Here is a 67,770-nt window from a genome sequence, read left to right on the forward strand (position 1 = left end):
TAAGGGTCCAATACATAAGGGTCCAGTAAAAAAGATACATAAGGAAGACAAATGAACTTGTTTCTTTTGTGATAAGGCTAGACTTGTGAAGAAAGACTGTAGCAAATATCGCGATTGGCATGCAAAGAAAGGTACAATTCTTACTTTGGTCTGTTCTGAGAATAATTTAGCTTCAGTACCTAGTAACACTTGGTGGATAGATTCTGGTGCTACTACTCATTTAAGTGTTTCTATGCAGGGTTGCCTGAACTACCGAAAGCCAAATGATGGTAAAAGATACATCTATGTGGGTGATGGTAAATCGATGGAAGTTGATGTAATAGGCACTTTTAGGTTGTTATTAAGAGCTGGTTATTATTTGGATTTGAAAGACACTTTCGTTGTAACTTCTTTTAGGCAAAATTTAATTTCTATTTTTTCGTTGGACAAATTTGGATATTGTTGTTCATTTGGAAACAATCAGTTTAGTCATTTGTTAAATTCAAATGTTATTGGTACTGGTTCGTTATCTACATATGATAACCTATATTTGCTTGATATTATTGCATCATATAATGAACCTTGCATGTGGAATCACGTGGTACTAAACACAAATTAAATAAAGAAAATTCAGCAAAATTATGGCACAAGCGCTTAGGTCACATATCAAAAGCTAGAGTTGAACGACTTGTGTCAGATGGTATTTTGGATTTTCTTGACTTTACGGATTTTGATATATGTATTGATTGTATCAAGGGAAAACAGACCAAAACAAGGAGATTATGTGCTAACAGAACTTCGGATGTCTTAGAATTGATACACACAGATATTTGTGGACCATTCTCTACAGCTTCCTGGAATGGTCAACAATATTTTATATCATTCATAGACGGTTACTCACGTTATAGGTACCTATATCTTATTCATGAAAAAATCTAAGTCACTGGACATGTTCAAAATTTTTAAAACTGAAGTTGAGAATCAACTCAACAAAATGATAGAGAGCGTTAGGTCTGACCGTGGTGGTGAGTACTACGGTAGATATGACGGTTCAGGTGAATAATGTCTGGGACCATTTGCCAAATACCTAGAGGAATGTGGAATCGTCCCACAATACACCATGCCAGGATCCCCTAACATGAATGATGTAGCTGAAAAATGAAACAGGACTCTTAAGAACAGGGTAAGGAGTATGATTAGTCACTCCACCTTACCAAAATCACTCTGGGGAGAGGCATTAAAGACTGCTGCTTATATTCTAAATAAAGTACCAACTAAGGCTGCTGCTAAAACACCTTATGAGTTTTGGACAGGCAGAAAGCCTAGTCTAAAGCATTTTCACATTTGGGAATGTCCAGCTGAGGTTAGGCCTTATAGGCCACGTGAAAAGAAATTGGACTCCAAAACAGTAAGCAGTTACTTTATTGGCTATTCTGAGCGATCTAGGGGCTACAAATTTTATGATCCCACACCTAAGTCAATTTTTGAAACGGGAGCTGCAAGATTTTTTGAGGATATTGAGTTTGGGGGGGAAAATAAGGTTAGAGGCATTGTCTTTGAGGAAGAAGTTGAGGAATGATCGGTTTCGATTCTTGCTACTGCTTTTGACAATGTACAGGTTTCTATACCTGTCATTGGTCAAGAAGCATATCCAGAACCTCAAAAGGACAATGTTGAAGAACTTCCCAACCAAAATGAGGTAATTATTCCAGAAGTACAAACTCAACAACCTCAAGAACCAATGTCATTAAGGAGATCCACGAGAGAAAGGAAAAATGCTATTCTAGATGATTTTATAGTATTTCTCCAAGAACATGAGGAAAATAATGGAATGATGAAAGATGATCAAATCAATTTTTATCAGGCCATGCAGGGTTCTAACTCTCGAAGGTGGATTGATGTCATGAATGAGGAGTATAAGTCTATGCAAGACAATAAGGTTTGGGATCTTGTCCCGTTACCAGAAGGTGCGAAGCCCATCGGTTGCAAATAAATTTTTAAAACCAAAAGGGATTCGAAAGGTAATGTGGAAAGATATAAGGCTCGTTTTGTGGCTAAAGGCTTTACCCAAAATGAAGGCATCGACCTCAAAGAGACTTTCTTTCCAATTTCAACGAAAGACTCTTTCAGGATAATTGTGGCACTTGTTGCACATTTTGACCTTAAGTTACATCAGATGGATGTTAAGACGGTGTTTCTCAATGGTGACATTGATGAGACGATATATATGGTGCAACCAGAAAACTTTGTGTCAGGAGACCCGAAGAATATGGCTTGCAAATTAAAGAAATCCATTTATGGGCTCAAGCAAGCTTCCCGTTAATGGTACTACAAATTTCATCAATTAATTATCTCATTTGGTTTTGAGATGAATACTGTTGATGATTGTGTGTATCACAAGATCAGTGGGAGTAAGCATATTTTCCTAATTTTGTATGTTGATGACATACTGCTTACCATTAATGATATATGCATGTTGCACGAAACCAAGAGATTTTTATCAAGGAATTTTAAGATAAAAGATCTTGGTGACGCCTCTTTTGTATTAGGGATTCAGATACACCGTGATCGCTCTCAAGGTATTTTTGGATTGTCATAAAGAGCTATATCGATAAAGTACTTAATAGGTTTGGCATGCAAAACTGCAAACCAGGTGACACCTCTGTCACTAAGGAAGACAAATTTAGTCTCAAATAATGCCCGCATAATGACTTTGAAGTTAAGGAAATGCAGAAGATTTCCTATGCATTAGCTATTGGGAGTCTAATGTATGCTCAAGTTTGTACACGTCCAGACATAGCATTCATTGTTGGAATGCTATGCAGATATTTAAGCAACCCTGGAATAGATCATTGGAAAGCAGCCAAAAGGGTTATGAGGTATTTAAAGAGAACAAAGGATTACATGCTCACATATAACAGATCGAATCAGTTGGAGATCATAGGGTACTCCGATTTTGATTTTGCTGGATGCCCAAACAGCAGGAGATCCACATCAGGTAAATCTATATGCTAGTTGGAAGAGCTATTTCCTGAAAGAGTGCCAAGCAGACACTCATAGCTTCTTCTACCATGGCAGCAGAGTTTGTAGTATGCTATGAGGCATCCAACCAAGGAATATGACTGCGAAACTTTGTCATTAGGTTGCGCATTCTAAATGGCATAGAAAGACCACTAAGTTATATTGTGACAATAACTCAGCAGTTCTGTATTCCAACAACAACAGGAGCACATCTAAGTCAAAACACATTGACATTAAATTCCTGGTTATAAAGGAAAAAGTATAGAGTCGACAAATTTCCATAGAGCACATTAGGACGAACTCCATGATTGCGGATCCGCTTACTAAGGGATTGCCACCCAAGGTCTTTTATGAGCACACTGCTCGTATGGGTGTCAGATTCATTAAGGATATTGTGTTTTAGTGGGAGTTTGTATTCTTATTACTATACGCTTAATTGGACACATTTGTATATTTGGATATTTTTATGTACGGAAATATAGTATTCAGTTCATTTCACTCTGTTATTATATTCATCACAGATCTCACTTGAGAAATAAGGTTGGACCAGTTGGAAATAGACATGTTTGGATCACATAATATGTAATTTTCATGCTATGCTCCCATGATTGATCTATGTCATTTGGTTGTATGGGTATACGTGACCATTGATGGATTTAGTCACGTTAAATGTGACGAAAACCGCTTTGATCCTACATCAATATGACTAATGGACAAGATTGTTTGGAAATACCCTTAATAATGATAGCAAATTTTGAGCTCATAAGGTTGTGCATATTTAAAAGATTACATGTATGGTCCAGTGGGAGATTGTTTGAAAATTTCAACATATATGGGGCCACACATATATAGAAATTAAAATGTGTGTTGCTATCTTTAAGTCTTTAATCCATTAAAGTGATCCATCGAGTTTAATTTTGGACTTATTGGTATTAAGTATTATGGGATTAAAGTGTAGAAACCGGTTGGTTGTTTTAAATTGATGAGAGGGCAATTTAAAACAAATAAAAGATGATAACTACCTACAGTTATTTATCATAGGGTCATGGTCCCCAACTGCACGTGAAATTTTTTCAGATTCTCTGCATTCTCATCAACAGAGAATTTTTTTAAGAATTTCAAAGGAAATCACGTAACAGTTGGAAGATCATAACCCGAACAAAATCAATTACAATTTATGGATCAAGGTACGCTTCCGCTTTCATTATGTTCTTTTTGATTTCAACTTATGTGAAAGGATTGTATTTTGGATTATTAGTTCCTTTCAAAACTAAATTAAAATCTTACAGCTACTACTCAGGTTCAATATGGAGTTTATAGCATGCCTTATGAGGTTGCAGGGTGTTATCTTCCGAAGTATTTTGAGTCTTTAGATGCTTAGATAAAGCCTATTTCTTAGTGCCTGACTAAGCTTATCGGATTACTAGGTATTATCAATAACTCTCATTAAAAGCCATAAGGTTGTGCATTGAAATTTAGTAATATAATCTAATGATACTCAGTAGACAGTGGAGTTATTGTGATTTGAGACTTCTTTCCATGTGGACGTGTTGATACGGGTTTCTTAGCTATGCTATTAAAAACTTTTAATACAATGGCTAATTTACTAGCTATCGTGATTATAAATGAAAACCATAAGGGCTATTTCTTTGATGGTGTAGATTTTTTTTTTACTATATTTATAAAACACTTTTCAATGACTACTTAACCATCATTGTAAGTTCTTAATTTAGCTGTCATTGATTACTAAAGAAAGTGTGGTTTCAAATGCCCGTTTTAAAGGTGAGTAACACCCAACTACTGTTACTATGTATTACCTCCGAAATTGCAATTGATGGTGTAACAATAAACTCAATTTTTTATTTTATTTTATTTTATTTCCATTCCTTTTTCTTATTACTTGGTTTGCAAATGACATTCTTTTCAATAATTAAAGAGAGAAAAAGTAAGAACAGATTCTTGCTAATTCAATGTAATAAAAATTTCTTTTTGCTTTCAAATGGGATCAAATTAGTTCAAAGATATTGCGCTGTCTTGTTCTTCCTTCCATTTTTAGAGACACAATAACACGGTGCTGCATACTGTACAGAGAAATTTTTGGATGCAGTAACCATTAAAAGAATCACAAGAAACATCTATATCTCTTACTAGCAGCAGGGTTATGTTGAATATACTAAAAGCGTTTTCAATTGTTCCAGTCCTTTACTTTTCTCCAATGCCTGAAAAACATTAGTATTACTTGTACTGCCAATAGAAATTTTGTTAAATGGGAATGGTTTAAAAGGGTGCTACTAGTAGTAGTTGATGAATTCATAGCTTCCAAATATTATAATACTTGAAAATGGAGATGAAATTTTTTGAAGAAGGTGAAACGAATGGCAACTCTGCACCCAAGTAACGTTAAAGAAGGTTTTTTTTTTGCGGGTAGTGTGGTTGGGTAATTGAATTCTGTTCGGTACCTGTAAGTTTTAAGGAATTGATTTTTTACCGTAGGAAAACAAGTCGCTAGTGGATGAAACCAATTGTATAAGTTTTATTCAATTACAATAGCAGACTATTGAAATTAATAACCACAAGGCAAACGATTTCAATTTATCAAAAAAATTCCGTTTCAGAATTTTCCAACGGCTGAAAAAAATGTTTAGAAACACAAAATTAGAAATATAAGTTAACGGCAGGCTAAAATTGTAAACGATGAATCTGAAAGCTGCACACTATGGAATTACAAATTGCATGAATTAAATAGTAATACGAAAATAATTTGTAGAAAGAAAATACAAACTGCGGTAGGTTTAAACCGAGGCCTGTGCGTACACAGTTTTCTTAAAATAGTTTCGCCCCTTCACCATAGGTGCTGGAAGTTCAGTTCGAGCGGCTGTCTCTTAGGATACAACGGTAATAAGCAGAATCCGAGCACCGCGGTTCTACTCCGGCGAACTAATCTAGTATCCAAACAATATCACCACAAGAACAAGACCTTACTGGACAAGGAATGTAGAAAAGAAGAACTGTGCATATAGGAATGTATGTGAGATCTTCGAGTGTGTTAGATTGCTGGAGAATGAGCCTTTTTACAGGCATACTGCCCATTAATATTGTGATCATTTAGAGTCCATTGAAGTTACTTCCCATTAACACTGTGACCATTGGGAGTCCATTGAAGTTTTTTCAGTTTAGAAACTCAAAAGTCATTGGAGAAAGCAAAAAAAAAATTGGCAAAATGTGAGCTCGCCGATGGGGTCATTTTTGCCTTGTTCAATTCGACATTCTGTGCGCACCGCACCCAAGTTCAAGGTCCAAAGGCCATTCCGATTCGTGATTTGCACCCCCCTGCGCGCGCACGTGGAGAGAGCCTCTATGTTACACATGATTACACATCTCCAAAGTATAGCCATATATAAAGTGGTTTAAGTTTCCTTGGTTTTTCTATGTGGGATAAATGCTTTTTTTCCCACAAAACCAACTTCCAATGACCAACTTTGAGCTTCAATTTCTCATTCACCCGAACTTCATTTTTGGCAAATAAATACATGAAATCGATGTTCTCGCGGAGAACACATATCAACTTTGATATTCCACATTGGACCAACGAGTCCCATCGAAAATTGTGCCAAAAGTGAGCCACTCACTCAATTTTTTCCAACAATCCCCCACATGAATGAAAATTGGGAGAGACACGAAACGTGAGACACAAGACTAGGTGATAAAGTTCAGCGGTTGAATCCTGCATAGGATAGGCAGGTCTTACCCTTTGAACTTTCCCTTGTGAAAGCATATTTACTTTACTGGCTGACCAGTAAACGCGATGTCCTTGAACTGTTCTGACGTTTGTGTAAACGATGATATACCTCACACAGGATTCTTCCTAGCACAATCTAGTTCTTATTGTTATGTTCGTTTTGGCCATGAACATATGCCTGGTTCTGTGAGAATTCTTAAGAATTGAGCCCCACCCAATTCTCTTAGAAGCGGCCCCACTTCTCTCTCACATATATGATTTCTTATTACAGGTAACCCGCATTACTTGGCTCGATTTACGACGCATAAGAATTATTAAAAGCCTATTGCTTAACCATCAACCTTACGGGCATCACTGTTATATTATAGGAATGGACAGGAGGTAATACCCCCACAGTGATTTTATTAAGTCTTTACAGTTAGGTTTTCCCATTGAACCTAGATCTTGGGATCTCCAGTCAACTAGGTTGGGTTTTCCTTTGTAATGACTTATTCTTTCAAGGGCTTAAGTCTCATTCCTTTCGATGATTTCATAACTAACTCTCTATTTAACCATTTGGTTAGCGGATCCGCAATGTTATCTTTTGACCTTATGTAGTCAATAGTGATAACTCCAGTTGAGAGTAGTTATTTTATGGTATTGTGTTTACGACGTATATGTCTAGACTTACCATTATATATATTATTCTGTGCCCTTCTTATTGCCGATTGATTGTCACAATATATATAAATTGCTGGCACAGGTTTTGACCATCTTGGAATATCCTCTAAGAAGCTGCGCAACCATTCAGCCTCTTCACCACATTTATCTAGAGCTATAAACTCAAATTCCATCGTAGATCTGGCTATAACCATTTGCTTAGAGGATTTTCACGATACGGCAGCACCACCCTATGTGAACACATATCCACTAGTGGATTTTGAGTCTTTTATATTAGATACCTAATTAGCATCACTGTATCCTTCAATGACTGCTGGATATCTAGTATAATGTAGTCCATAGTCACGAGTATATATTAAGTACCTTAGTATTCTTACAATTCCTTTCCAGTGATCAGCTCCTGGATTACTCGTGTATCTACTCAGTTTACTGACTGTGTAGGCTATATCTGGTCTAATACAACTCATTAAGTACATTAGACTTTCGATAACTCTCGAGTATTCTACTTGAGAGATACTTTCTCCTTTGTTTTTAGATAGACGTTGACTCGTATCTATTGGTGTTCTAGCCAATCTAGTATCATCCTTATGGAATTTTCCTAAAATTTTGTCCACATAATATGACTGATTTAGAACAAGCCCATTTGATGTTCTTGAGATTTTCACTCCAAGTATAACATCAGCTAAACCCATATCTTTCATGTCAAATCTCGAGTTTAAGATATTTTAGTCGATTCAATCATCTTACTGTCACTACCAACAATAAGCATGTCGTCAACGTAAAGACATAAGATGACATATCCATTTTTAGTGTCTTTGACGTAAACACATTTGTGACATTCATTGATTTTAAATCCACTCTCAATCATGACATTGTCAAATTTTTCATGCCATTGTTTTGGTACTTGTTTCAAGTCATATAGCGATTTCACCAGTTTACAGACTTTCTTTTCTTGTCCTGGTGACGAAAACCCCTCATGTTGTTCCATGTAAGTTTCTTCTTCTAAATCTCCATTTAGAAAGGCAGTTTTAACGTCCATTTGATGTACTTCAAGATTTCGCAAATCGACAATCGCAAGTATCATCCTAATAGATGTTATTCTCGTCACTGGAGAATCCGTATCAAAGTAATCAAGGCCTTCCCTTTGTTTGTAGCCTTTAATTACTAATCTGGCCTTATACTTCTCGATAGTTCCATCTGCTTTCATTTTCCTTTTGAAAATTCATTTGTAGCCTAGTGGCTTGCTTCCTGGAAAAAGATCCACTAGCTCCTATGTATGATTTTGCAGTATGGAATCTATTTCACTTTCAATGACTTCTTTCCATTGAGGTCCTTCCGAAGAATTCACTGCTTCTTGATAACTTTGAGGTTCGCTTTCTAGCATATAGGTCTAAAATTAGGACCATAAGATTTTTCTGTCATTTTTCGTTTGCTGCGTCTAACCTCAGTCTCTTCTTCTAATTCTTCGTTCTGACTATTTTCAGTCATTGTTTTATATGTTCGTTTAGAGGAGCTTACTTCCTCTTTGGATCTGTATGGAAATATTTCTTCAAAGAATGTATCATTCTTTGATTTCATTATCGTGTTTTTGTGTATGTCTGAAATTTTTAAATCATACACAAGAGAGCGATATGCACTGCTATTATGTGCATAGCCAATGAAGACACAGTCTATAAATTTCGGGCCTATCCTTACCTTCTTTAGTGCTGGAACAACCACTTTAGCAAGACACCCCCACACTTGCAAGTGTTTATAGGTAGACATTCTTCCTTTCCATAACTCATAAGGGGTCTTTTTCGATTTCTTTCGAGGCACCTTATTTAAAAGGTAATTTGCTGATAACACAGCTTCCCCCACATGTTCTGAGATAACCCAGAACTGACGAGCATTGCATTCATCATCTCTTTTAAGGTAAGATTTTTTCGTTCAGCAACACCATTTTGTTGCGGTGAATAAGGGGCGGTAGTTTCATGTATGATTTCGTGTTGTGCACAGAATTCAGCAAATGGTGCTTCATAGTCACCACCTCAATCACTTTGCAGCACCTTAATTTTCTTATTAAGTTGATTCTCAACTTAATTCTTATAGAGAATAAATTTCTCTATAGCTTCATCCTTACTTTTAAGCAGATATACATAGCAGTATTTTGTGCTATCGTCGACAAAAGTAATAAAATACTTGTTGCCACCTCTTGTTTGTACAAGTTTTAGATCACACACATCACTGTGAACTAAATCTAGTGGTTCTGTGTTCCGCTCAATTGATTTAAACGATGACCTTGTCAATTTTGTTTCAACACAAGTTTCACACTTATGTTTGGAATTGTTATTGAATTAGGTATGCAGTTAAAGTTAACTAGTCTTCGTAAAGTATCATAGTTAACGTGTCCTAGTCTACCATGCCACAAATTGAAAGATTCAAGCAAATAAGCAGAAGAACTTGTTTTATTCATTTTTGGTTTCACAACCATTACACTGAGTTTAAACATACCGTCGGAAACATAACATTTTTCGACAAACACTCCACTTTTTGACAGAATGACTTTGTCTGACTCAAAGACTCAAAAACAATGCGAAAACCATGCTTATTCAAAAGCGACCCGAACACTAAATTCTTGTAAATTTTCGGCACATAAAGCACGTTGTTGAGAGTCAGCTCCTTTCCCGAGGTCATCTTCATAACCACTTTTCCTTAACCCTTGATTTCAAAAGTTGCTGAATTTCCTATGAACAACTTCTCCCCGTTCTCAACAGCTTCGAACGTATCAAACATCTCTTCATCAGAGTACACATGTCTTGTAGCATCGGTGTCAATCCACCACTCTTTAGGATTTGAACCCACCATGTTTACTTTAGAAATGATTGCTGCGAGATTCAGCTCCGACACATCTTGTGCCATGTAGTCAACCACGTTCGCTTCTTTCTTCTTCTTCGGTAATCTGCACTNCCCTCGCTCTCATTAAGCTTTGGAGCGGTTTCAGTCAAGAATCTCGCAAGATTCAATGTGGTCAAGTAAAAAAGCATTTTCTGTTGCCACCTTTTGAAATTTAAGCCATTGAATTTCTTCGATTTTTCTCCATGATTAACCGGAACAGTTACAGTTTGGCCAGTTTGGCTCACAACATGACTTGACATTCTAACCACAATCTGAGCCACAACGGAGCTTGACCCTTGAGCCACATTAGAACCTACAGCCTGATTTCCAGCGGGAACATTTTGGGTCACATCCATGTTGTTCGATTCGGTTGCCATTTCTGAAAACAGACCAAATATTAGTTCCAAGAAACCAAAATTCAGCTAAACCAAAAACCAACTCTTGTTTTCCGAATTCAGGAACTGTCTTAAACTTGTAGGAAAATAAGTCGCTAGTGGATGAAATTAATTGTATAAGTTTTATTCAATTACAATAGCCGACTATTGAAATTAATAACCACAAGGCAAACGATTTCAATTTATCAAAAAAATTTCGTTTCAGAATTTTCCAACGGCTAAAAAAATGTTTAGCAACACAAAATTAGAAATATAAGTTAACTGCAGGCTAAAACTGTAAACGATGAATCTGAAAGCTGCACACTATGGAACTACAAACTGCATGAATTAAATAGTAATGCGAAAATAATCTGTAAAAAGAAAACACAAACTGCAGCAGGTTTCAAATCCAGGCCTGTGCGTGCACAGTTTTCTTAAAACAGTTTCGCCCCCTCACCGTAGGTGCTGGAGGTTCAGTTCGAGCGACTGTCTCCTAGGATACAACGGTAATAAGCAGAATTCGAGCACCGTGGTTCTACTCCAGCGAACTGATCTAATATCCGAACAATATCACCACAAGAACAAGACCTTACTGGACAATGAATGTAGAAAAGAAGAACTGTGCATGCAGAAATGTAGGTGAGATTTTCGAGTGTGTTAGATTGCTGGAGAATGAGCCTTTTTATAGGCATACTGCTCATTAATATTGTGACCATTTGGAGCCCATTGGAGTTACTTCCCATTAACACTGTGACCATTGGGAGTCCATTGAAGTTTTTTCAGTTTAAAAACTCAAAAGTCATTGGAGAAAGCCAAAAAAATTGGCAAAACGTGGGCTCGCCGATGGGGCCATTTTTGCTTTGTTCAGTCCGACATTCTGTGCGCACCGCACCCAAGTTCAAGGTCCGAAAGTCATTTCAGTTCGTGATTTGCACCCCCCTGCACGCGCACGTGGAGAGAGCCTCTATGTTACACATGATTACACATTTCTAAAGTATAGCCATATATAAAGTGGTTTAAGTTTCCTTGGTTTTTCTATGTGGGATAAATGCATTTTTTCCCACAAAACCAACTTTCAATGACCAACTTTAAGCTTCAATTTTTCATTCACCCGAGCTTCATTTTTGGCAAATAAATACATGAAATCGATGTTCTCGCGGAGGAGAACACATATCAACTTTGATATTCCACATTGGACCAACGGGTCCCAATCGAAAATTGTGCCAAAAGTGAGCCGCTCACTCAATTTTTTCCAACATTTACTCATGCAATTTTTCTTTGCAATTACATGCTTGGGATCTTGTTTATAAGCTTCAAAGCGTGTGAGTAGCTCCTGGTCTCTATGCATAAAAATTACGAGTAGGGCCTGTTTATTAATACTCAAAAAATGTCTTGACTGTTCAAAAAGTGTTTTTAAGCTTCGTAAATGCCCTGATCAGGGTTTCCGCTCTCTTCCACAATTTTCGTTCTTACTTCAAGCAACTTTAACCAACTTTCACAAACGATCAGGTGTTTCCTCCATCTAGCTGTTTCTACGTGACGTTTCTCCCTTGACATTTTAACTTCTCCAGTTTCTTTTTATTCTCTCCCATTTAATTTTATTTACCGGGTTGCTGTCGAGTTAGCAAAAGTCATGTGTTCTTTCATATTATGGGTTCTCCAAATATTCATGATCTGGACATGAATGAATCAAAGTACTTGTCCCATTTGGTTCTTACTACCCAAGGCTTCTATGCATTTTGTAATTGAAATCTTGCAGGACTAGGTAGTTATATTAATTTGGAAGGAATCTGACACATCTCAGAGCATGTCAAGTGCAGGGTGGGCACGCTGGCTTCAGCGCTTGTAGGTGCTTCCTGATTAACATGGAAGTTTGGCAATTTTGAAATCACTTATTAATTCAACTTGAGAGTTAAGAGACATGCTGTTGATATTTTACACTTGGTTTGGAGAAACTAACGGAATTATATTTAGGCTAGACGCTTTTCACCTTTCCATGTCCAACAGTCGTATAAAAACTGTCATGTTATTATTATTATTATTAATTTTTTTATTTTTTTATCATTATTGCTCTGAACTCAAGGCTTGCATGTTTTAAACCGTTCTTTCCTTGGCAATGAGCAAGAAAAGCACTTCAGACTCTCTCAATAATGTGCTTTTTCTTTTCCCTCCGTAAATGGACAGTTACTGAGTTGAAGAGAAGAGTTGCAGAGGGAAACTGGGGTTTTTATGAAAAGATTAGTATGTTGGCTTGAGATATTTCAGATCTTGGTCCAGAGGAATTCATGATCATTTTTGGGGTTAATTGAGGTCACAAGTACTGCAATCTTGTTAAATCAGACTGAATAGAAAGCTAGGTCAACTGATGTGCGATTGAGGCATTGGAGTTTGAATGTTAGGTACTGAAGCGTTGGTGTTCTAAAGCTTTTGCTAGATAGAGCAAAAGGTTAAAGACACTCATAATTTTAGTTTGAATAATCCTCAAGTATACATCGAGTTTGACAGTTTGCAACGTGGCAAACTGTCATTTGACAATTAAAAAGAAAAAGTTTTCCTCCAACAATTTTTTTAAAACAAAGCCAATGTCAAGCATGATATACACTTTCATGTATACAACTATCATTTCCCTTTTAGTCGTCTACATTTTGTCTCCTATGTTACTTAATCCTTTATAAAGTGATCATCGGACTAATTACAGCTCTTTAATTTGTCTTTCATTTGCAACGATTTTAGAATTGTGCTAGTTGTACGATCTTGGATGACATTGTGTTATGTGTGAAAAGTTGTGCCATTGATTTTGAATTAGTGTTGTTAAATTTATGGTCCAAAGTGTTGCTATGTCAAAAAAATGTCATTCATGATGTCAAACTTAGTCTCTGTTTATCATCCATTTTTTTTCCATTCTTTTCCATTATTTTTTCTACAGTACTCATTTTCAATCACACATTTTTCATTAAAATAAATAACTATACATTTCAACATCAATTACTATTCCATAATACATTCTTTCCAAATAATGAATGACAAACACACCCTTAATATTTAGTAGCAAAACTAATGATTGTAAGATTATAAAATGTCGTTATTTTGCTGTTTTTCTTGGAAAAAGCGTAGCACTTTAAAAATTTCACACAACTTATCAACAGTAGTCGAACTTTAGAGGACTGAAGAGCCCTCATTTTTGAAAAGTCTCCAATAAAGGGTGTGACTAGGAGTCCATTAATCAACTATGGGCCAATAAAGGTATAATTCAGATTACTGGTTCAGTTATCATGTCATCGTTATCCAAGTGAAATTCGACACATTCATTTTGTTGACTAGAACGACCATTGCGCTTTGTTAGTTTATGTATTAATCAATTGATAAGACATCTTAGATTTAACCTACTTGTCTAATATTACTTAGGGCCTGCTAGGAGTTTTTAAGAATCGGTTATGGAGTTTTTTTATAATGTCTGTAATGAGAGGTCGGGTCCTGAGTAGAATTTTTTTAAACGGTTCAATCTATACTTGGAAGTTTATTATCCTTCGATTCTTTGAAATTGTTTTAAATAATAAAATTATATAAATGCCCCTCGATAAAATTTATAACTTATAATTCTTTTTGTATGAAATTTTCTATACATAAGTGATATTTTATTTATTAGTAATTTTTGTTGACTAGAACGACCATTGAGCTTTGTCGTTATTCATTAGTTTATGTATTAATCAATTGATAAGACATCTTAGATTTAACCTACATGTCCACTATTACTTAGGGCCTGCTTAGGAGTTTTTGAGTATCGGTTATGGAGTTTTTTATAGGATCTGTAATGAGGGGTCCGGTTTTGAGTAGAATTTTTTTAAACGGTTCAATCTATTGTTGGAAGTTTATAATCCTTCGATTCTTTGAAACTTTTTAAAAGAATAAAATTATGTAAATGCCCCTCAATAAAATTTATAATTTATAATTTTTTTGTATGAAATTTTCTATACATAAGTGATATTTTATTTATTAGTAATTTTTACATATAAGTTATTTTTTTAACTTTAAAATAAAATATTTTACTTATAATTAAAATTTTGTGTTATAAATAAATTTTACAGTTATAAGTTAATTTTATACTTATAAACAATGTAAATTAATTTTTTTTATTTTATAATTGAGTTTTGTCTTCGTAGTATTATTTTGTACTTTATAATCAATTTTTATACTTATTTTATCAATTCACAAGTAAATTTTTTATTTATAAAGTAATTTTTTAGTCTTTTTATTTTTATTTTCAAATTAGTTTTGAACAAAATAGGTATGTTATAGAAGGTAAAATTCGAAGAATGAGCAAAAGATATAGATTTAGTGGATTGAAAAATACATCCCAAATTATATTATACTGGTTCTAGACATTTTTCAAAAAATTAATAAACATTGATTTTTTCAACCTTTCATCAACAGTGTCACTTTAAAAGGTGAAAATCGATGGAAAAAGAATTTCCAAACACACTCTTAAACATATTTAATTATCTAGAGATTGAGCTTAGTACCGATTGAGATACATAACATTACTTTGATTTTTATGTATTTTCCAAACAACATTGTTACAAACGCGATTATTCCTCCCTCGATGGTACCTTGAAACAAGCCATGTACATCAATATAAGCATGTTTTCAACTAGTAAATCTTTACCCAAGACCCACATAATGCTTTATTTTACGATCATTTTGTGACAAATAATATCCACCATTGAAAATGTTCTAAATTTTAAAAAAAATTAAAATCAAATGGTGGGGGTCAACCTCAGTGGAGGAGGCTATTTTATTTAATAATAAATAAAATCTGCTTATGTTTGTGCTCCACAACAACCCCAATATACAATTATTGTATTCCCAAGTTGAATGATTTTTGTTTTTTTAACTAATTTTGATGACATTGTGGAAACACAAATGATACAATCCATTGAAAAGAGGAGATGTATATGATCAATTGAGGCTTTTCAACAAAAAGCTATCTAATCCATTACATATATTATTTGGCTCTTGATTATGAAGGGCATATTATTGTAAATGAATCTGTCTTATCTTCTCAAGCATGCATTGAACAATAGATAGGTCAAATTTATCAACTTTTTCATTGCATCTTATATCCACTTTAGGACTCGGGAAAAAAATCGGAGGAATTCATTCGAGGTATTTGTTTTGTTGACAATAATATTTGATTGAATTTGCGAGATTTTTTCTAATAATTTAAGATTTTAGACGAGTTATATTAGATCAAGAAGAAAGGTCCGAGTTCAATTTTCTTTTGTTGCTCATTTATGAAATTTGTGTATGCGTTAGACCTTTTGATATTAAAAGAAAAAAAAAACAAACAAACAAACAAACACAATCCAACTTGTATATGAGAGGGTATATTGTGAACATAAGACTTAAACGAATACATCTAACCTTTTGATACCTAAAAAAAAAAAAAAATATAGGATCTGTAATGAGAGGTCCGGTTTTGAGTAGAATTTTTTTAAACGGTTCAATCTATTGTTGGAAGTTTATAATCCTTCGATTCTTTGAAACTTTTTAAAAGAATAAAATTATGTAAATGCCCCTCAATAAAATTTATAATTTATAATTTTTTTGTATGAAATTTTCTATACATAAGTGATATTTTATTTATTAGTAATTTTTACATATAAGTTATTTTTTTAACTTTAAAATAAAATATTTTACTTATAATTAAAATTTTGTGTTATAAATAAATTTTACAGTTATAAGTTAATTTTATACTTATAAACAATGTAAATTAATTTTTTTTATTTTATAATTGAGTTTTGTCTTCGTAGTATTATTTTGTACTTTATAATCAATTTTTATACTTATTTTATCAATTCACAAGTAAATTTTTTATTTATAAAGTAATTTTTTAGTCTTTTTATTTTTATTTTCAAATTAGTTTTGAACAAAATAGGTATGTTATAGAAGGTAAAACTCGAAGAATGAGCAAAAGATATAGATTTAGTGGATTGAAAAATACATCCCAAATTATATTATACTGGTTCTAGACATTTTTCAAAAAATTAATAAACATTGATTTTTTCAACCTTTCATCAACAGTGTCACTTTAAAAGGTGAAAATCGATGGAAAAAGAATTTCCAAACACACTCTTAAACATATTTAATTATCTAGAGATTGAGCTTAGTACTGATTGAGATACATAACATTACTTTGATTTTTATGTATTTTCCAAACAACATTGTTACAAACGCGATTATTCCTCCCTCGATGGTACCTTGAAACAAGCCATGTACATCAATATAAGCATGTTTTCAACTAGTAAATCTTTACCCAAGACCCACATAATGCTTTATTTTACGATCATTTTGTGACAAATAAGATCCACCATTGAAAATGTTCTAAATTAAAAAAAAAAAAATCAAAATCAAAATCAAATGGTGGGGGTCAACCTCAATGGAGGAGGCTATTTTATTTAATAATAAATAAAATCTGCTTATGTTTGTGCTCCACAACAACCCCAATATACAATTATTGTATTCCCAAGTTGAATGATTTTTCTGTTTTTTTAACTAATTTTGATGACATTGTGGAAACACAAATGATACAATCCATTGAAAAGAGGAGATGTATATGATCAATAGAGGCTTTTCAACAAAAAGCTATCTAATCCATTACATATATTATTTGGCTCTTGATTATGAAGGCCATATTATTGTAAATGAATCTGTCTTATCTTCTCAAGCATGCATTGAACAATAGATAGGTCAAATTTATCAACTTTTTCATTGCATCTTATATCCACTTTAGGACTCGGGAAAAAAAACAGAGGAATTCATTCGAGGTATTTGTTTTGTTGACGATAATATTTGATTGAATTTGCGAGATTTTTTCTAATAATTTAAGATTTTAGACGAGTTATATTAGATCAAGAAGAAAGCTCCGAGTTCAATTTTCTTTTGTTGCTCATTTATGAAATTTGTGTATGCGTTAGACCTTTTGATATTAAAAAAAAAAAAAAAAAAAAAAAAAAAAAAAAAAAAAAAAAAAAAAAAAAAAAAAAAAAAAAAAAAAAAAAAAAAAAAAAAAAAAAAAAAAAAAAAAAAAAAAAAAAATTAGACTTAAACGAATACATCTAACCTTTTGATACCTAAAAAAAAAAAAAAATATTCGTAATCCAATTGAGGGTATATTGTGAACATAAGATTTAAATAAATACATATAAATTATCTTTGATAGCTTAAACGATTAGATAAGATGATTAAGACATCTCAAATGATTAAAATAGTGTTTGCTGAATAAAAAACGTTTCTTAGTACTGATTGAGATGCAAGCTTTCCGTAATAAAAATTTATGCTAGAGCAAGTTATGAATACCGTCTCATGCATTGTGGTGATTTAGGATATTCTTGTTAGTATATAAATTTTGAGTTAAAAATATTTTTTAACAAAAAAAATTGACTTTTAAACTCTCTTATTTAAATATTTAAACTATTAATTTAAAAGAGAATATTTTATTCATCTCTATGTTTTTAAATCTGAAAAGGCTATGCTGAAGGCTAAGTTTCATTGTTGCATTCATGTATGAAGATAAAAAATTTAGAAATTTCGAATTTGAAATAGTGAAGACATTGAACTTATGTTTTCACAGGATTATGACACATATTGAGCAGGGGAAATGAAGAACAATCATCATTATTCGTAGGATGAAAATTGGTGCATACGTGCAATTGTTTACTATCTCAAAGTAAATTGAGATTTGTTATTCTCGTCCGACAGTTTTCTTGGTGGTTGTGTCCTACTAAACTTTGACAAATTGGCACATTAGGTCTTGTTCGTAATTTGAAAGGTGTAAATATAATAAACACCATAGTTTAAATAATTAAGTTATTTGCACGTTACATTTGACGTCTTTGTTGATAGATGGATGATGTGGCAAGATTGTGATGGTTGAATTAAATATGTAAGATGTGAAAGCTGATGTGAGATTGTGTCAAGTGTAAATTCGATAAGACAAGTTGTAAATTATGATGTGCATGTAGCAAGATTGTGTTTGATACAGTATTATTCTCCACCATACATTCACACAATAAAATATTTTATACATAAATCAATAAAGTTTCTTTTTTTTTAAATCATATATTTTTCAAAAAATACTATTCAAAACTCTTTAACTTTTCAAATAATGGGCAACAAATAGGGCCTAATGTGACGAGATGTAAATAATATTTTAATTTTCTAGAAAGTCCTACCAAACTTTAAAATGTTTTTCACGAACATCCTGGCGAGCTAATAATGTCACAAGAAGTTGGTTATTTCTTGTCAACGTCAAATCCGCTTTAATTGGTGATTAGTGATGTTGTCAATTGTGATATAATGAAGTACGTATTTCAAAAAATGAAAAATAAAAATGAAGAGTTGAAATTGTATTCTTCTTTATTATTGATTTTAAGCAAAGCAAAGGGAAAATAATTCCGACGCCCCCCCCCCCCCCCCCCCCCCCCCTCAATGAAATTCATCAAAAATTTTAAGTTGATCGTTAGAGTTTTTTGGATCCATTTTAAACATTAAAGTTTATTAAGGTTTTAGAATTGGTCTACATGATTAGAAAAATTAACTTATAATTCAATATTAGAATAAAACTCCCTGCACATACCCTTTTGCACAGGGTCTGTATAGGGGCTCTGGGGTCCACCCCATTTGAGAGCTCTTATACAAACTCTGTGCAAAGGGGTCTGTGCAAATAGCTCAACTGTTCAATATTAAGCCCCCGTTTGATTTCCATCATTTATCCATTAAAATGAAAAATATAACCATTATATATTACATCAAACTATCAAATTTGACTTTCTATTTCTTGTGTGAGCTCGTAACGATTATATTTTTCATTCTTATTTTTAAATTAATGTGTGTCAAAGGGAGAAATCCGTTAAGTTCTAGTTGTCTAAACATTGCAAGATTCCCCCACTACGTCGTTGGATTTAAAAAAAAAATTCACTATTATTATCGTGGGTTTAGAATTGGTTGAAAAACGAATTAAGGAATATTTTTTTCCCTCAACAATCGTGATCTTATAGTCACTGATAATGTTTGACCAAGTAAATAAACGTACGTCTCCTCTGATTTGGCACTGAATAGATGTCACATCGAATAATGAGTAATTTTCTTTCTAATCGAGTGAATGGTGAAACAATTGCGAACTTCAATAATTAAATGGTTCATTGAAAAAAGCTTCATTTACTGAAATTTTACAGAAACTTCAGCGCCGATTGGTGAAGTTATTCATGAAAAATTCCATTGGTAATGTTTTCAAAGTATAATAAACAGAAACTGGAAAATAAGATAGTAAAAATTATTTTTTCCGTAATTTATTTCAAAAAATAATAGAAACATTATTCAAACAAACTTGCATACCAACCAAAAATTTCATCACCCACAGAGTATATTACAATTTACAATAACATCCACAAGTTGCCATTATTCAAAAAGAAGTTTCCATTAATTATTAGATGATCGAATACTGTATCCAACCAAAATTTGTGTCTCAAGTGATTAAGCCCCAATTTTCTGTCGTTCAAAACCGGTACCGTCCATAGAAAAATCCGTCATTGATTATCGTATCTAAACAAAATTTGTGTCTTCAAATGATTTTCTGTCGTTCAAAACCAAAAACCGTCCGTAGAAAAATCCGTCGCAGAATCAAAAAAAGGCAGCCAGCTTGTCATATCAGACCAATTTATCAAAATCAATGTCAGCTTTTCCATGCTTATGTTGAAAATGTTCGTGTACTTCGCCTGTTATCTCCGTGAAGATTTTAGGGTAGGCCAATCCTAGCCCTAGTTTGGCTGAATATTGACAAAAAAATGTTAAATAATTTGAATGCTGCAGGAACTTTACTAGGCAGAAGTTACTTGAGGGTGATGGGTTCGGCACGTTTATTATGTTGGGCTAGATAGTGTGAAATATGTTACAATATTTTCGAGTAATATGTTTGGTAAGGTTGATTATTTAAAAAGAGAAATTATTATACTAAAATTTTTTGTTTTGCAATAATGTCTTTTTAATCGGCATAGAGCTTCTTATTATTTTCTCCTGTTTTGTTTGGACATCAAATTCATTTAGAATTGTGCTACAGGTGCAATTTATTTCAAAACTTTGTTGACAGTCATCTCATATGGGGAAATGGGGTCCGCGATTAAAATAATTGCGTGCCCCACATTTGTGAGAGGACTGTCATGCTAAGTGTACAACATCTTAGCATTTTCCATACATCTAAAATAGGATTCTCCAATTTGAAAGGTCAGAATCTCAACAGAAACTAAAACAAACGGCCAAAACTCAATTATTTCTTTTAAATAATTAGGGTGACACTAAAGTCCAAATCACCACGAACAGGCCTTCGTATTAAAATTTTAATTTTTTTCGAAGACTTACATGGTGTTGACGCTAACACTATTATAAAAATATCGTATTCTGGAGTAAAATCGGCCAACTATCTCTCGTGATCATACAAATTAAGTCTTATTTTTTAATAGAGTCAAGATAAATTTCTTTCGTCGCCCTATTTTGTTAATGTCTAGGTAATGCCAGTTGATGGAGATCGGTGGTCTGCGTATATATATATATCAATGAAGGTACATGAATGCAGCTCTATAAAATACGTAGATACAGGGACATGATTTTGACTTATGTGGTCATATATATATATATATATATATATATATTGCAAATCATGGAAGTAATGATGAGGTCAAGACATGAATAGATTCTATGAATTTGGTACTATTTTTTTATCAGAAAAGAGTTGGTACAAAATATTTTAACTTTAGTGCATGTCTGGGTTTGAGCCTGCTAGTGTCTGTACATGTTACACGGTCATGTTTGGTATAATTAAAATTAGATTTTTAACATATTTTGATAAAAGTTGATGAATTATATAGTTAAAAAGTTGCGAATCTCATTAAATACATGATTAAAATTAATTATTAATTTTAACTTTGGTAAAAATCAAAATTTTAATTTCTACCAAACAGGACGTAATACAGTGTTTGTAAATCCAGATAACCAACATGGTGAAGCAAGAAAAAGTAATCCATTTAGGGTGAAATTAGATTCATTTGTGCTAAATTAGTACTGATGAATCTCACGAAATATATGAATAATAAGTGAATTTGATATTTGATATTTATATATTAGATATGCGCCAAAAAAGGGCGAGGAAACTTAAGAAACAAAATCTACTTTAAAATTTTACGTGAAATTCTAAATAGAAAAGAAGTTGGAATAAAATTAATTGTTTTCACAAACTCGTTTATTAGTTAAACTAAACAGCGATTGAATATTTCTGTCTATAGCTTTATATCGTGATACGAAGCCTGATAAAGTAAATTAAGTGGTTTGGTCTTCAATTGTCATACACGTGCAAACCCCAATACTAAGCAGCAAATATAATTAACCATTATGGTCTAAGTATTTAGTCCTGGTTTGGTGAAGATTAAAATCAATTTTTAATAAATTTTAATAGAAATTGATGAAATGTGTGGTTAAAAAGTTATAATTTTTTTTTTTAATCAAGATTATCCAAAGCATAAGCTAAGTAATTATAGAAAAATAATCCCAAGTAGTTGTAATTACTTATTTCCCAAGACAATGTATTTTTTGGATTGACTTATCTAGAAAAAAAAGGAATGACTAGGGCTGTCAATGAATTGGATTTTGATCTGAATCCGATGAAATTAATGGGAGATGGATTTAGGGTCTCAATCTGATAACCCTGTCGAGATCCAAATCCGATAATCCATTAACTAAATGAATCAAATATGGATATAGATCAATTCGATTCGATAAAAACCAGATCCGATTTATTGTAGTGATATATTATATTTTTTATATTATCGTATAATTTATGACACGGTTTTTTCTACTTTGAAAATTATATTATATTTTACACGTAATTTTTAAACAATAAATAATATTATATAATAGTATAATATTTTTAATTGAAAATTCTGAAGAGATTTAATTTTTTTATTAATTAAAATAAGATAAATTAATAATTAATTTATTAATTAGATTTACAATAGTAATTTATTTTATAACATAAAAAACACTAACAATTAATATGTGCAAAATAATTTACTTTGATTAAATTGATATTTTTTGTAATTAAAATCTTATTGATGTTATGATTTTTAATGAAAATAATAAAGTAAATTAGTAAACGCTTAAAATTGACAAATGATTATGATTAATATCCCACATTGAAAATTCACTAAATTATTGGAAGATGAGAATCTTTTGAAAAGTTAGTATCTCACATTGGAATATCACTAAAATATTTCAAGAGGAATCTCATTTAAAAAGGAGTTAAATGAGAGCAAATCATGTTATGTTAATTTATAGGGAATATTGATTAATTATTTGACATAAATGTCACCAAATTCGTTAGCTTGAGTAATGCTGTTTGTAGTTGCCATATACATGTGACGATTAGTGATTTAATGTATTAATATAGTAATTTTTCATTACCTCTTGCATCAAACTATTAACCGTCATATATATGTCAAGTAGGACGATTTCGATAGTGAACGACTTTAAATAGTCACATTCTATTTGGAATTGAATTAATCAAAATGTACAATTGTGGTTGACAATGATGAATGACAACATTGATGTTGTCAAAACCTAGATCATTAATTTTAAAAATAGTTTTTGAAATGAATAAATGTGATGTTATCAAGTATGATTGTCAAAAAAAGAAAGAAGATAGTACAAGTAGCATGATTGTTTGAAAATACACTCAAATTTTATCCCAATTCAATATTAAATTCACTACAGTCGGAAAAAGACTGTTATGAATTTAATAAAGATTTTAAATATATGCCATTTGATCCCCCAAGTCAGATTAACACGGGAAATCGTTAACTTATTTTCTTTCCCTGTACAAAAATAAAATAAATTAGCAACTCTTACTTCGGAAAAAATTCGAGTCTATATCCCAACATAATATGATTGTTGGTTCCACATTGATGATCAAAAAAATTATGATTAACTCTTCTTTTTGAAAAAAATTGAGTCAACATTCCAACATAATATGATGGTTGGTTCAACATTGACGATCAAAATGATCACAAATCCGACATGTGTTCAAGTTAAGATCATTAGGATCGCTACAACACGTAAAACGTTCATGATGTGTTTTTCTAATTGTTAATTGATCGAGCGTTAATTCAAAATTAAATAATTGAAAGTGAATGTGAATAATGTTACAGCCTAAAGTGTTATGTGTTTCAGTTGTCGGAAAAGGTTCAAACTCCGATTACCGTATCAAAAATAACACTTTCTGAAGACGCAAATTAGCTTAAAATTTAAAGGCAAATTCTTTTGCAATCTAAAACAGAATCCTCTGGCATTTACGCCACGTCAGACCTAACCAATCGAATTTCCATTTCCCAAAAATCAGATTGCTGATCCCGAAAAGGATATCGAGAATGCCATGTGTGTGACCTATTGCTGAGAATTCTTTCAGCAAAACCAAGACGATTATTCTGAGAATCTCATCAAATTCTTCGCTACACATCATTCAATGGAACACTATTACAATTTACAACCTTAGGTTAATTAGTTCTTTTCGAGTTGACATTGTCGTTTCAAATTTACAATTTTTATATTTCCATAAATAACTTCTTCAATAAATGGGAACACGTAATTTATCGAACTGTCATTAAACCCCTGTTTGTTTCACATTTTTTCTTCATTAAAATAAAAAATATGATCGTTATTCATCACATCAAACCACCAAATTTAAATTTTCGTCTCTTGTGTAGGGCCCATAACGACAATATTTTTCATTCTTATTTTTACATTAATGTATACCAAACGGGGACTAAATACGTTGGTGTTTTTCCATATTCTAAGAACAGGTAATATGCTCAAGAATTAAGGGTGTGTTTGATTACATTTATTTTCCATGGAAAATATCAGTTTTCCACCCAAATTCCTATTTGAAGTGTTTGATTGCTATTTTTTTTCCATGGAAAGCATTTTCCAACTTTTGAAAATATGCCTAATTTTCCTTGTTTTTAAAGAAAACATTTTCCTTGGATAGAGATGGTTTTTATTTTCCACAAAAGATGGAAAATATTTTCTTTTCTAGGTAATATTTTCCATATCAATCAAACACACTCTATAAAAGTTTATTAAGAGGACAATCAAGAAAACTGCAACTTTAAAGACAACAGATTCTGAATGAGCCTTCGCATTGTTGCATCCCTCCTCCACGAAATGGGCTCTTTTGCTTGTACGAATCTCTTTCACTACGGCCTTTTCCAAATTCTTCACCATCCTTTTGGAATCCTTGACATCATATCGACGGTTCCCAGCCCCTCCCCTACCCATTCAGCTCTATCAAATGCATATATTTGTGTAATTCTTTATATTGACTTCGAAAGATCAGTAGATTTTCCTCAAGTTAAAGTTCTTTCAATTATTTCGATTTTAGACTGTTTTTTCCATGAAGTAATGGTAATAGTTGTACACGTGCCAGCAACTCATAATCTTTGGAGTATTCCTTCATCAAAATATTCATCCCCAGTCAACTCACGCACTCCCATTAAAACTCTCTCTCTCTCTCTCTCTCTCTCTCTCTCGCTCTCAGAGTCAGCGTGAGAGAGAGAAATTGAAATCAATAACCAGAGCAAATGCATGAACCAAACCCCCTTCGCAACCCTATTTATACCCCATCCCCAACTCCATGTTCCTCATTCTCTTCAAAGTGACACCTCTCAAAGAAAGAATTCGAAATCAATTTCAAAAATGCCTTCGCTATCTTTCACTCAGGTGTCCAAATGCACAATTTTCCCTGATCAAATTTCCACCATGGATGACCTCAAACTCTCAGTTTCAGACCTCCCTATGCTCTCATGCCATTACATTCAGAAAGGCTGTTTATTTACACGCCCATCATTTCCCTTCACTGAACTTGTTTCGGTCCTCAAGCGCAGCCTCTCGCAGACGCTAACTCACTTCCCGCCGCTAGCCGGCAGACTTACCACCGACGAAAAGGGATACGTTTACATTACCTGCAACGATGCTGGAGTTGAATTTATTCAATCCTGCGCGTCACATATTTATATTAGGGACATTCTCAGGCCCAATGATGTCCCAGAAGTAGTAAAAACATTCTTTGCTTTTGATCAGACGGTTAGCTATGAAGGACATTTTATTCCCATTCTTGCCGTTCAGGTGACTGAATTGGCTGACGGAGTCTTCATTGGCTGCACCATAAATCATGCCGTTACTGATGGGACGTCGTTTTGGAATTTCTTTAACAGTTTTGCTGAAGTTAGTAGGGGCATGAAGAGAATTTTCAGGGCGCCGGACTTTCGTCGGGAATCAATTCTGATTTCTCAGGCGGTGCTGAAAATCCCCGCCGGCGGACCAAATGTTACTTTCTCCCTCGATGCTCCGTTGAGAGAAAGAATTTTCAGTTTCAGCAGAGAATCAATTCTGAAGCTGAAAGCCAAAACCAATAATCAGAGATGGGAACTTAACGGCGAGATCGACGAATTAATGGGCAAGCAGAGCAAGGACACATTTAAATTCCCGGACGAAAAGTTAACGCCTTTAACTTGGCTAAAAAATATTGTCTCGAAGGAGACAAGAAATGCAAATCCAACGGCTGAGATTTCATCGTTTCAATCATTGTGTGCTTTATTATGGCAAGGAATTACACGAGCAAGAAAATTACCACCTTCTAAAACTACGACGTTTCGCATGGCAGTGAATTGTCGCCACCGGCTTGAGCCGAAGCTGGAGCCGCTGTACTTTGGAAACGCTATACAGAGCATTCCGACTCTTGCATCAGCCGGCGACGTGTTGTCAAAGAATTTGCGGTGGTGCGCGCAGCAATTAAATAAGAACGTGTTGGCACACGATAAGGATACAGTGAGGAAGTATGTAGAGGATTGGGAGCAGGACCCACGATGTTTTCCTTTGGGTAATTTCGATGGAGCAATGATCACAATGGGAAGTTCTCCTAGATTTCCAATGTACGATAATGATTTCGGGTGGGGTAGACCCATAGCTATTCGAAGTGGAAAAGCTAATAAATTTGACGGAAAAATTTCAGCGTTCCCTGGTCACGAAGGTGGTGGGAACATAGATTTAGAAGTGATCTTGACATCGGAGACTATGGCAGGTCTAGAGTCGGACCCGGAGTTCATGCAATATGTCACCGGTTATTAAAGGGTAAATGAAAATGAATCCTATGCGACTATTTTGTAATTGTGTGGTAGGATGTTGTTGGGAGATGTTAAGGGGAAGGGATGTCTTATCAAATTTATTATATAAATTTTGGCTTTCTTAATGAGAACCCTCCATGTAAAAATTTGTTATTCTAAAAGGAGTTTGCCTTCTGGAATACACAGGGTCTATGTAGTAGAATATTCTAGTGGAAATTACAAATTCTAATAGATTAAAAATTCCTATTTCATAAATAAGATGTTATGTTTAATATTTCACAAATTAGAAATTTTTTTAATTAATTAAGTAAAATAATTTCAAACCCTAATTATATCAATCTCAATTCCCCCCCTCTCTCTCTATTCACCGGAAGCTCGACTCTCTCACTCTCTTTCTCAAAATTCCATTGGTGGTGCTCAACTTTCTGGCATCTTACCTCCACCGTCGGTTCGCAAATCTTCAACGACTTAACTCCACCGCAAAGAGCGACATCCCTTCACCCAAACCCAGAGGCACATCGAGTTCCTCTACATTTTCCTCTCATCGACCTTCCAGTCGCCAGGTTTAATTTCACCATTCCTTTGATTTTGTGGTGGCGGGAGTTTTTGGAGTGCTATGGTGGCGATCTGGTGTTTGTGTGGTGGCGCTACAGATCTAGTGGAGGTGTGTGGTGTGTGCTGGAATGGAGGCTGCTGAGTGTCACCACAGCGTTGTCGATCGATGCTGCTGCAGCATTGAGACGTCGGTGTGGTGCGTGGGTGTGTTGGTGTGTGTACGACGACGGTGATGGTATGTGACGATCTATGGAGGTGTGTGGCGACCTGTGAAGATCTCTCTCACCTCTCTCGTCGTCGACCAATTTGCAGATCTGTGGAGGAGTGTGGTGTTGGTGTGGCGGTGACGGTAGCGATTTGTGGAGGTGTGTGGTATTGTGGATTTGTTGGCCATCTGTGGAGGAGTGTGGTGTTGGTGTGTGGTAGCGACGGTGGTGGCGATGATTTGGGATGGTTGCAGTGGTTGTGGACTGTGACTATAACTCCCAACTGTGGTGTTGGTGTGTGGTGGTGATATAAATTGTGGTTATGACCGTGACTCTCAATTGGATACGTGACCTGCAAATTGTGATTGTGACTTAGGATTGAATATGTGACTTGAAATTGTGACTGTGAATCGTAAGTATTGGTAGTGGTCATAAATTATCTGGTTGATTATAACCATTAAATTGGTTAATCTGTAACCAATAAAAAAGATAAATTGTGGCCGAAAAATAATGTGTTACCTAAAAAATTATTAATCTGTAACCAATAATTTGATAATTTGTAACTGTATAATAAGTTGTGACTTGTAATATTTGTGATTTGACTTATAAATTTTTCAATTTGTGACCGATGAACAAACCGTGACCTATAAAAATTTTCAGTTGTGATCGTAAAATAATTTGTAACATAAAATTTCTAATTTGTGACCAAAAAAAAATAATAAGTGACGATTAAATCGTTAATTTGGAACCAAATTATATAAATTTGTGGCTTAAATATATTTAATTATTAAATTAATTAATTACTTAAATTATAAATAATTTTTAATAAAAATATAATTAATCTCTTACTTATGAAATTTTCCCAATATTCTATCCTAATATTGGGCCTAATAATTGGTTCCCGTATGCTAAGGCCCAATCTCATTATTTTGGGTGTTCAATCCCCATAGGGAACTTTAGGTGTACCCCCTATTTTGTTTTTCAAAATTTCAAAAAAATATAACCTTTTTTCAAGATAATAGCCCAAGATAGTAAAATGGTTTATTTAATAATATATATTTCCAATAAGGTTACTAAAATAATATGTATATACTCGGTTGATATAGTCTACTTTCCACCTATGTTTGCCAAATGTATTGTGTATCAAAAACGATTTTGCTTGATGTACAGAATGCTTTTTCACAAAAACATGTCAGAACACACATACACGCAAAAGGGGGTCATGGTATTTTTTGGCAATTTTTTTCACGGTGGGCCCCATATCATGAGAGTATTTTGGCAATCTTCTGTGAAACTTTTTTCTGTACAAATGGATTAATTCTATATCAAAAAATCGTCCAAAAACTCTCTGATTATCCTGATTTTATAAAAATCGCTAATTCATTTCCGCTTTATCCAGTTTAAAGTCATGAAATTGTCCCAAAAACCATCTTTTTCTAAATTTATTTATCTAATTATTTCTTAAAAAATCACTAGGTCGTTCACTATTTGAACCACTATAAAAATTTTATGTTTTCCCTACAAAAATTTTTTGTAGGGAAAGGCTTTTATTTGTGGGGAAAAGCTTTTGCAGACAAAACAATTTTGTAGGGACATTCGTGGGGCAAACATCGAGAGAATAGGTATAATACGGCAAATTTTTGAAATTTGTGGGCTAAAGTTTTTCCCTACAAACTCTTTGGAGACAAATACTATACATCGCGTTAGTTTTTTTCGAAAAAATCATTTGTCTGCTAACGTTAATTTTGTCCACAAAAACATTTCAATTTTTCCCTACAAATTATATTGTCGGCTAAAACATGTTTTTACCTACAAACGAATTTTTTATTTGAAAATAATATTTGTGGGCTAAACTCTGTTTTTCTTTACAAACAAATTTTCAAGGGAAAAACATATTTGTAGACTTTTATGAAAAAATTCGTAGGGAAAAATTAAATTATTTTCATTTATTTTTTTTATATATATTGAAGTAATTTTTTAAACTTATTCAAAATAATATAAAAATGTAAAAAGGCAATAAATAAATTAAAACATATTGTCAATCAACGTTACATTGAATCCAAAACATTTTACCAAAATACAAATGACAACCGTTCACTAAGTATGGTTACATCTAAACTTAAAATAGTATAGAAAATATGCTCTGCATCTATTATTATGTACCAAAAAAATAACTATTCTTCTTCATCAATTAGATATGTAGCCGGTCCTCACCAAAATTTTTCTCTTCGTCCTCAATAGCATCATCCTCATTAGTATTATTCTCTGTTGACAATGGTGTAAATGAAAGTACAACGAAGCCAAAGATTTTACCACATTATTGGTGCATAAAATGATGTCAAGATTGCAATAAAATTAAATTGTTGCTCAACGATCTTTAGCTTGTTTTGCATCTTCTACTCCATCTTCACTCAAGCTGCATATTCTAACCTTTCGAGCAGCACGTTCTACTTCTAACTCTTTCTCCATACTGCATATATTGGAAGTAGATGTCTCAATGTCTTGAAGGTGATTATCTCCCAACCCACAAATTCAAAATTCGAGCTTTGCATAAAAAATAAACATCATGATATTAAGTCATGCCTTAGGATCATCTACATTCATCTCCTTCAAACAGATATTTTCAGGAAGTTGCTGCTCCTTTGCCATATGTACAAAATATTTATACTATTTGACAAGCATCTCATCCTACAAACATAACCCACAAAAGACATAAAACAGCCCATAAAATCAAAATATGGCAAGAGATATAACATAATCATATACAAGAGTTATGGCATAACTTAATAGATATAATCGATTCATAAAAACATTTTGACCATGGCAGTGTCCTTTTCCAAAATGGTCACATGAAAAGCATCCAAAAATTGTCAAACTGCATAATCTCATGACAATTTCCTAGCTTTTCTTAATCTAACTTTGTAATATATATATTTTTGGTGATTGGCACAAAACATTCATACCTTTCATTTTTTGGCATTTTTGCTCATATTTCCACATTTTTTGGCGCTAAACGTCGTTTTCACCAATTTTGGACAATTTTACCCTCCATTCAAATAAAACAAAAAGAAAAGAAAGGAAAACAATAAATAATTAATTGCAACCACAACCCCCAATTTTTTAAAAAATTACAAATCAGTCACAAGTATATACAAAATTTTCAATATAGGTACCAACAACCATGGAACCCAATTTTCGGCACCAAGGCCACCGGATTCTAACACCACCACCATCTCCTCACCAACCCTAACGTCAAAACGCAATTTTCAGCCCCAAATCCCAACAAATTCGAGCCAAATTTTGCCCAAAACTGCCTCATACACACGGTATTATTGCAAATTTGACCAAATCCATGGATGCCCATGTTCCATACAGCCCATAGGTTGCTCAAGCTCACGAAGACGCATCCATACATGTTTCAAAAATAGCAGTTCTTGCACCAAACGTTTGATTGTAAGGTTTTCTAACCATTCAGATGTTGGCGGCTCCATAAAATTCATACGTAAGGGTGGCTCCGCAGTATTATTGACAATAGGAGTAAAATTTCTGCGATCAATCGAGAAATCAGAAGGCGAAAGTGAAAATTTGGGCGAATTTGCCGGTGAATACCCACCAAAAACAGCCGGTTCAGGCACCGGAGATTCGATTGTGTTATATGGCGGCTCATGAAAACTAGCAAAATTCATCCCATGTGGCGCCGCCCCAATTCCATTGATAACTGGTGAATAAATCGGAGGTTCAGACGGTGCCGCAAATGGAGAATCTTGACCCGATCCAAAATCCATTTTCAAACAGTTCAACATTCCTCCCAATCCATGAACCACAATATCGCGGCTGTAAAATAGCCCTGGCAAAACCACTTGCACGCCGTCCAAATTAATAATAAAAACATAACTAGCAGACTTTATTGGTGCTATTTATCTTACAAATAAAATAAGACAGATGTTTGCCGAAGCAAGACAGAGTAGTGACTTTCTAGTTTCTACAATTAAATGGAGTATAAATGTACAGAGTGAAAACAATGTCATTACAAATTGACAGCATATATTAAAAATAAAAACTAACAGCAAGATTAAAAATTCTCAGCAGCCACACATGCACAATATCTGGTAGCGATGAATTAATTTTCTGATTGGAAACAAAACCTAAATTCAAATATTCAACTGCCATCAATTGTAGCAGAAGAAACCTAGTGATATAAGAAAACAAGAACTAGCAATTTATCATTACAGTTAAAACTAGATATGAGATAATACTGCAAATGCTTATACTAAACCTGTTTGGGAGTGATTTTGAGAATTGATTTTTTGACGGTTAGAAGAAAAGTGGGGTTCAACTGTGAGAGAAGAAGTTAAATATGACGGTTTGAATAGTAAAATAACGGTCAAAAAATCAATTTTTTGGGAGAAAAAATCACTCCCAAACATGCCCACTATGAAATGAAATGATAATTTGAAATTTTAATAGATTATTTTAACATTTTCACTAAATTATTTATCGTTTGATAGTTGACATCATTTCTATTTCAACAAATCCCTAGATTTTATTCCTATTGCCCTATATAAGATTTACCGTTACTGTTTGTCTACTAGTTGAAACTGGTCACTATTTTTTCACAACCAAGATTACCCACAAACAAAATGTTACTTTAACCAACATGATCAATATATGAATCTAATATCCACTTCCAAGCACCACTGCTAATAACTTCAACCACTCAAACCAACATATCCGCTACTGGCTGATTTACAGCCAACCACCACCAAAATTACACAACCTTCTCCTCCACAAGCCGCCACCCTATGACTTCCATCAATAAAACAAACTATTATTTAACTTATATACTTTTTGTTAGATTCAACACATGTTCTCTACCATCGAGTACTTAACACCAGGGCACAAGTAGATTTGGGTAGAGAATTAAAACTGTTATTCTTAATGTCCAAGAAAATCTATAAGGAAGCCATCTATCAAGGCTCCTAGCAAAATTTAACACAAACCCGAGTGGAAGAGATTGAAGGAAGTATCCATTGTGGCAAAACTATTAATTCATTTGATAGAGATTTGTGGGATCTCAAAAAATTACAATACTTGATACTATTAACATTTTTCTAAAATTTTTACAAATTATTATTTCTTATCTAGGGAAGACCAACAATTCTCAATAAGTTATACACACACATTCGATTATTATTTGCTTTTCCATTGCAAGAAACTGAAAAGGTAATCTCAAAACTCAAGATTATTTATAATAAGATTGATTGGCATACCTTCAAGACGAATTGAAGAAAAACTAAAAATTTGTAGAAGATTCAGGAGAAATTTTTGACCCAAAATCGATATTCTATCGAGAAAAAAAATTGGGATTGCAACCAAGATATTTACAAGAAATTTTGAGGCTGGAAAATTTTGAATTAGGTTTGGCCACCAATCGATTAAGTTAAAGTGGCAAAGAGTTCTCATTAATTCTTTGCCCACAAACAATATGTGCTTGTTTGGTAGGGATTTTGGTAATTGATTTTTTGACTGTTAGAAATAAAGTAGATCCTATCTGTAAGAGAAAAATTCAAAAATGACGTTTGGAATAGTGAAATAACGATCAAAAAATTGATTTTAATTGACTTTTAAGCTGTACCAAACAAATTTTTTGTTGGGAAAAAGTACAAACTTTTTACGGTCACAAGTCCTCCCAATATTTAAAATTTTGAAGCAAATCATAACCCTACAAAACATCATTTTGTTGGGAAAATGTGAACCCCGTCTACAAATCTCAATTTGTCAACGGAAATTTTGTAGGGGAAATAAATTTCTTGTAGGCTAGTTCAATCATTTGACTGTTGAACATTTTGAAACATTAGTTTATATGCGATTTGGATTGTACGCATTAACAACGTTATGGACATGTTGTATGTTCTGATCGTAAAATTAATTGAAAAACATAATTTAGCTGCTAATCTGTGCAATTAACTGAACTTTATGGATTTCTTTAAGATTTTATTTTGAGAAGGGGGACAATTCCATAGAAAATTGCAAAACAAACTCGCAGTTAAGGTTGTACCATAGGCCATGTGATTAAAAAAATTTACCAAGGTTTTTTAGTAGAGTCTGAATAATGTTTTGGAGGTCATTTTCAACTAAGGTAGTGTTTGATTGCTCCACTTTTTCCATGGAAAATGGAGTTTGGATTCAATTTTCCAACTTTTGGTTGTTTGATTGTCCAAAATTTTCTATGGTGAGAATTTGAATTCTCGGTTATTGTAACAATTTTTTAATTTTTTAATTTTTTTTTGGCAATGGAAATAAATTCTAAGAATTATTGTAAAAAAATATTTTCCTTTTATTGACAATTTTCATATAAAACAAAGTCAAACGAACACCAAAAGATAGATGATTTTCTTGATTATTTTTTTTTGTTGGCAATGAAAACAAATTTCATACCTAATACCAGTAAATTTTATCTCTTTAATTAACAATTTTCATGTAAAATAAAGCCAAACGAATATCAAAAAATACTTTTATTTCAACATTTTCCACGTGGAAAATTATATCAATCAAACACAATAATTTACAATTCTCAGAAAAATAATATCTAGGCAATTCAATTTCCTGAAATTCGTTTTCAATTAAATTTAATTCCATCTTTGCAATCTAACAGACTCTAAGCTATAAAAAAATGTTTGTCAAATTGACAGACGTACTTGTCAAAATTTATCTTACAATTTGAAAATGTGAATCAATGTTGCACAAACTTAGAAAAAGTTAAAAATTTCTTTGTGCTATTGATTTGTTAATAAATTAAATCAATTTTCTTAAATAAGAGATAGAGATTTCTAGAATTAAAGAATTCTTAGAAAAACGAAAAATGTTAAATATAGTGAAATCTTTGGGAGAAATAATTCTTTCGAAAAGTTTGCTGTGAACGAACATCAAAATGCGGTTTGAGAAAGAAAGATGCATTTTGACGAAAAATTATTCCTACTATAGTTTGAAAAGGCATCGAGCCATATACAGTGTGAAAAGAGGAAGATCTAAGGTACCACCTGTCTCTTGCAGAATTTTTAATTAAATTCAATAGGACAATCATCGGGAATCAAATTTCAAAACATACATATGGATTCATATGATATCCAAGAAGATTAAACTCAAACAGTAGAATAATAATAAAAAGAACAATGCTTTATTTACGAGCATGCAGAGGAGAATGTCGTAGCATTTTTCAACCTTCAAAGCACAGATTCATTTTCTCGAGCTACGTGCATTGTAAATTCATAGCCTAAACTTTCAGAATCATAAAATTTGAATCATGAGCCTAGCTAAGGCTTTGTCCTTGTAACATTTTCTATACAGACAGCCTTCTTTTAGAGGAAACTTAATCGTAGATCCAATGTGGGATGATCCATTTCTGTCCCAATACTGTATGAATTCTCTTTGCAGGAATCATTTGCAAACAATCTACGCTTCTCCGACTCCATCGGCTCCCTGAATGAGTTGAGTGGAAATAGTTGCAAAGTCTCCGGTACTCTTTCAGCCTCAGAATTAACCTGATTTAACTCTGCAAGATCTGTCAAAGAAGAAACAAAATATTCATTAGGTTCCCTTCAAATTCAAATTTTTCATTTTATTGTTGTTATTGGAAGATATATCAAGAATTTAATTGACTTACATTTTGTTGATGAAAGCTTTTCTTGGTGGTGGAATTCATTAGGTTCATCGACCAAAACTCTGCGGCGTTTCTGTCTTTCTCTAGCTTTATGGTTTTGAAACCAATAAAAAACATTTTTGCTCTCGATCTTACCATAAAAGCTCAACTGAGAAGATATCTTTTGGATCTGATCAGTACTAGGAGTTCGGAGCCCAGACCTGAACAAGTCTGTAAGAACTTTAACCTGTTCAGTTGTTGGATTCCACCTCCCACACTTGGTCCCTGTGCCGCCACTGCTGCCATTATTGCCACCACCAAGTTGCTTAATACAAAAGCCTGATACTTCATCCATCACTCAAATACTGTCTATATACAGCTTCTGGAAAATTTTCTTTCAGTTCTGACCAGTTTCTGAACTCAAAAGGAAGTGAGTGAGTTTACCGATATATATATAGTATAAATTGAGGATTTGATCGTCTGGTTTTTTGTGTAGATGGAGATAAAAATGCACAAAAGTTGCCACTGTTCAAAAGTTAGGCCTGCGAGCAGACAAAAAGGGTGAGTCGTCGAAAATTACATTAAAAATCTCAAATAAATATCAATTAAGAAATCACTTGCATTGAAAACATTAGCTACTCATGCTTTTTTATTTATATATAGCTGCGGTTCTCAAGATCTTCTCTTTGATCTTTATATACACAAGTTATTCTCATAAAAAATAAATAAAAATAAATAATTAAAAAAAAACTGTTTTACAAAAAATATTGTTATTATGAAAACCAAACTTATTTAAAGGAAAATAATAAAAAAAAAATGAGACAAACTATTATTTATATAGTAAGGCATTCTAAAAAGAACAATGCCTTCAGGACATAAGAGTAATCCAAATCACTGTTCATGAACTATTAGATTATGTGAGTTGTACTGGCAAAACAAAGATTTATATGGATATGAAAGTCAAAGTTCACATTGTCCGATCCTAGTTGGATAGTTTTACTGACATGGATACTGAATTTAGTTGACCAAATGAACTGTTCAGTCAAAGATTGTTGGATTAGAACTCCTTTTAAGGGATTGGGGACAGAAACAAAAGGACATAAAAGCCACCAAATTGAGATTTTAGAGATAGCCAACACATGAGCAATTACTAAAAGTAGACCAACTTGGCTTTTCTCACGTCCATGGTTCATGTCTTATAGGCTATTAGTGTTATTTAATTGAAATTTTTCAGCTAATCCAAGAAACGCATGACAATATGATAATTAGCAAAATTGATTAACAAATTATAAGTTATTGTGTTTGGTTTCTAGGGTAGTAGGGCTTGTCTCTTGATACTTTATATAACTCTATGATATTTAAATTACAAACTTTCGTAACAAGATGACGAAGTTGTAGACTTTAATCAGTTTTCTACAAAAAACTTTTCTAACCAAACAAAGTACTTTCGGAAAATTAATAAAACGTGTTCAAATGAAATATTTAATCTCAAAAGTAGTTTTTGACATTTTTTGAAGCTTTATTAAATAGACCTGAAATGAGAAAGAAAACTAATGATCTTGTAAGGTTCATGTCTTTCCAAATTTTATTCATTTGTGCAGTCTAATGCATCTAATAGAAGCCACTAATGTAGCAAATGGTAGATTCATTTGTTTGTAAATTATTGCATAGAAAAGACATTATAAATTAAGATGTTGTTCCACTTAATCTTTGTTAATTATTTAATTTATTTTCCACTAGGTTTCGATAGAATAAAAATAATATAGAAATGGCGAAGCCAATATATGTTTATGCTTTCCACAATTCCCGAGAATGTTACATAAATTAGCTGATTTGTCTGTTTGCATTTGGCTCTCCATTCCATTAACTCCTACGAATCTCACTTCACTCAACACAACAACACTTGGCATTTTGTTATTTTCAATTTACGTACAACTTGTGAATAAGTTAAAAATTGTTTATAAGATAAGAAGTTGTTTTTAATATTTTTGTAAATATTTTGTCTTAACAAAAAGATTTTGAAATAACTTTCTCAAAAACTCTTCTACAAAAAGCAAAAATCCCGTCAAATGAGCTCTAAATTAGTGAAGTTTAATGTCATTATTTTGTATTAAAAATTAAATTGAAAAATTAAAGAACATTACATCAATTCTGTCTTTTTAGTACTGCGTTGTTTCATGCTTGTTTTCATTTCTTATCTATCTTATATTCAAGATGTATTTAGTACTTTAAGAATTCCATTAGTTCCACATTAAAATTTAAATATACCCAATCAAACTCTAGCTCTCGTGTTTTCGAAAATCTTGCTTACTGGTTAAATATGATTTGTTATATTGGAGACAAAATTAAAAGAAATTTATTTCTTTTCTAATGACTTAAACTTTCAATAAATAAAATGATTCAACGACACCATAACATGGCAAATAATTTTGTTTTGATGCTATTCAAGTTAAAATAAAAACGTTGCTCTTAAAAAAAAAAAAATCTTAGTTAAACACACGTTATTTCTGAAATTGATATAAACCATTTTTATAAAAATGTATTTTTGATTGATCATATGACAAATTAAAATAAAACCATCGTTTTAAAAATGAATTATTTCATTTTCCGGGATATAAAAATCATTTTTATAGGAAAAATCAAATGTGAGGTGGGTAATGTGCAAATGTGTCCGGATTTTCGTGTCATTAACAATCCTCCAAGTAGATAGTGATAACTGATTGTAAAACGCGCACACATAAACAGGAAAATGTTTTTCAGTGAGATTCGAGAAGGCTAAATGCATAATGTTTTGTACAAATTAATTAAAATAATAATGTAAGAGTGCATGCGAGAAATGTAGGCGGCCCTAATTTCCGTCAGTTTCTTTCTTGTCTCCACTACCTAATGGAAATTTAACTGAAATCCCCCATTTCCCCAACATTTTCATTATTGTTGGGAGAGAAACACTGTCCAATTTGCTGATCTGTTAGTGCACATAATATATATGAAAACAAGGAAAGGGGACTACTTTCGTATATTCTTTTACATTTCAGACGCAGTGTACAATTTTATTTTCTGCATCTTTAAAATACCAGGATTTTTGAGAGAAAAAAGTCTTATAAAGTAAAATTAGAAAAGAGGCTACGCGCTTTTAATTGAAGGTAAGCGTAACAGATGTTGATTTATTTACAACGAGGAGTAACTGTTATTTATTTATACTGAGGGCTTTATGTATAGCCATTGAGGATAACTATACGAAAAATATTTTCAAATTTGATATTTAACTCAAATGTCACTTTGTGTTATATTCAACAATGATTTCGTCCTCGCCATCATAGGAAAAATAGGATGTTATCCACAATTGTCGTTAATAATGTCTTAAATAATTTTTTTTCCCTACTATTGTACTACTTTAGCCAATGTAAAAATAATACTTTAATTTTATTCTTTGTGTGAGGATTTTATTTTGGAGTCGTGCTTTATCGATAGTACCTACATGAGACTACACAACTTTAGGATAGTGGCCCCCCAGGGCACATCCAAGTTGGCGGAACAATCACATTGGGGGGCTCTGGAACCAAGTGTGGGGAGTTCGATTCCTGGTTGGAGCAGCCAAGTGATATAATAACCAGAGGAAGGGTTGAAACAGCTTGGTGATGTAATAACCATGGAGGAGGGTCCCTTTGGGGTAGGAGTAAAAGCCATGTGGGAACCTGGGAACCAACAAGGGCACAACCTGCGATTTACCTCCACTAGTCACTGAGGGGCCGGGGGCTAGAGGTCCAGGATTTAGTCCGGCTAAGCTGGGACACCTGGGTTATAAAAAAAAAAAAAAAAATTATCAAAAAATAATTTAAAATTTACATCAATTCTAGACATCGGCCAACAACAAAACATGCAATAAATAAATTAAAAATCATTATAGCATGAAAATGATTAATTTAGCTTGCTATGATACTAGTTTGTGGATAATCTTCGACTTTTCTGTGAAGCTACACAAGTTTGGTTGTGTTGGAAAATATGGGTCATGGGTTGCTCATGTGAGATGACCCGGCCCACAAGACATTAAAAAAGTTGGAGGGAGTGATTTGAACTTAAAATTCAACCTACATCTCTCTATAACCATTCTTAACTTCCATATAACCTCCAATTTTTTGTCTAACATTTGAGAGAGAGAATGATGAAAAGAAAAATGGTGAACTTCATTGGAAAATATCATCAAAATTGGAAAGGTCTTAAAATCACGATTTTAGTATGAAAACTCACAAAATAATACTTAGATTGTGGATAATAATTCCCTTTCATTATGATCGGGATTGAGACTATTGAAGTGCAAGAAAATTGTCGATTCGGAAAGCAATGTGATTCAATCATTCAAAAAAATCTTCAAATTCATATTTTCAAGTAAGAATTCTTGATCCGAAATTCATGTTAAAGAATGTTACGAGTTATTACGGGTAGCTTCAAGCATACGGTAAAAATAATAATAATAATAATAAAGGAAACCATGCTTTTATGTTTCCTTATAAATATTAGGTAATACTTTTTTCATTCACAAAATAGATATTATTATAAAAAAACAATTTAAATATATTTTTTAGTATTTGATTTTTCATTTTCCCGGCTCATTATAATTTAGTAAATATTATGGTAAGTTTACTGTTCAAATTTTGAATTTCATTAATTTCATAAAAATTTCCTTCTTTGCACTCTGGTGGAGAGAGAAATCTTTCATCTTTAAATGTTTGCTCGATCTGGTGAGAGAATTCTCATCATTATCAGCCATCCATAATCTCGTTCTTCATTCCATAATATAGGACAAAATCTTTATGTATTTTGCTTTTGGGGAGAAAGGAAGTCACAAATACCATTGTCTATATATGTCACAACATATGGGCGAAAATAAGTCACAAAAATAATATTATCACAGCACGATTTTATATAAAACTGACGTAACAAATATAGTTAACACGAATATAACCTTGGCCCAGTGCATTTGAGATCACAATTTTTATACATTTGACATAATTTTGGACAAAGACGTGTCATACTAAATCAACTTTATTCATATTCGTCTTAAACAAAGTCACACATAAAGTAACGTAGCATAACATAATGAAATTGTTACGTTTGATGCATTTTGTCAGTTATGATCTTTCACAGTTTGATGCAGATCGTTAGTCGTGATGAGAAAAAGGTAAGGAAAAAGTTTAACCAATGGAGCAACAATTCCATTTCTTTTGCCTTCATACATGGTCACATGGATGAATACGGATCTTGCTTAATTTTAGGGTAAAATATGGTGAGGGGAGAATATATCTATATATATGACGTTGTCCTTGTATGTCCACCAATTTAACAAACATTCATTATCTTTTATATATATATATATATATATATATAATTTTTAAAAAAAGGATCTTAAAATAATAATTTATTTATGAAAACTTTCTCAAATTTTGATATTTTTGAACGTAATCTAAAACAAGGATGCGTCAAATGCGGATAACAAGTAATTACTTGTCATGGAGCTCGTTCTATAGCCAAGGCACAGCATAGAAGATTAAGAACCCATTACACTTTAGACTAAGTAAAACCCTCCACTTTTCCCTCATTCTTTGAAGAATAAAGCCCTGTGTACAAAGCTTCATTTCACAGGGGTCTTACAGACCCCTCTCATGGATTGGCTCCATGCGGGCCCCAAGGCAATAAAAAGTTGGAAAAAAAAAAAAGCCCCGACCCCACCCCATGTGAGATCCTATAAGGGGTCTTTAAGGAGTTGGGTCGTACGCCTAGCTCTGTTCTTCTTTGAATAGCTATATCCCATGCATGGCCCATTCAATAATTCGAACTCTCACAGAAATTCGCTTGCATTGACCATTCATCCCATTCAAGTCTACTGATTTCGCAAGGCCATTTATGGTATGGTCAATGAACCAGAAATGCAGGGGTTCTTGATATCTTATGCATTCACAAACTCACATGGTAATATTTCTTCATTTATTTTTCACTCTACATGAAAAATGAATCTACATCCAAGTCAACTAGTGTCACAACAACGAGGCATACTAATATCTACGACATTTACAGCTTCATCGAGTGTAAGTTCCTTGCACAAGGTTACAGCTGACCTAACTTTTTCAATGCCTTCAATTTTTGGACATGTCATTGGCACAAAACATAACAAGAAGCATTAAGACTAGACAGTAAGTTCTCTAAGCTAAAAATGATTTTGAAACCATTTTCCAACATTAATATATGTTTTGAGCTTTAGTTACACAAAACAATGAAACATGCAGTTTTACTAAATTCAGGCTGCAGGAATCTGCTTCAGCCCGCTGCTATGATCTCTACATCAGAGCCAACACTAAATCTCCCTCCATTTTAAACTTTATTCATAATTATCTTTCATATATGTATAAATTCGTTCTTCTGAACCGGGCAATGTTAGGTGACAAGTTCCACTCAAAAGTTGGGTTCTGGATCCTCTTGTTCAACGACCATACCAGTTTACAGTTTCTCTAGAAGTTGGAAGTTGAGCTGCTCGGGTGGGAATTGTCAAGGGGATAACAAGTTTCCTCCCCGCCAGTGTTCCATAAGAAATTGGCATAGTTAGAAGCATAATGAGAACTGTCAGGTTCAACCGACAGGGCTTGCAAATATCTTTCTTCTGCTGCCCAAAAGTCCTGCCTAACTTTCCACAGAAAGGTAGCGTACTGGCTCAAGGATTCCGCATCTGGTGGTTCTGATTGTACCGCCTGCTTGAAACACTGCTCTGCCCTGTAAATGTCAGCCAGTAGCTAAGCAAAGGTATAGGAGAAACTGAGGTAAATATAACACAGTTCTCTACAAGATCAAGTTGTTACTCAAATAAAAACCCATGAGCATATCCAACATCATGCCTTTCATTCCCGGAGTGACAGAGGAATCATACCATTCTAGCCAGGTTTTTTTTTTTTCATGCTTTTCCCTGTGGTTCAGAGAAAGCTGCAATCGATAGGAATTCCCTAATCCTTCCCTATAAATAATCATGAACCATTTGATTGATTGTCATATATAAGCTCATTTACATTGCCAATTAGCGGACAATTTGAAGTCTGGTTTTGTTCCTATCTAATGTTGACCTAAATGCTTGTAAACGTTCTTAAAATTGATAAGCCAAAGAAAACAGAATTCAGAATGTCTATAGCCATGTGATTAATAAGAAAACGGTTTGAAAATTGAGAAAATTACCTGTCATAATCGTGGGTAACAAGATGCAGAAACTGTGCATAATTGCATAGTAGAAGTGGATTGTTAGGCTCCTGAGAAAGGGCAGTCTGGTATAGAAGGTCAGTCCTAAGATAATCCTCATAGTCATCGGGTTCTAGCTCAACAGATACCGGGGAAACAAACCTTTGCGTTGTGTCCTGATCAAGAATCGCATTCCTAAAACCTGCTTGAATCTTAGTTGCTTCTTCCACCACTGAGTTCCACAAATTCGACTCCTCTACACTCCTCATATCTTGATGTTCAACCTGCAAAAGTTCTTCGTGAAGAACTTGAGAATATCCACTCGCCTTTGATGGATTGATCTTTTGGTCGTTCCCAGCTACACTTCCTTCAGATAGAACATAATCTCTCTCTGAAACTCCACTGTCTGAAACCAAAGTTGATTCTATTGATGAAGATCCAAGTAAGGAGGCTTCTGCAATTGAAACGTTGTGGCACGCAGAATATACACTAAAATTTGCTAATAGGACCATCATATATATCATCAATGCGGGTGTTCTTGAAAACACTTGCCGAAAAAGCCACACAAATGACGAATGCATTTCCTTTTGTACTTTAGCTATAATAATCTCTAGATCTTCATGGCACAACGCTTCTCTCATCTGTAATGCATAGCTCTGAAGCTCGACGACAATGAATACCATTGAAGCAAAAGCCTTTTCCACCGAGCAACAAACTGAATCTCCAGAATGCGTAAAGGCCTCTTCCAACTGTAGTTTCTTCTTTACCATTCTTAGAGAAAGAGGAAGATCAAAGCTCTTAGCCTTCTGTTCAAGAGACGCCCACATAACAGCCTCCCGTTCTGGCCAATCCGGGGCCTCGGGTCTAATCCCGAGCTTTATGGGTTCCAGGAAATCAAATTCCGATTGGCAGAATGAATTTTTAATCATTAAATATTTACTGGTAGAAGGACTGGTTTCAGATACTTCATAATGTAGCCTTTTACTCCTATCTCCTCCATTCTCTCCCCATCCCAACAGGCTAAATCTTTCCGTTAATCCTTCTACAGGATTGGAGGGTTCCTCATAAAAAATATCACCCAAGTTTGAACGACAAGATCGTTTAACAGTATGGCCTCGAAAAAGAGTCTTGCTTAAAGTTTGGGACCTCCGGACGTTTTCAGACGAAAAGGGATTAGAAAGGACAACTTGATAGACTTTTTGGTTTCTTTTGCAATATCTCATCGAAGAAGACGACGAGTTATAAAGGGATGAAGATAGTGAAGAACCAAAGGCTTGAGGGACAACATGGATTGGACATTCTACCATGGATGAAACCATTTCAAACCTTTCCTAATTGCAGAAATGATGAAAAGATGAGAAAATAACAAAAAGGATTGAGAAAAAACAGGGGTTAAATATAAAAATAGGAAAAGTGAGGAAGAAATAGTCAAGTCAGGCAACAGAATGCCCGTGTATAAAGGATCTTTTTAATCTAGCCAATCTATGAATCTCTCTTAGATCTTTAAAGACATGGACCAAACTCTAGATTTTTCGAGGATTGCTTTAAATTCAATCCATCATGTGATATACAGATGAAAAGGCAAGATTTTACATCATTGCATTTTTTTACCAAAATAACGAAAATCTCTATGGCCCCACTCCCAATCTACCATAATACAACAAGTCAACGGCAAAAACAAAACAGGAAAAAAAAAAAAATCTTTTAACATGTTAAGCCCCGTTTGTTTCATGTAAAATAAAGCCAAACGAATATCAAAAAATACTTTTATTTCAACATTTTCCACGTGGAAAATTATATCAATCAAACACAATAATTTACAATTCTCAGAAAAATAATATCTAGGCAATTCAATTTCCTGAAATTCGTTTTCAATTAAATTTAATTCCATCTTTGCAATCTAACAGACTCTAAGCTATAAAAAAATGTTTGTCAAATTGACAGACGTACTTGTCAAAATTTATCTTACAATTTGAAAATGTGAATCAATGTTGCACAAACTTAGAAAAAGTTAAAAATTTCTTTGTGCTATTGATTTGTTAATAAATTAAATCAATTTTCTTAAATAAGAGATAGAGATTTCTAGAATTAAAGAATTCTTAGAAAAACGAAAAATGTTAAATATAGTGAAATCTTTGGGAGAAATAATTCTTTCGAAAAGTTTGCTGTGAACGAACATCAAAATGCGGTTTGAGAAAGAAAGATGCATTTTGACGAAAAATTATTCCTACTATAGTTTGAAAAGGCATCGAGCCATATACAGTGTGAAAAGAGGAAGATCTAAGGTACCACCTGTCTCTTGCAGAATTTTTAATTAAATTCAATAGGACAATCATCGGGAATCAAATTTCAAAACATACATATGGATTCATATGATATCCAAGAAGATTAAACTCAAACAGTAGAATAATAATAAAAAGAACAATGCTTTATTTACGAGCATGCAGAGGAGAATGTCGTAGCATTTTTCAACCTTCAAAGCACAGATTCATTTTCTCGAGCTACGTGCATTGTAAATTCATAGCCTAAACTTTCAGAATCATAAAATTTGAATCATGAGCCTAGCTAAGGCTTTGTCCTTGTAACATTTTCTATACAGACAGCCTTCTTTTAGAGGAAACTTAATCGTAGATCCAATGTGGGATGATCCATTTCTGTCCCAATACTGTATGAATTCTCTTTGCAGGAATCATTTGCAAACAATCTACGCTTCTCCGACTCCATCGGCTCCCTGAATGAGTTGAGTGGAAATAGTTGCAAAGTCTCCGGTACTCTTTCAGCCTCAGAATTAACCTGATTTAACTCTGCGAGATCTGTCAAAGAAGAAACAAAATATTCATTAGGTTCCCTTTAAATTCAAATTTTTCATTTTATTGTTGTTATTGGAAGATATGTCAAGAATTTAGTTGACTTACATTTTGCTGATGAAAGCTTTTCTTGGTGGTGGAATTCATTAGGTTCGTCGACCAAAACTCTGCGGCGTTTCTGTCTTTCTCTAGCTTTATGGTTTTGAAACCAATAAAAAACATTTTTGCTCTCGATCTTACCATAAAAGCTCAACTGAGAAGATATCTTTTGGATCTGATCAGTACTAGGAGTTCGGAGCCCAGACCTGAACAAGTCTGTAAGAACTTTAACCTGTTCAGTTGTTGGATTCCACCTCCCACACTTGGTCCCTGTGCCGCCACTGCTGCCATTATTGCCACCACCAAGTTGCTTAATACAAAAGCCTGATACTTCATCCATCACTCAAATACTGTCTATATACAGCTTCTGGAAAATTTTCTTTCAGTTCTGACCAGTTTCTGAACTCAAAAGGAAGTGAGTGAGTTTACCGATATATATATAGTATAAATTGAGGATTTGATCGTCTGGTTTTTTGTGTAGATGGAGATAAAAATGCACAAAAGTTGCCACTGTTCAAAAGTTAGGCCTGCGAGCAGACAAAAAGGGTGAGTCGTCGAAAATTACATTAAAAATCTCAAATAAATATCAATTAAGAAATCACTTGCATTGAAAACATTAGCTACTCATGCTTTTTTATTTATATATAGCTGCGGTTCTCAAGATCTTCTCTTTGATCTTTATATACACAAGTTATTCTCATAAAAAATAAATAAAAATAAATAATTAAAAAAAAACTGTTTTACAAAAAATATTGTTATTATGAAAACCAAACTTATTTAAAGGAAAATAATAAAAAAAAATGAGACAAACTATTATTTATATAGTAAGGCATTCTAAAAAGAACAATGCCTTCAGGACATAAGAGTAATCCAAATCACTGTTCATGAACTATTAGATTATGTGAGTTGTACTGGCAAAACAAAGATATATGGATATGAAAGTCAAAGTTCACATTGTCCGATCCTAGTTGGATAGTTTTACTGACATGGATACTGAATTTAGTTGACCAAATGAACTGTTCAGTCAAAGATTGTTGGATTAGAACTCCTTTTAAGGGATTGGGGACAGAAACAAAAGGACATAAAAGCCACCAAATTGAGATTTTAGAGATAGCCAACACATGAGCAATTACTAAAAGTAGACCAACTTGGCTTTTCTCACGTCCATGGTTCATGTCTTATAGGCTATTAGTGTTATTTAATTGAAATTTTTCAGCTAATCCAAGAAACGCATGACAATATGATAATTAGCAAAATTGATTAACAAATTATAAGTTATTGTGTTTGGTTTCTAGGGTAGTGGGGCTTGTCTCTTGATACTTTATATTATTCTACGCTATTTAAATTACAAACTTTCGTAACATGATGAGGAAGTTCTAGTAGAGTAAAATAAAGTACTTTCGGAAAATTAATAAAACGTGTTCAAATGAAATATTTAATCTCAAAAGTAGTTTTTGACATTTTTAGAAGCTTTATTAAATAGACCTGAAATGAGAAAGAAAACTAATGATCTTGTAAGGTTCATGTCTTTCCAAATTTTATTCATTTGTGCAGTCTAATGCATCTAATAGAAGCCACTAATGTAGCAAATGGTAGATTCATTTGTTTGTAAATTATTGCATAGAAAAGACATTATAAATTAAGATGTTGTTCCACTTAATCTTTGTTAATTGTTTAATTTATTTTCCACTAGGTTTCGATAGACACATGATTCAATAAAAATAATATAGAAATGGCGAAGCCAATATATGTTTATGCTTTCCACAATTCCCGAGAATGTTACATAAATTAGCTGATTTGTCTGTTTGCATTTGGCTCTCCATTCCATCAACTCCTACGAATCTCACTTCACTCAACACAACAACACTTGGCATTTTGTTATTTTCAATTTACGTACAACTTGTGAATAAGTTAAAAATTGTTTATAAGATAAGAAGTTGTTTTTAATATTTTTGTAAATATTTTGTCTTAACAAAAAGATTTTGAAATAACTTTCTCAAAAACTCTTCTACAAAAAGCAAAAATCCTGTCAAATGAGCTCTAAATTAGTGAAGTTTAACGTCATTATTTTGTATTAAAAATTAAATTGAAAAATTAAAGAACATTACATCAATTCTCTCTTTTTAGTACTGTGTTGTTTCATGCTTGTTTTCATTTCTTATCTATCTTATGTTCAAGATGTATTTAGTACTTTAAGAATTCCATTAGTTCCACATTAAAATTTAAATATACCCAATCAAACTCTAGCTCTCGTGTTTTCGAAAATCTTGCTTACTGGTTAAATATGATTTGTTATATTGGAGACAAAATTAAAAGAAATTTATTTCTTTTCTAATGACTTAAATTTTCAATAAATAAAATGATTCAACGACACCATAACATGGCAAATAATTTTGTTTTGATGCTATTCAAGTTAAAATAAAAACATTGCTCTTCAAAAAAAAAAAATCTTAGTTAAACACACGTTATTTCTGAAATTGATATAAACCATTTTTATAAAAATGTATTTTTGATTGATCATATGACAAATTAAAATAAAACCATCGTTTTAAAAATGAATTATTTCATTTTCCGGGATATAAAAATCATTTTTATAGGAAAAATCAAAAGGTGAGGTGGGTAATGTGCAAATGTGTTCGGATTTTCCTGTCATTAACAATCCTCCAAGTAGATAGTGATAACTGATTGTAAAACGCGCACACATAAACAGGAAAATGTTTTTCAGTGAGATTCGAGAAGGCTAAATGCATAATGTTTTGTACAAATTAATTAAAATAATAATGTAAGAGTGCATGCGAGAAATGTAGGCGGCCCTAATTTCCGTCAGTTTCTTTCTTGTCTCCACTACCTAATGGAAATTTAACTGAAATCCCCCATTTCCCCAACATTTTCATTATTGTTGGGAGAGAAACACTGTCCAATTTGCTGATCTGTTAGTGCACATAATATATATGAAAACAAGGAAAGGGGACTACTTTCGTATATTCTTTTACATTTCAGACGCAGTGTACAATTTTATTTTCTGCATCTTTAAAATACCAGGATTTTTGAGAGAAAAAAGTCTTATAAAGTAAAATTAGAAAAGAGGCTACGCACTTTTAATTGAAGGTAAGCGTAACAGATGTTGATTTATTTACAACGAGGAGCAACTGTTATTTATTTATACCGAGGGCTTTATGTATAGCAATTGAGGATAACTATACGAAAAATATTTTCAAATTTGATATTTAACTCAAATGTCACTTTGTGTTATATTCAACAATGATTTCGTCCTCGCCATCATAGGAAAAATAGGATGTTATCCACAATTGTCGTTAATAATGTCTTAAATAATTTTTTTTCCTACTATTGAATTACTTTAGCCAATGTAAAAATAATCCTTTAATTTTATCCCTTGCGTGAGGATTTTATTTTGGAGTCGTGCTTTATCGATGGTACCTACACGAGGCTACACAACTTTAGGATAGTGATTTTCAAATTTGTCAAATATGCTGCAGGGACTTTGTGGATAATCTTCGATTTTTCCGTGAAGCTACATAAGTTTGGTTGTGTTGGAAAATATGGGTCGTGATTTGCTCATGACAAATGACCACAAAACATTAAAGATGTTGGAGGGAGTGACTTGACTTGAAATTCAAACATTTGACTCTCTATAATCACTCTTAACTTCCATATAACCTCCAATTTTTTATCTAGCATTTGAGAGAGAGAATGATGAAAAGAAAAATGGTGAAATTCGTGTGGAAAATATCATCAAAATTGGAAAGGTCCTAAAATCAATATTTTAGTATGAGAACTCACAAAATAAGACACTTTGATTGTGGATAATAATTCCCTTTCATTATGTTTGAGATTGAGACAATTGAAGTGCAAGAAATTGCAAATTTGGAAAGTAAGGTGATTCAATCATTCAAAAAATCTTGAAATTCATATTTTCAAGTAAGAATTCTTGATCCGAAATTCATGTTAAAGAATGCTATGAGTTATTACAGGTAGCTTCAAGCATTCGATGATGATGATGATAAAGGAAACCATGCTTTTAAGTTTCCTTATAAATTTAAGATAATACTTTTTTTCATTCACAAAACAGATACTATTGTAAAAAATAATTTAAATATATTTTTTAGTATTTGGTTTTTCATTTTCCCGGATCGAGATTACCAAACACTCATCCAAGTCATTCTTTCATGATTAGGTAGGCTGTAGAGGGCTTTTTATTTTAGTATAATTTAGTAAATATTATGGTAAGTTTACTGTTCAAATTTTGAATTTCATTAAGCACTCTGGTGGAGAGAGAAATCTTTCATCTTTACATATTTGCTCGATCTGGTGAGAGAAATCTCATCATTATCATTTATCCATAATCTCGTTCTTCATTCTAAAATATTGGACAAAATCTTTATGTATTTTGCTTTCGGGGAGAAAGGAAGTCGCAAATACCATTGTCTACATATGTCACAACCTATGGGCGAAAATAAGTCACAAAAATAATATTATCACAGCACGATTTTATATAAAACTGACATAACAAATATAGTTAACACGAATATAACCTTGGTCCGGTGGCCAGTGCATATGAGATCACGATTTTTATACATTTGACATAATTTTGGACAGAGACATATGACATACTAGATCAACTTTATTCATATTCGTCTTAAACTAAATCACACATAAAGTGACATAACATAACATAATTTCAAACGTTTGATGCATTTTGTTGGCTATGATCTGTCACAGTATGATGTAGATCATTAGTTGTGATGAGATAAAGGTAAAGAAAAAATTTAACCAATGAAGCAACAATTCCAATTCCTTCATAAATGGTCACATGGATGAATATGGATCTTGCTTAATTTTAGGGTAAAATATGGTGAGAGGGAGAATATATATCTGAAAACTTTCTCAAATTTTGATATTTTTGCAAACGTAATCTAAAAAATGATGCATCAAGTGTAGATAACAAGCTTTACTTGTCATGGAGCTCGTTCCATAACTAAGGCGTAGACGATTAAGAGTGCATTACACTTTAGACTTAGTAAAACCCTCTACACCTCCTCTTTGCCCCTCATTCTTTGAATAGCTATATTATCCCATACATGGCCCATTCAACAATTCGAACTCTCACATAGAAATTCGCTTGCATTGACCATTCATCCCATTCAAGTCTACCGATTTCGCAAGGCCATTTATGGTATGGTTAATGAACTGCAAGGGTTCTTGATATCTTATGCATTCACGAACTCGCATGGTAATATTTCTCCATTTATAAAAATGTATCCATATCCAAGTCAACTAGTGTCACAACAACGAGGCACTCTAATATCTACAACATTTACAACTTCGTTGAGAGTAAGTTCCTTGCTCAAGGTTATAACCGACGTTACTTTTTCCATGCCTTCAATTTTTGGACATGTCACTGGCACAAAACATAACAAGAAGCAATAGACTAGACAGTAATTTCTCTAAGCTAAAAATGAATTTGAAACCATTTTCCAACATTATATATATGTTTTAAGCTTTAGTTACACAAAACATGCAGTTTTACTAAATTCAGGCTGCAGGAATCTGCTTCAGCCCCCTGCTATGATCTCTACATCAGAGCCAACACTAAATCTCCCTCCATTTTAAACTTTATTCATAATTATCTTTCATATATGTATAAATTCGTTTTTCTGAACCGGGCAATGTTAGGTGACAAGTTCCAATCGAGTTGGGTTCTGGATTCCTCTTGTTCAACGACCATACCAGTTTACAGTTTCTCTAGAAGTTGGAAGTTGAGCTGCTCGGGTGGGAATTGTCAAGGGGATAACAAGTTTCCTCCCCGCCAGTGTTCCATAAGAAATTGGCATAGTTAGAAGCATAATGAGAATTGTCAGGTTCAACCGCCAGGGCTTGTAAATATCTTTCTTCTGCTGCCCAAAAGTCCTGCCTAACTTTCCACAGAAAGGTAGCATACTGGCTCAAGGATTCCGCATCTGGTGGTTCTGAATGTACCGCCTGCTTGAAACACTGCTCTGCCCTGTAAATGTCAGCCAGTAGCTAAGCAAAGGGTATAGGAGAAACTGAGGTAAATATAACACAATTCTCTACAAGAGTGCGCATAATAGACTCACATAAACAGCTTGGCTACTAAGATCAAGTTGTAACTCAAATAAAAACCCACGAACATATCCAAGATCACGCCTTTCCTTCTCAGAGTGACAGAGGAGTCATACCATTCTAGCCAGTTTTTTTTTTTCATGCTTTTCCCTGTGGTTCAGAGAAAGCTGCAACCTATAGGAATTCCCTAGTCCTTCCCTATAAATAATCATGAACCATTTGATTGATTGTCATGTATAAGCTCATTTACACTGCCAATTAGCGGACAATTTCAAGTCTGGTTTTGTTCCTATCTAATGTTAACCTAAATGCTTGTAAACGTTCTTAAAATTGATAAGCCAAAGAAAACAGAATTCAGAATGTCTATAACCACGTGATTAATAAGAAAACGGTTTGAAGATTTGATAAAATTACCTGTCATAATCGTGGGTAACAAGATGCAGAAACTGTGCATAATTGCATAGTAGAAGTGGATTGTTAGGCTCCTGAGAAAGGGCAGTCTGGTATAGAAGGTCAGTCCTAAGATAGTCCTCATAGTCATCGGGTTCTAGCTCAACAGATACCGGGGAAACAAACCGTTGCGTTGTGTCCTGATCAAGAATCGCATTCCTAAAACCTGCTTGAATCTCAGTTGCTTCTTCCACCACTGAGTTCCATAAATTTGACTCCTCCACACTCCTCATATCTTGATGTTCAACCTGCAAAAGTTCTTCGTGAAGAACTTGAGAATATCCACTCGCCTTTGATGGATTGATCTTTTGGTCGTTCCCAGCTACACTTCCTTCAGATAGAACATAATCTCTCTCTGAAACTCCACTGTCTGAAACCAAAGTTGATTCTATTGATGAAGATCCAAGTAAGGAGGCTTCTGCAATTGAAACGTTGTGGCACGCAGAATATACACTAAAATTTGCTAATAGGACCATCATATATATCATCAATGCGGGTGTTCTTGAAAACACTTGCCGAAAAAGCCACACAAATGACGAATGCATTTCCTTTTGTACTTTAGCTATAATAATCTCTAGATCTTCATGGCACAACGCTTCTCTCATCTGTAATGCATAGCTTTGAAGCTCGACGACAATGAATACCATTGAAGCAAAAGCCTTTTCCACCGAGCAACAAACTGAATCTCCAGAACGCGTAAAGGCCTCTTCCAACTGTAGTTTCTTCTTTACCATTCTTAGAGAAAGAGGAAGATCAAAGCTCTTAGCCTTCTGTTCAAGAGACGCCCACATAACAGCCTCCCGTTCTGGCCAATCCGGGGCCTCGGGTCTAATCCCGAGCTTTATGGGTTCCAGGAAATCAAATTCCGATTGGCAGAATGAATTTTTAATCATTAAATATTTACTGGTAGAAGGACTGGTTTCAGATACTTCATAATGTAGCCTTTTACTCCTATCTCCTCCATTCTCTCCCCATCCCAACAGGCTAAATCTTTCCGTTAATCCTTCTACAGGATTGGAGGGTTCCTCATAAAAAATATCACCCAAGTTTGAACGACAAGATCGTTTAACAGTATGGCCTCGAAAAAGAGTCTTGCTTAAAGTTTGGGACCTCCGGACGTTTTCAGACGAAAAGGGATTAGAAAGGACAACTTGATAGACTTTTTGGTTTCTTTTGCAATATCTCATCGAAGAAGACGACGAGTTATAAAGGGATGAAGATAGTGAAGAACCAAAGGCTTGAGGGACAACATGGATTGGACATTCTACCATGGATGAAACCATTTCAAACCTTTCCTAATTGCAGAAATGATGAAAAGATGAGAAAATAACAAAAAGGATTGAGAAAAAACAGGGGTTAAATATAAAAATAGGAAAAGTGAGGAAGAAATAGTCAAGTCAGGCAACAGAATGCCCGTGTATAAAGGATCTTTTTAATCTAGCCAATCTATGAATCTCTCTTAGATCTTTAAAGACATGGACCAAACTCTAGATTTTTCGAGGATTGCTTTAAATTCAATCCATCATGTGATATACAGATGAAAAGGCAAGATTTTACATCATTGCATTTTTTTACCAAAATAACGAAAATCTCTATGGCCCCACTCCCAATCTACCATAATACAACAAGTCAACGGCAAAAACAAAACAGGAAAAAAAAAAAAATCTTTTAACATGTTAAGCCCCGTTTGGCCTCCATTAAATTACATTTCATTGCATTATAGGGCCAAACAAGGGCTAAGCTCTACCGGCTATAGTAATTTTTCATCTCAAAAAATCAATTATTTTATTATTTCAACAGTCATTTTTTATTTTTTCACTCACAAGTGAACATACTTTTCTCTCTAATTATCAAAAAATCAATTCTCATAATCACTATTAAACATGCCCTCAGTTAAGATGACGTCATTTAATACACGTAAATATATAAAACCAAATCTGTAAAGAAAGGCAAAATAGTTGACTGACTAAACATATATAATTAGCAAATTGTTTCAATGGCCAATGGCAGTGGCTTCAGTCACTCTCAGGCACCCATATTTTTCAAGTTCCAGCTAATGCAATACAACAAACTACACCGTTCATATTGGTATTTCAAATTAATACCAAACTTTAAGAAATTTGAATAGCTCATGAACGCGTGCAATTATTTGGGACCGTGATTTTGATAAATGCACAGAGTTTGATAGGTAAGTTAAAGCATAGCAAACGTGTTCCTGTTTCCTAGGACTTAATACGTGGCAACGCCTAATTGATATGTGGTTGGAGGTGTACGAAACATGTGTACTATTTCTTTCTAAATTTCTAAAAAGCCTTTGCACATGTTGCACCAGTCAATTTCTCTCTTGATTATTTTTAAAAATAAAAAAAAGGGATTGAACCCCAACTTTAAGAACTTCCACCGCTCCATCTCTAGAGTTTTGTGAAGGAGATAAATCGCAAGATGTGCTCCAACAGATCAGAAAACAAAAGCTGCCTGTACACTGTCTCTCTTGATTATTTTGTTGTATTCTACATGGAGATGAGAGCATTGGAAATGAAAATTGATTTCAATTACAAAAATAGAAGTAGATATTATTCTATATTACACGATAATACTGATGCATATAGAAGCAAAAAAAAACAAACAAACAACTATAATTCTTTGTAGGAATTATCCAAAATCAAGAATGACATAATTATATTATTTATGATTTACCTCCAACGAAGATTTGATGAGTGTCATGCAACTATAAATTTATATAATAGTGTGAAGAGTTAATCTTTTCTCTCCAAAATGTTTAAAAGGTTGTAAAAATTATTAAAAAGTGGTACTAAAATAAAGTCTATAAAAGATTACAATTATTATTGGGCCAAATTAGTGCTTCTTGTGTCAATTTTCTCAACTTGACCTTTGATACAGAATCCTGAATCACGAGCTGCAATGATACAAGCCCAGCCCAAGAATTGAGTAATTCTGTGGCCCCGTTATAGAATCTACTCAGTAGGCCCTATTACGAAGTTTTTGGGCCATTCTTCTCTTTAGTTCCCATTTGTATTATGGAAATATTTCATAAGTAAGAGGAAAATTATTGTCCATTTCAAAAGTAAAAATAAAAGTTTTAAATTTCAAAAATCAAATATTTATTAAAATTTAATTAATTAATTCTATATTTTATTAATTAAATATATTAAACTCACAAATTTATACAATTTGATTACAGATTTACAATTTAATTAACCACATATTATTTTTCAGCCACAAATTTGAATTTTTTAATGTCACAAATTATTTTATAGTCACAATTCAAAAATTTTGTAAATCAAAATTTATTTGTCAATCACAGATCAAAAATTTATACGTCATAATTTATTTATATATCACAGATCACAAATATTATAAGTCATAACTTATTAAATAGTTACAAATTATTAATATTTTAGGTTATACATTATTTCTTGATTACAAATTACCTTTTTTGTTTATTGATCACAAATTAACTAATTTAATGGTTACAATCAATCCATCGATTTGCGACCACCACCAAACAACCACTTCCTCCGATAGTGCCACCACCACCATCATCCAACAACAACATCACTTTCTCAAACAAAATCAATACATCTACCTCAACAGACCATGGCCACCAACATCTCACCGTCACCACCGCACTCACTGCCACAACCATCGTCGTCCACCGTCACTCTCAAAACATGGAAGTTATCACTACCACACTCTTAACAACCAAAACCACCACAACTATCGCAACACACCTGCCATCAACCACATGTGCCTCCACTGCACCGCACCATACCACCAAATCCACCACCATCACCACAACTACCAAATTCGCTAGCACACAACGAGTACACCATCACCACCACCCCCACAATACACCACTTCGCACTGCAGCCCACCATCACGCCTCACCGCCAGATGCACCATCAACCACCACAGCTATTAGATCCGACACCACCAGCCACCACCATCACCATCACCACCACTACACAAAACACCACTTCAACTACGCAAGGCATAGATCTGTTTCGCCACCATCAACACCACACAAACACCACTTTGCACCGCAATCCACTGCTGCACCCCACCACTAGACCCATTACCATCACCACAACCATCAGATTTGACACCGCCAGCCACCACCACAAAAATACCATCACCACTTTGCAAGGCGTGCATTACGCTAGTTGTGAGTATCGGTCACACGACGCCACTAGAAGATGAGCGTCGCCGGTCACATAGCGTCGTTGACGTAGAGAGGTTGGGTGGTAGAGAGAGATCGACAACATTACAGAGCGTGGATGGTAGAGAGAGGGGGTAGGTGAGACAATGAATGAATGAATTAGGTTTGGTAAATTAATTTAATTTTATGATAATATTATTAATATTTAAAAAATAATTTTTCATATGATTTTTGAAATATCAAACTTCCAATATGATTTTAGAATGTTGAATATTTAAAATATGATTTGGTGTAATTTTCACTTGTATTAATTTCAATTAATCTATCATTATGTCATTCGTCTTGTCTAATATTTGAATAATTGGCAAAAGTGTATTAGATTTCTTAGTATTTCGAGCATCGAACAAATGCTATTGATATGCCAAGAACATCTCGTATATGCTATAAAAATTCCTTGATTTGTGTGATGGTCTGAATAAGCCAAGCTACATAACAAAATATCATTTTTTAGCAATGCACCCGTCATTATCATCTACTACATCACATTATTATGTTGGAAAGACAAATCATAAAATTAACAGATTAAAATAGTACAACATATATGAATCAACTTATTGTAATATTCTATCTCATAACCCTAATATCAAAGTTTACACAATTTGAATCAAATACCAATAATTATTCATAGAACTGTTTCGCGCGAGTTAGTCACTAACAATTAAAAAGGGATCAGACGATTGTGTAAGGGACAAACCTCTTGAAACAAAGTCCCAAAAAGGGGTGTTTTTATTGGTGATGACTTTACAATTGGAAAATAAAAACAGAATGCCTCCAAGGGCGCAAGCACACGAGTTACTGAAAAGAAGTGTTTAAATCTAAACTAAGAAATTGAAAGTTACATATTCTCTGTTTAACAGTGTTTGATTCGGGGTCCTTTTGCTCTATGTCTTTTCTTCCTTTTATACTCTCTGGATGATCTCTTCGTGATCAACCACTTAAAAACTGCTTGATTGCTTTATAACTGCCTACTTTCTTCATAGTGGCCAACTTGTCATGGAACTGCCTTCTCTAACTGCTGCCATTACTTTTGTCTTTCAACCGTCTTCAATTGAATTCTTTGAATCGTGGAACGTGATAGGGCTACTCAATAACTGCTTCATTAACCGCACATTTGGGTAACCATAACATCTTATATTTGCTAAGATCCTGGGCGACTCGAAGGTTTGGGTGAGAACAGGGTCACAGTTCTAGACGACTGCATGGCAATCCATTCACTCAAATCTTGGGTGACGTGTAACCTTGGACGATGGTATTACCGCGTTCATGGGCTTCTCTATTTGGGCCTTTATCCTGCATTGCCTGATTGGGCCGTTCTTTGGGCTATCTGATTTGTGGATTCTCCAATTGGACTTCATTCCTTGGGCTTATTTGATTTGGGCTTAACTTTTGTGTCAACAATTACCCCCCAATATGGCAGAATTAATACCAATTATTAATTTTTGCCATATTCACTTTGTGTTTTCCAACAACACTCGAAATTCTCAAGGATTTCAATCATTGTTTTCTTCCATAGCCTGAAAAGGTGCGACGCTTGCAAACCGTTATAACCCCCAAATATACGCCATTCTCTCTCGCAATATTACTGTTCCTCTTCTTGCTTCTCTGCTACGTAACTTCGACAAACTCTATTTCGTTCCTAATGGTTGCTTCACAATCCCAGTCTAGTGACTCCTTCAGTTTCGATGACTTCCAGAAACTCCTCACTCGGCCATATATAACTTCGAACTTCCTTGCACCAGCCAATGTTGAACTCAATGAGTTCTATCTAAGTCCTTCATTTAACAACGCCGAAGCCATCGAACAAGCGGCGATTGGTCAGCTGTTCCCTTGTACTCAGGGCCCCTCCGTTTCTAAACTCTTTGCCGCTGAGGCCGCTTCGCGAAAGAGGTATTCGCACTTGACCTAAATCTAATGTCGTTTTCCGTAGATGGCATGCTCGCCTTGTGGACCATGGTCCTACTAAGGCAATTTTTGATAGTGTTAGGATTTCTGATTTGTTAGAAATCTCTCTTCAACCCTCGATTTTTGACCAAGTACTTTTTCCAATCGCTTTAAGTTTTTGGTCTTCCGAGTATAATACTTTTATTTTTCCTCTTGGTCTCATGTCCATTACCTTAAGGGATGTTGGGGCCCTAATAAATCTGCCACCTTTGGGCGATACCATTTTTCCTGGTATTTTGATTTCTAGTGTCGCCCCAAAATTTGATAAAAGACTCACCGAGTCTTATTAAAGCCTGCAAACCTGTCATAACCACTCGAACGCTGAGCCTTCCCATGCTGAGCGTGTGGCCTTTCTTCAGGTTTGGCTTTGTAAATACATTTTGTGTGTGCCAAGTCTGAAGCCCTCCATGAGCGATTTACCCATAGTGCATGAGTTGGCGCGTGGTAGGCCTCTAAATTTGTGTTCTTTCTTTTTAACTGCCCTCTATAGAGGCATGGCTTCTCTTCAATCCCAATTAAAGAATGGTGCATCTCCCACTGGCAGTGGGCCTCTTCGGTTCACTCAAATGTGGTTGAGAGCCTATTTTCCATTGCTTGGTTCTCCATCCTTTTCCAGTCCTTCTGCTAGCTGCTATAGGCTAGCAATTGATCCCCTGACTCTTGTAAATATGCCTAGACGGGACATTTTTTCATTCTTTTATACTTTGAATTCAATCCCTTCCTTCTTTCATTTTCCTCCCTTTTTGACTCCGAATTATGTGCAACCTCCGTCCACTATGGATAGTGCGAGCACTTCTCTGTTCATTTGGATTCAGTTTTTGACCGGGAGGGAGTTGTTTCATGATATTTTGACTGGAACCAATGCCAAAGCTGGGGTTGAAATATACGCTCGCCAACTTGGCTTTGGCCAAACTTGGCCCATTCCTCCTTGCTATTAAAGAAATTTAATAGACCGCTTCCACACCATTAATAAGGCAAAGGCAGAAGCTATAAATACTCGCAATATTCTTTTGATGAACAACTTTTCATTAGCCCCTTTCAATCCTAGCCGTGCCATCCATCCCCTTTTTGAACGACTCTGGCCGTCAGTGAAGCGCAGATTGCTTGCGACTGATGTCAATCGTGCTTTCCATTCACTGGATCAGCCAAACATTTCTTCCACCTCTCCTATTTTGGTCACTCTTGTGTCCATTAGGAGTCCCTCTTCCCCTGCTCGTGCTAAACAGTCTGCTCGTCCATCGACTTCTTTTCCTGCCAAGCCCACTGCAGCTAAAAGTGCCCCAAACCGCAAACGGCCAGCCTCAGCATCTCCTATTTTGAAGGATGATACTGATGATGATGATGATGACACCCCTCTCATCGTCAGGAGGAAGGTAATTAAATTAGTTTACTTACAAGCATACCTTTCCATACTTGAAACTTTTCTATTTGCTGATGGTTTATTTGGATTTCTCAGAAGAGTTCAGCCTCTCCTTTGAAGGCTTTGGTGTTGGCAGCTCCTGCTCCATCATCCTCTGTTGAGGCCGCTTCGTCCAAATCAACAGATGAAGGGACTACGCTTAAAGAGAAATCTTCAGTCCCAAAATCTTCATCACAACCAATAGATGAGCCACCTTCTTCCCAAGGCATTACCCCCCAAACGTCGAAGTAGAAGGTAATTCATTTTTTAATGCTTCACCTTTGCTTATGCTATTGGTTTTTGATTTGTTACTTTTTGAGTTCTGCAGATGCTCCCATGAGTCTGCCTGTTGCGACAAGTTCTTCTCGCTTAGACAAGGGGAAGCCCTCACGAATGGTGGAGCCATAGGTGGTTGATTTGGCTGGGGACATGCTACCTTCCAAGATTGCTGATGAGGTAATCTTTGCTTTACCTTTACTTTCACTTTGTTTTGTGTAGAGAAAACCTTCAATGTTGGTAACTTTCTTTGCAGGATGCTGATAAAATTGTGTATTCCATCCAAGACTTGTTCACTTCCTGGGGGCAAGTCAAGACATCTCGTCCTGTTTCAACCAGTCGTCCTTCTGCTTTTTCAGAAGAAGATATGAAGTTCCTCAAACAGTCGATATTTGAGTATGTGTCCTTCATGGATATGGACATCGGTAAGGCTAGTGCTGCCAAGCATAAGGATAAGTTTGAGCATTTGAACGTGAAATTGGAGCAAGAACTGACACTTCCGTCACTCAATCTTTCTGCTGATTTTAAAGCGACGTTGAAAGTTGTCCATTCCGAGGTCCTCTCCTTGCTGGCCAAAAATGTTGAACTGAAGGCCAAAAGTATTCAATATCTTCACGATGTATCTGAAAAAGAGTCCTTACTTCTGGAGATCAACAAAGCTGAGGACGAATTGAAAGAAATCTCTTCCGAAGTCATGATTGAAGACTCTTTGATGACTAGTTTGGCTGCACAGATGAAGGAGTTTCAAGCCAAGATGGACGACTACAAGGCGAGAATGGCTGCTAAAAAGTGTAATGCCTCCCAAGAAATTAAGCGAACTAAGTCTTTGGTCGAGCAGTACAAGAAGTTGGAAGTTGATGATGATGTTGTGGCTGAATTGAATATCACTTCTTCTCGACAGAGCAAGGACTAGAGGAGACATAGGGAAAGAATTCATTTGGTATGGGGCAAATTGTAATTAAGACATATTGTTCACAAAATGTTTCTTTCAATTTTAAAACTCACCGCAAGTGTACGGTTCGTTAATAAGTAGTAAAATGGACTATGAGTCCAAGTATCATTCCCACGAGGATTGAATTAGCTCTAATTAGACTAATGTGACCTTAACCGAATCTAATTGAATGAAAATTTGGTTTAAATGTGAAAACCCCTAATTGTGGGAGAAATCCCCAATTTGAAACCCTAATTTTTAAAGAAAACCCTAATTTCAAAATTGGAAACCCTAATTTCGGAATTTCACTAATTGAATGACTCAAGAACTCAATTAAAATGTAAATACGCAATTTTTGGAAGTTAATGTATAGAAATAAATTGAAATGCAATCATTAGGATCTCGAATCCCCAATTGACTATTAAAAACCCTAATTTCACAAATTCAACGAATCGATGGAAAAATGCCAATTCAATGTTCCTAAACCTATCCAATATACTCTCTCGATATATACTAAATCTACTCTTGCACACCACCAGCCTATATTTTTATGGATGATGCAAATATACAAGAATGCATGAATTTTTATGAACACCTTATGAATTGCATAAAGCATAGGGGTATATTTCTATCCCCTATCAAACCCTATGTTAATTTATGTTATATCGAATCTATTCCCCTTCTTTCGAATGCAAAGAATAAATCATCTAAATTCACATAACATATGGCCAATAATTATGGAAGCAATCAAATCATATAAATCAAACAATTGTCCAACTGAAACTTTATATTGAATTTATGAAATAAAGGAAATTAAATAATCAAAGGTTCATCGATTTCCTAATGAATAAAAACCCTAGCCTATGATCATAATTACAGAATCAAGAATTAAAACAAAATTAAAAGATATAAAGAATACACCCGTATGATAATCCTTCAATTTTGTGTGTAATCTTCAATTCCTTCTTGAATCCTTGTGAAATCAAGCCCAAGATTGTGTATCTTGCCTTCAAATTGAGTGTATTTCTTCTCCCTGGTCGTTTTTTTTTCAAATTGATGATTTTGGGTATTTATGTCACGTCAAAATCAAGTAGGAAAAGAGTTTCAACGAAAATAAAAAACTGCAACTGAGGCCCCCGAAGTATCACTATGTGACCGCATAGAAGGTTTCTATGCGGTCGCATAGACCAATAAATTTTCCCCCAAAATTTTCTGCAACCTTCTATGCGACCGCATAGATGGTTACACTATGATGTCGCATAGACTAACCAACTATGAAGTCTTTACATTTTGGTCCCTGAACTTTCCTTGTTGCTTCTCTTGACTTCTTTCTTCGATTTCTTCATCTTTTCAAAAAATGTTATCCTCTAATTGATGATTGACACCATCGAATCTCTTGCCACTCATTCGGCTCATCTTTTGAGTATTTGCGCTTTAGTCCTCCAACTTTTAACTGTCTTCATTTTAGTCCCTCTTCGATTCTTTCTTCCTCCACTTATTTTGCTTTGTCCTTGAGCTCATACTCGGCATGTGTTTACTCTCATTTTGCATTTAGCTCAACTTCTCAATATTTGCACCTTTGGTCCTAGAAATATCAATTTATTGCGTTTTGGTCCTTCTTCGGCTCTTCTCTCCTGAATTCCATAATTTCCCTTGAATTACCTACAATGCATGAATTTAACTAGATTAAGTCACAATTCAACCATTTTATCCATGTTTAAGTCATGTTTGTGAACCAAATCAGTGTGTAAAAACATACTTATCAAATCCCCCAAACTTAAACTATTGTTTGTCCTCAAACAATGTGGTGACTCAATACTAAACAAACATGGCTTAATAGCATGCCGTGTCTTAGGATTGGAACTTAGCATTAACAATAGAACGATATCAATAGTGCAAGAATAAAATTAACCTTTACTCATCAAATGCAATACTCAACGTGGGTGTGTGAACTCATGCCAACATATCGAGCTTATGAATGGTTTATTCCCGACCCATAGTGGTCAAATTTATCCTTGCATCACTCGAGAGATACACAACCCCCCAAATTATTCTTTTCACTCTATTATCTCGGGGTGTGTTCTAAGATTGGGAGTTTAACAACTATAATCCTTACCCTCTCTTAGTTTGGATAGATTTTACCCTTACAAGTACACATATCAACAAGTAGAGACTCTCTTTAATTTGATTGTTTTAACCTTTAGGCTCAAATTAAGCTACTTACCTCGCATCAAGGTTAAAGTTATATCAACCAAATTTCCAACAAGGGCCCTCTTTTTTTCTCTCATCTTCTCATTTGCTTTCTATATAACCCGTGTAACGAGTTTTAGGCGATGACTCCCAAACCAATTGGTCTTAGGGCACCAGGTTTTAAACCCTTGCAGCCTTATTCACCCGAGTTATAAAGGCTCGATAAGATGAATTTTTGTCAACTTCTCCTTTTTCTTGCTTTCTATATGACCCCTGTAACGAGCTTTAGGCCGATAATTCCCAAACCAGTTGGCTTTAGGATATCAGGTTTTAAACCCTAACAGACTTACTTGCTCGAGTCATAAAGGCTTTTGAAAGAAGTGATGATTTTCCCATGTTTATTTTATGCCCTTTACTTGTTTTTCTAGACATTTGATCTCAACAACCGTCCTCAACTTAAAGCTTTCACCTATTTCTCACCTTCTGGGTCTAGGCAATCCACACAATATAATTTCATGCACTGAGCCTCTACTTATCTCCATGTTTCCCTATAGTGGCTCAACCATCTCCAAACTATCTTAAGGTGGTTTAACGGGTTAATGTTATAGAGGGTTAACCTAGGTTTCTCATATTTTACTCCAACAATCCCAATCAATAACTTAACATGAAAGCATGAGTGGTGTGCAAAAGAATGTCAAGCATTGCATCAATAAGTATTCATTAATTAAATCCTGTACTATATCCACAGTTCTAGTTTACACCTGTCCAATAATCACATCATAGCCGGCAAGGCTACCAAACCCACACAAGCATGCAAAAGTAAAATCAACACTCATTCATCACGTATGCATCATGCAGAATGTAGTCAAATTAATGATTGATTGTGAAAATGCATATTAATTACATGCCGAATATTTGTTTGAAAATTATGCTACCATCCTCCAAACTTATACAGTACATTGTCCTCAATGTAAATGTAAAGTTAGAAAAGCATAATTTAAAAATATATACACAACTTGGCAAATAGAGGTAAACAACACTCCCCTGATCAAAGGGGTGGTCGTGGTGTGTAGCTGGGACCCGCAGCATGATCTTCAGGAGGAGATGGAAGGTGAGATAGGATTTGTCTCATCAACTCTGTCTGCTGTGCTTGCTCGGCCTGAATGGATTGAAGCCTATTCTCCATACTTCCCAATCGATCCCAGGTTTCATTCACTCGCCACTGTATGCCATCCATTCTCCCAGCATACATGTTGAACCTACCATTCATGGTCTCCACTTCCCTTCGTGCCGCTGTGGCTTCATTCAAAGCACCCCTTGTATAGTCCCGAGAAGAGTAAAGGTCTCTCTGCACTTTGTCAACAGTGGTAGCCATGGTCTCGAAACTCTGCTGGAGATGTTATATGTCCCGGCTAGTTCCACTGGTGGTGGCGAATATCTGCCTCAATACCTGATTGTCCATATCAACCTGGGGTCGTGGTAGAGGAATTTGAGGCATATCAAGGTCTGCATCTGCTTGACCTTCCTCATTCAATTGCTATCATCATCGTGCGTTTTCTAATTTCTGTAGGTGCTTTAGTCTCACTCGGTCTTGGGCCTTTAGTGTCGATTGCTTGATGAAGAGGCTTGGCTTTTTCGGTGCTTCCCCAGGTTGAATTTGTATGCCTGCTGCTCGACATATTCCACTTATCAGACTGGGAAAAATCAGAGAGTGGTGCCTATCACCCCAAGTGCATGTACCCTGGATTTGGTTGTAGATGTATGTGGCTAGATCAATCTTGTTTCCTCGAACCAAATGGTATATGAATCCGGCCTTTGGATTTGTAAATGTTGTTCTGTGGGATATAGGCTCGATGTTATGGCACATGAATAACCATAAAATTGCTATGGATGGGGTGAGATCTATCTGATACGAGTCTGCTGTAGGTAGAGGCCAAGCGTTTTCACGTCCCAACAAATTTTCAGCAACCTCATTCCAGTTGAAGTCTTCTGGGATAGGGACGACATTATTCCAGGATAAATGATAGTAGTCATGAATTACCTCTGGTGAGAACATAATCCACTTGCCCCTAACCCATGTCTGATGTAAGTGTTCCGATCCGGGAGTGTCGATTTCTGTGTTGAAATTTGCATAAAACTCCTTTGCTAGATTCTCATACACCGGATGAGTTCTTTCTATCACCTTTTCCCAGCCACAGTTGTGAATCAGATATGCTATTTCGAAGTTGGGAAAATCTTCCAGCTTAACGGCCTCTCGGGAATGATTGCCCAATTATGCACAACATTGGCGTATCGGGCTGCTGTATCTGATGAAAGGAATCTTCTAACACCCCCTTCGGGTTCTCTTATTCGGGCCGTTCCAGATGAGGAGCCGACTTTCTCTTTTTCCTTTGAAGTTCTTTTAGGAGGCATCCTGAAAAAGGAAGTACACAATATCAATCACTTAGTCTAGGAATAACGGGCATTAATAATCTTTGAATTCATAATCCCCCAAACTTTCTTCAACATGCACATGTACGTGTGCTTATGCAATTTTTCAAAACATGAATCATCAATATATCTCTAACATTGCATAAGTATGGAAAACTCAAAATTATGGCTCGAACATGCATTTTTAGAAAATTTGACCCATGACCAAGTGACCAACTTCGGCCCCGGGCATCACCGAGAAATATCGAAATTTTCCCGGGCAAGTTTTGGACATGTGAAAGTACTCAATGACATCTAGCATATATCCAAATTTTACCTTAATCGGAGGTCGTTTGCATAAGAAAACATAGGGACGAAGGCAGTGACGTGAGTGAATAAGGTTAGCCATGAAGTGCCTTTGTGAATTCAAATGTTAGGGTAGTGGTTTTCAAATGAAATATCACATGATTGTTCGGCAAAAACGCTACACAATAACGATGTAAACTATTGCATAAGTGAAAAATCCAAGAATTCAAAACATGCATCAATGTGGCATTTCGTCGAACATGTGGTGTGCAATGTTAGTTTCTTCCTATTTCTTAAACAACCCTACCATGAAATTTTCCCAATTCACAACACCATACCAATAAATCATTACACATTCTAACTAATTCCACACATTGAAACAAAATGTGAAAATGAAGCTCGAAATAAATTGGGATTAGAACTCGTACCTTGGCTTGACAAGTTGGAATCTTGATTTGTTTAACTAAAGATGAATATCCAAGCACTTGTGTGATGAGTGTGTGCAAGTATGAAGTGTGAGGGTGAAGTGAGTAGTGTGCAAGTGTGAAGTGTGTGCAAGTGAATGGGTGAAGTGGGTGAGTGGTCTCGAGTGTGAGTGAGAGGGGGGAAAATTTGGGGTTTAATTGTGTGGTCACGGGTTAAAACCCGTGACCACTACACTATGCGACCGCATAGTGTTGCACTTTGCGGTCGCATAGTGCAAACAATTTCCCTGGTTTGCTTTCGGATGCAGTCTATGCGACCGCATAGACCAAACCGGGTGTCTTATTATTATTATTTTTTTTTTAAATCAATCCATGACTGAAAATTTAAACTACCCCAAGATCAGTTTTTCACTTAAAAATTTTGACTCGCCTCGCCTATATTCCAAAAAAAAAATTGAAAATTTTGACTTGAAAAGAGGAATATGCTTATCGAAAACTTGGCACCAAAATCGATTTTTCATAAATGTTGTCCCGCATTCTAAAAGTTTAACCAAAATGAACATCTTCGCACATCGGAATGCGTGACACATACTCGAACACCCAAACACTTCATTTAGCACCCATTCATTCAACATTAAACGTGTAGTGCCTAGGCTATCATGCAAAATATGATCGATGACCTACGAAACAAACTAAACTCAAACAAATTCCTAAACTAATGCAATGCAATAAAATAAATTTAAGGATACAGTGGGTTGCCTCCCACTCAGCGCTAGGTTATAATCGATAGCTCGACTTTACCGTATTGCGTTATTCTGACGATCCAAGATGGACGGTAGACTTGTCCTTTGAGAAATCACCGCCCCAATAGTGCTTCAAACGTTGTCCATTAACTTTGAATGTCCCCTTGCTGTCGTGAGTGATCTCGACCGCTCCATGTGGAAACACTTGTGTAATGGTATATGGACCAGACCATCTCGATCTCAATTTTCCTGGAAACAGTTTAAGCCTGGAGTTGTAGAGTAGCACCTTTTGCCCCACCTTAAAGTCACGCCTCTGGATATGCATGTCATGCCATTTCTTGGTGCGCTCTTTGTAGATCTTTGAGTTCTCGTAGGCTTCCATTCTGAGCTCATCCAGTTCATTCAGTTGTAACAGTCGTTTTTCACCCGCAGCCTTCAAATCCAAGTTCAACTTCTTCATTGCCCAGTAGGCATGATGTTCGATCTCAAGAGGTAGGTGACATGCTTTCCCAAAAACCAGTAGATATGGTGACATTCCTATAGGGGTCTTGAATGCAGTCCTGTAGGCCCACAAGGCATCATCCAGTTTCTTTGACCAATCCTTTCGTGATGAGTTGACTGTGACTTCGAGTATTCGCTTCAATTGCCTATTGGATACTTCGACCTGTCCGCTGGTTTGGGGATGGTATGCGGTGGCTATACGGTGCTTAACGCCATATTTCGCTAACAACTACTCGAACTGACGATTGCAGAAATGTGTACCCCCGTCACTGATTATGGCTTTTGGTGTTCCAAACCGGGTAAAAATGTTCTTCTTTAAAAACTCAATCACCACTTTTCCATCATTAGTAGGTAGTGCAACAGCCTCGACCCACTTCGATACATAATCCACAGCCACTAATATGTATTGATTTGAAAAAAATGGTGGAAATGGTCCAATGAAGTCGATCCCCCAGACGTCGAATAATTC

At 34.5% G+C, this 67,770-nt stretch overlaps 6 protein-coding genes across 6 annotated transcripts; 1 reads left to right on the plus strand and 5 right to left on the minus strand.

Moving 5' to 3' along the window:
* The first annotated feature begins 25,292 nt into the window (after positions 1 to 25,292).
* LOC111383684 (uncharacterized acetyltransferase At3g50280-like) lies at positions 25,293 to 27,098 on the plus strand. Its single transcript, XM_023007814.1, has one exon. The coding sequence runs from the start codon at positions 25,330 to 25,332 to the stop codon at positions 26,869 to 26,871; it is 1,542 nt and encodes a 513-aa protein (XP_022863582.1). The 5' UTR covers positions 25,293 to 25,329; the 3' UTR covers positions 26,872 to 27,098.
* A 3,623-nt stretch (positions 27,099 to 30,721) lies between these two features.
* Positions 30,722 to 33,078, minus strand: LOC111383685. Its single transcript, XM_023007815.1, has 2 exons — positions 32,899 to 33,078; positions 30,722 to 31,475 (listed from the first exon to the last, which is right to left on the minus strand). The coding sequence occupies exon 2, from the start codon at positions 31,429 to 31,431 to the stop codon at positions 30,958 to 30,960; it is 474 nt and encodes a 157-aa protein (XP_022863583.1). The 5' UTR covers positions 31,432 to 31,475; positions 32,899 to 33,078; the 3' UTR covers positions 30,722 to 30,957.
* A 1,740-nt stretch (positions 33,079 to 34,818) lies between these two features.
* LOC111383686 (WUSCHEL-related homeobox 7-like) lies at positions 34,819 to 35,672 on the minus strand. The gene is made up of 2 exons (XM_023007816.1): positions 35,292 to 35,672; positions 34,819 to 35,189 (listed from the first exon to the last, which is right to left on the minus strand). Exons 1-2 carry the CDS (start codon positions 35,620 to 35,622, stop codon positions 34,987 to 34,989), a joined length of 534 nt encoding a protein of 177 aa, XP_022863584.1. The 5' UTR covers positions 35,623 to 35,672; the 3' UTR covers positions 34,819 to 34,986.
* Positions 35,673 to 41,442: 5,770 nt separating this feature from the next.
* Positions 41,443 to 44,015, minus strand: LOC111383688. The gene is made up of 2 exons (XM_023007817.1): positions 42,483 to 44,015; positions 41,443 to 42,029 (listed from the first exon to the last, which is right to left on the minus strand). Exons 1-2 carry the CDS (start codon positions 43,799 to 43,801, stop codon positions 41,771 to 41,773), a joined length of 1,578 nt encoding a protein of 525 aa, XP_022863585.1. The 5' UTR covers positions 43,802 to 44,015; the 3' UTR covers positions 41,443 to 41,770.
* Positions 44,016 to 44,889: 874 nt separating this feature from the next.
* On the minus strand, positions 44,890 to 45,778 carry LOC111383690 (WUSCHEL-related homeobox 7-like). The gene is made up of 2 exons (XM_023007819.1): positions 45,398 to 45,778; positions 44,890 to 45,295 (listed from the first exon to the last, which is right to left on the minus strand). Exons 1-2 carry the CDS (start codon positions 45,726 to 45,728, stop codon positions 45,093 to 45,095), a joined length of 534 nt encoding a protein of 177 aa, XP_022863587.1. The 5' UTR covers positions 45,729 to 45,778; the 3' UTR covers positions 44,890 to 45,092.
* Positions 45,779 to 50,848: 5,070 nt separating this feature from the next.
* On the minus strand, positions 50,849 to 53,445 carry LOC111383689. Its single transcript, XM_023007818.1, has 2 exons — positions 51,905 to 53,445; positions 50,849 to 51,410 (listed from the first exon to the last, which is right to left on the minus strand). Exons 1-2 carry the CDS (start codon positions 53,221 to 53,223, stop codon positions 51,152 to 51,154), a joined length of 1,578 nt encoding a protein of 525 aa, XP_022863586.1. The 5' UTR covers positions 53,224 to 53,445; the 3' UTR covers positions 50,849 to 51,151.
* Between the last annotated feature and the right edge of the window lie 14,325 nt (positions 53,446 to 67,770).

This window comes from Olea europaea, unplaced genomic scaffold (assembly GCF_002742605.1).
Source record: "Olea europaea var. sylvestris unplaced genomic scaffold, O_europaea_v1 scaffold2739, whole genome shotgun sequence".
Classification (NCBI taxonomy): domain Eukaryota; kingdom Viridiplantae; phylum Streptophyta; class Magnoliopsida; order Lamiales; family Oleaceae; genus Olea; species Olea europaea.

Excerpts from the sequence above, each read along its gene's own strand:
- LOC111383689 (XM_023007818.1), bottom strand. The coding sequence starts at position 53,223 with ATGGTTTCATCCATGGTAGAATGTCCAATCCATGTTGTCCCTCAAGCC. Across the intron at positions 51,411-51,904 it reads GTTACCCACGATTATGACAG|GGCAGAGCAGTGTTTCAAGC; the intron begins GTAATTTTATCA and ends TGACATTTACAG.
- LOC111383686 (XM_023007816.1), bottom strand. The coding sequence starts at position 35,622 with ATGGATGAAGTATCAGGCTTTTGTATTAAGCAACTTGGTGGTGGCAAT. Across the intron at positions 35,190-35,291 it reads AAAGCTTTCATCAACAAAAT|ATCTTGCAGAGTTAAATCAG; the intron begins GTAAGTCAATTA and ends CTTCTTTGACAG.
- LOC111383685 (XM_023007815.1), bottom strand. The coding sequence starts at position 31,431 with ATGTTGAACTGTTTGAAAATGGATTTTGGATCGGGTCAAGATTCTCCA.
- LOC111383690 (XM_023007819.1), bottom strand. The coding sequence starts at position 45,728 with ATGGATGAAGTATCAGGCTTTTGTATTAAGCAACTTGGTGGTGGCAAT. Across the intron at positions 45,296-45,397 it reads AAAGCTTTCATCAGCAAAAT|ATCTCGCAGAGTTAAATCAG; the intron begins GTAAGTCAACTA and ends CTTCTTTGACAG.
- LOC111383684 (XM_023007814.1), top strand. The coding sequence starts at position 25,330 with ATGAACCAAACCCCCTTCGCAACCCTATTTATACCCCATCCCCAACTC.
- LOC111383688 (XM_023007817.1), bottom strand. The coding sequence starts at position 43,801 with ATGGTTTCATCCATGGTAGAATGTCCAATCCATGTTGTCCCTCAAGCC. Across the intron at positions 42,030-42,482 it reads GTTACCCACGATTATGACAG|GGCAGAGCAGTGTTTCAAGC; the intron begins GTAATTTTCTCA and ends TGACATTTACAG.